The sequence below is a fragment of the Pseudophryne corroboree genome, unplaced genomic scaffold (assembly GCF_028390025.1).
Source record: "Pseudophryne corroboree isolate aPseCor3 unplaced genomic scaffold, aPseCor3.hap2 scaffold_806, whole genome shotgun sequence".
NCBI lineage: Eukaryota > Metazoa > Chordata > Amphibia > Anura > Myobatrachidae > Pseudophryne > Pseudophryne corroboree.
The window spans coordinates 74,164-142,937 of record NW_026970385.1 but is presented as its reverse complement, the minus strand read 5'-3'; the positions used below and the strand labels follow the sequence as shown (position 1 = coordinate 142,937).

Sequence of the window (68,774 nt, the reverse complement as noted above, 5' to 3'; positions counted from 1 at the left end):
CATTGGTTGCTGGAAGAAACATCTTACAAAAACTCTCCAGATTATTGACTTTTTAAAGTTTTTCTAGGAAACGTTCTAGATGAATGCTTATTAGTCTTTGTCAGTATGGACTTTTTGCAAAGTGTCTCTGTGGCGCAATCGGTTAGTGTGTTCAGCTATTAGTCAAAAGGTTGGTGGTTCAATCCCACCCAGGGACGTAATTGACCTTGTGATCAGATTTTGGTGATATTTAAGTAGACAAGTCAAAATTGCAAACCCCCTCTTATGGTGTAGGGTACCTGGCCTTCTCTGATGTAATCAGAGTTAGATTTGATTAAGTGATTTTATAAAAAATCAGCTAGGAAGCACAATTTAGCAGTGGGTTGCAGAGAAAAAGAAAAATGCTGGCAGAAAAATCCAATTGAGTGATTAAACAGCTCTTCATTTTCTGGCTTTATTTTTATGATAACAAATTTGTTCTCTGAAAAGTGTCCACAAAGCCAAGTATCTGATTAACATCTTTGTAGGGATGGTTTTTCACCTATTACTAAATTAAACTTGCTTCATTGGAAAGGCAGCAAGATGCATCCTCATTTCAATATCTACGTAAATAATACAGGTTGACACCAGGAAACATTAACGCCACTGCATCTTTGCTGTTTTCTCATGTGGAAGTCTGTTTAATGTGAAAACAAGGTGATATCTAATTAGCACACAGGTAAGGAATTAAGAAAATCTTTATTTAAGGGTGAAGATGTTTCTCACAAAATCGTTGCCCCAATGCATCATTGAAATTCAAGCTGGAAAGATGATTTTAATATATCACTTGTACATTTTGTATTGCTCTTCTGGTGACAATGTAGTTTGTTTTTGTCAATTACCATTTTAATAATCGGGTAAAGAAAATTAATTGGATTTTTGAAAGAAAACAATACTGTCAATATACTATTAAAACAAATTAAAATGGTAAAAGTTATTGTACTTTAAGTAAAAATAAAAGAGCAAAAATATCAATCCCAGTTTTGGATTACTTTAATTAACAAAAAAATGCATATAGCAGAGGATAGTTTCAATCTGCCTACCTCTGGGTTATGGACCCATCATGCTTCCATTACAGTACTCTGCTGCACATGTAAGTGCAAGAGATCCTGAAGCACTCACTCATCATGGGAAAGTACCAATGTGTCTCTTCATTGGTTGATGGAAGAAACATCTTACAAAAACTCTCCACATTATTGACTTTTTAAAATGTTTCTAGGAATCGTTCTAGATGAATGCTTATTAGCCTTTGTCAGTATACAGTTTTGCAAAGTGTCGCTGTGGCGCAATCAGTTAGTGTGTAAGGCTATTAACCAAAAGGTTGGTGGTTCAATCCCACCCAGGGACTTAATTGACCTTGTTATCAGATTTTGGTGATCTTTAAGTAGACAAGTCAAAATTTCAAACCCCCTGTTATGGTGTAGGGTACCTGGCCTTCTCTGATGTAATCAGAGTTAGATTTGATTCAGTGATTTTATAAAAACAGCTAGGAAGCACAATTTAGCAGTGGGTTGCAGAGAAAAAGAAATATGCTGGCAGAAAAATCCAATTGAGTGATTAAACAGCTCTTCATTTTCTGGCTTTATTTTTATGCTAACTAATTTGTTCTCTGAAAAGTGTCCACAAAGCCAAGTATCTGATTAACATATTTGTAGTGATGGTTTTTCACCTATTACTAAATTAAACTTGCTTCATTGGAAAGGCAGCAAGATGCATCCTCATTTCAATATCTACTGAAATAATACAGGTTGACACCAGGAAACATTAACGCCACTGCATCCTTGCTGCTTTCTCATGTGGAAGTCTGTTTAATGTGAAAACAAGGTGATATCTAATTAGCACACAGGTAAGGAATTAAGAAAATCTTTATTTAAGGGTGAAGATGTTTCTCACAAAATCGTTGCCCCAATGCATCATTGAAATTCAAGCTGGAAAGATGATTTTAATATATCACTTGTACATTTTGTATTGCTCTTCTGGTGACAATGTAGTTTGTTTTTGTCAATTACCATTTTAATAATCGGGTAAAGAAAATTAATTGGATTTTTGAAAGAAAACAATACTGTCAATATACTATTAAAACAAATTAAAATGGTAAAAGTTATTGTACTTTAAGTAAAAATAAAAGCTAAAATATCAATCCCAGTTTTGGATTACTTTAATGAACAAAAAAAAATGCATATAGCAAAGGATAGTTTCAATCTGCCTAACTCTGGGTTATGGGCCCAGCATGCTTCCAGTGCAGTACTCTGCTGCACATGTAAGTGCAAGAGATCCTGAAGCACTCACTCATCATGCGAAAGTACCAATGTGTTTCTTCATTGGTTGCTGGAAGAAACATCTTACAAAAACTCTCCAGATTATTGACTTTTTAAAGTTTTTCTAGGAAACGTTCTAGATGAATGCTTATTAGTCTTTGTCAGTATGTACTTTTTGCAAAGTGTCTCTGTGGCGCAATCGGTTAGTGTGTTCAGCTATTAATCAAAAGGTTGGTTGTTCAATCCCACCCAGGGATGTAATTGACCTTGTGATCAGATTTTGGTGATCTTTAAGTAGACAAGTCAACATTTCGAAAACCCCTGTTATGGTGTAGGGTACCTGGCCTTCTCTGATGTAATCAGAGTTAGATTTGATTCAGTGATTTTATAAAAACAGCTAGGAAGCACAATTTAGCAGTGGGTTGCAGAGAAAAAGAAATATGCTGGCAAAAAAATCCAATTGACTGATTAAACAGCTCTTCATTTTCTGGCTTTATTTTTATGCTAACAAATTTGTTCTCTGAAAAGTGTCCACAAAGCCAAGTATCTGATTAACATCTTTGTAGGGATGGTTTTTCACCTATTACTAAATTAAACTTGCTTCATTGGAAAGGCAGCAAGATGCATCCTCATTTCAATATCTACTGAAATAATACAGGTTGACACCAGGAAACATTAACACCACTGCATCCTTGCTGCTTTCTCATGTGGAAGTCTGTTTAATGTGAAAACAAGGTGATATCTAATTAGCACACAGGTAAGGAATTAAGAAAATCTTTATTTAAGGGTGAAGATGTTTCTCACAAAATCGTTGCCCCAATGCATCATTGAAATTCAAGCTGGAAAGATGATTTTAATATATCACTTGTACATTTTGTATTGCTCTTCTGGTGACAATGTAGTTTGTTTTTGTCAATTACCATTTTAATACTCGGGTAAAGAAAATTAATTGGATTTTTGAAAGAAAACAATACTGTCAATATACTATTAAAACAAATTAAAATGGTAAAAGTTATTGTACTTTAAGTAAAAATAAAAGCTAAAATATCAATCCCAGTTTTGGATTACTTTAATGAACAAAAAAAAAATGCATATAGCAAAGGATAGTTTCAATCTGCCTACCTCTGGGTTATGGGCCCAGCATGCTTCCAGTGCAGTACTCTGCTGCACATGTAAGTGCAAGAGATCCTGAAGCACTCACTCATCATGCGAAAGTACCAATGTGTTTCTTCATTGGTTGCTGGAAGAAACATCTTACAAAAACTCTCCAGATTATTGACTTTTTAAAGTTTTTCTAGGAAACGTTCTAGATGAATGCTTATTAGTCTTTGTCAGTATGTACTTTTTGCAAAGTGTCTCTGTGGCGCAATCGGTTAGTGTGTTCAGCTATTAATCAAAAGGTTGGTGGTTCAATCCCACCCAGGGACGTAATTGACCTTGTGATCAGATTTTGGTGATATTTAAGTAGACAAGTCAAAATTTCGAAAACCCCTGTTATGGTGTAGGGTACCCGGCCTTCTCTGATGTAATCAGAGTTAGATTTGATTCAGTGATTTTATAAAAACAGCTAGGAAGCACAATTTAGCAGTGGGTTGCAGAGAAAAAGAAATATGCTGGCAAAAAAATCCAATTGACTGATTAAACAGCTCTTCATTTTCTGGCTTTATTTTTATGCTAACAAATTTGTTCTCTGAAAAGTGTCCACAAAGCCAAGTATCTGATTAACATCTTTGTAGGGATGGTTTTTCACCTATTACTAAATTAAACTTGCTTCATTGGAAAGGCAGCAAGATGCATCCTCATTTCAATATCTACTGAAATAATACAGGTTGACACCAGGAAACATTAACGCCACTGCATCCTTGCTGCTTTCTCATGTGAAAGTCTGTTTAATGTGAAAACAAGGTGATATCTAATTAGCACACAGGTAAGGAATTAAGAAAATCTTTATTTAAGGGTGAAGATGTTTCTCACAAAATCGTTGCCCCAATGCATCATTGAAATTCAAGCTGGAAAGATGATTTTAATATATCACTTGTACATTTTGTATTGCTCTTCTGGTGACAATGTAGTTTGCTTTTGTCAATTACCATTTTAATAATCGGGTAAAGAAAATTAATTGGATTTTTGAAAGAAAACAATACTGTCAATATACTATTAAAACAAATTAAAATGGTAAAAGTTATTGTACTTTAAGTAAAAATAAAAGAGCAAAAATATCAATCCCAGTTTTGGATTACTTTAATTAACAAAAAAAAAATGCATATAGCAGAGGATAGTTTCAATCTGCCTACCTCTGGGTTATGGACCCAGCATGCTTCCATTACAGTACTCTGCTGCACATGTAAGTGCAAGAGATCCTGAAGCACTCACTCATCATGGGAAAGTACCAATGTGTTTCTTCATTGGTTGATGGAAGAAACATCATACAAAAACTCTCCACATTATTGACTTTTTAAAATGTTTCTAGGAATCGTTCTAGATGAATGCTTATTAGCCTTTGTCAGTATGTACTTTTGCAAAGTGTCGCGGTGGCGCAATCAGTTAGTGTGTAAGGCTATTAACCAAAAGGTTGGTGGTTCAATCCCACCCAGGGACTTAATTGACCTTGTTATCAGATTTTGGTGATCTTTAAGTAGACAAGTCAAAATTTCAAACCCCCTGTTATGGTGTAGGGTACCTGGCCTTCTCTGATGTAATCAGAGTTAGATTTGATTCAGTGATTTTATAAAAACAGCTAGGAAGCACAATTTAGCAGTGGGTTGCAGAGAAAAAGAAAAATGCTGGCAGAAAAATCCAATTGAGTGATTAAACAGCTCTTCATTTTCTGGCTTTATTTTTATGCTAACTAATTTGTTCTCTGAAAAGTGTCCACAAAGCCAAGTATCTGATTAACATATTTGTAGGGATGGTTTTTCACCTATTACTAAATTAAACTTGCTTCATTGGAAAGGCAGCAAGATGCATCCTCATTTCAATATCTACTGAAATAATACAGGTTGACACCAGGAAACATTAACGCCACTGCATCCTTGCTGCTTTCTCATGTGGAAGTCTGTTTAATGTGAAAACAAGGTGATATCTAATTAGCACACAGGTAATGAATTAAGAAAATCTTTATTTAAGGGTGAAGATGTTTCTCACAAAATCGTTGCCCCAATGCATCATTGAAATTCAAGCTGGAAAGATGATTTTAATATATCACTTGTACATTTTGTATTGCTCTTCTGGTGACAATGTAGTTTGTTTTTGTCAATTACCATTTTAATAATCGGGTAAAGAAAATTAATTGGATTTTTGAAAGAAAACAATACTGTCAATATACTATTAAAAAAAATTAAAATGGTAAAAGTTATTGTACTTTAAGTAAAAATAAAAGCTAAAATATCAATCCCAGTTTTGGATTACTTTAATGAACAAAAAAAAATGCATATAGCAAAGGATAGTTTCAATCTGCCTACCTCTGGGTTATGGGCCCAGCATGCTTCCAGTGCAGTACTCTGCTGCACATGTAAGTGCAAGAGATCCTGAAGCACTCACTCATCATGCGAAAGTACCAATGTGTTTCTTCATTGGTTGCTGGAAGAAACATCTTACAAAAACTCTCCAGATTATTGACTTTTTAAAGTTTTTCTAGGAAACGTTCTAGATGAATGCTTATTAGTCTTTGTCAGTATGTACTTTTTGCAAAGTGTCTCTGTGGCGCAATTGGTTAGTGTGTTCAGCTATTAATCAAAAGGTTGGTGGTTCAATCCCACCCAGGGACTTAATTGACCTTGTTATCAGATTTTGGTGATCTTTAAGTAGACAAGTCAAAATTTCGAAAACCCCTGTTATGGTGTAGGGTACCTGGCCTTCTCTGATGTAATCAGAGTTAGATTTGATTCAGTGATTTTATAAAAACAGCTAGGAAGCACAATTTAGCAGTGGGTTGCAGAGAAAAAGAAATATGCTGGCAAAAAAATCCAATTGACTGATTAAACAGCTCTTCATTTTCTGGCTTTATTTTTATGCTAACAAATTTGTTCTCTGAAAAGTGTCCACAAAGCCAAGTATCTGATTAACATCTTTGTAGGGATGGTTTTTCACCTATTACTAAATTAAACTTGCTTCATTGGAAAGGCAGCAAGATGCATCCTCATTTCAATATCTACTGAAATAATACAGGTTGACACCAGGAAACATTAACGCCACTGCATCCTTGCTGCTTTCTCATGTGGAAGTCTGTTTAATGTGAAAACAAGGTGATATCTAATTAGCACACAGGTAAGGAATTAAGAAAATCTTTATTTAAGGGTGAAGATGTTTCTCACAAAATCGTTGCCCCAATGCATCATTGAAATTCAAGCTGGAAAGATGATTTTAATATATCACTTGTACATTTTGTATTGCTCTTCTGGTGACAATGTAGTTTGCTTTTGTCAATTACCATTTTAATAATCGGGTAAAGAAAATTAATTGGATTTTTGAAAGAAAACAATACTGTCAATATACTATTAAAACAAATTAAAATGGTAAAAGTTATTGTACTTTAAGTAAAAATAAAAGAGCAAAAATATCAATCCCAGTTTTGGATTACTTTAATTAACAAAAAAAAAATGCATATAGCAGAGGATAGTTTCAATCTGCCTACCTCTGGGTTATGGACCCAGCATGCTTCCATTACAGTACTCTGCTGCACATGTAAGTGCAAGACATCCTGAAGCACTCACTCATCATGGGAAAGTACCAATGTGTTTCTTCATTGGTTGATGGAAGAAACATCATACAAAAACTCTCCACATTATTGACTTTTTAAAATGTTTCTAGGAATCGTTCTAGATGAATGCTTATTAGTCTTTGTCAGTATGTACTTTTGCAAAGTGTCGCGGTGGCGCAATCAGTTAGTGTGTAAGGCTATTAACCAAAAGGTTGGTGGTTCAATCCCACCCAGGGACTTAATTGACCTTGTTATCAGATTTTGGTGATCTTTAAGTAGACAAGTCAAAATTTCAAACCCCCTGTTATGGTGTAGGGTACCTGGCCTTCTCTGATGTAATCAGAGTTAGATTTGATTCAGTGATTTTATAAAAACAGCTAGGAAGCACAATTTAGCAGTGGGTTGCAGAGAAAAAGAAAAATGCTGGCAGAAAAATCCAATTGAGTGATTAAACAGCTCTTCATTTTCTGGCTTTATTTTTATGCTAACTAATTTGTTCTCTGAAAAGTGTCCACAAAGCCAAGTATCTGATTAACATATTTGTAGGGATGGTTTTTCACCTATTACTAAATTAAACTTGCTTCATTGGAAAGGCAGCAAGATGCATCCTCATTTCAATATCTACTGAAATAATACAGGTTGACACCAGGAAACATTAACGCCACTGCATCCTTGCTGCTTTCTCATGTGGAAGTCTGTTTAATGTGAAAACAAGGTGATATCTAATTAGCACACAGGTAAGGAATTAAGAAAATCTTTATTTAAGGGTGAAGATGTTTCTCACAAAATCGTTGCCCCAATGCATCATTGAAATTCAAGCTGGAAAGATGATTTTAATATATTACTTGTACATTTTGTATTGCTCTTCTGGTGACAATGTAGTTTGTTTTTGTCAATTACCATTTTAATAATCGGGTAAAGAAAATTAATTGGATTTTTGAAAGAAAACAATACTGTCAATATACTATTAAAACAAATTAAAATGGTAAAAGTTATTGTACTTTAAGTAAAAATAAAAGCTAAAATATCAATCCCAGTTTTGGATTACTTTAATGAACAAAAAAAAAATGCATATAGCAAAGGATAGTTTCAATCTGCCTACCTCTGGGTTATGGGCCCAGCATGCTTCCAGTGCAGTACTCTGCTGCACATGTAAGTGCAAGAGATCCTGAAGCACTCACTCATCATGCGAAAGTACCAATGTGTTTCTTCATTGGTTGCTGGAAGAAACATCTTACAAAAACTCTCCAGATTATTGACTTTTTAAAGTTTTTCTAGGAAACGTTCTAGATGAATGCTTATTAGTCTTTGTCAGTATGTACTTTTTGCAAAGTGTCTCTGTGGCGCAATTGGTTAGTGTGTTCAGCTATTAATCAAAAGGTTGGTGGTTCAATCCCACCCAGGGATGTAATTGACCTTGTGATCAGATTTTGGTGATATTTAAGTAGACAAGTCAAAATTTCGAAAACCCCTGTTATGGTGTAGGGTACCTGGCCTTCTCTGATGTAATCAGAGTTAGATTTGATTCAGTGATTTTATAAAAACAGCTAGGAAGCACAATTTAGCAGTGGGTTGCAGAGAAAAAGAAATATGCTGGCAAAAAAATCCAATTGACTGATTAAACAGCTCTTCATTTTCTGGCTTTATTTTTATGCTAACAAATTTGTTCTCTGAAAAGTGTCCACAAAGCCAAGTATCTGATTAACATCTTTGTAGGGATGGTTTTTCACCTATTACTAAATTAAACTTGCTTCATTGGAAAGGCAGCAAGATGCATCCTCATTTCAATATCTACTGAAATAATACAGGTTGACACCAGGAAACATTAACGCCACTGCATCCTTGCTGCTTTCTCATGTGGAAGTCTGTTTAATGTGAAAACAAGGTGATATCTAATTAGCACACAGGTAAGGAATTAAGAAAATCTTTATTTAAGGGTGAAGATGTTTCTCACAAAATCGTTGCCCCAATGCATCATTGAAATTCAAGCTGGAAAGATGATTTTAATATATCACTTGTACATTTTGTATTGCTCTTCTGGTGACAATGTAGTTTGCTTTTGTCAATTACCATTTTAATAATCGGGTAAAGAAAATTAATTGGATTTTTGAAAGAAAACAATACTGTCAATATACTATTAAAACAAATTAAAATGGTAAAAGTTATTGTACTTTAAGTAAAAATAAAAGAGCAAAAATATCAATCCCAGTTTTGGATTACTTTAATTAACAAAAAAAAAATGCATATAGCAGAGGATAGTTTCAATCTGCCTACCTCTGGGTTATGGACCCAGCATGCTTCCATTACAGTACTCTGCTGCACATGTAAGTGCAAGAGATCCTGAAGCACTCACTTATCATGGGAAAGTACCAATGTGTTTCTTCATTGGTTGATGGAAGAAACATCATACAAAAACTCTCCACATTATTGACTTTTTAAAATGTTTCTAGGAATCGTTCTAGATGAATGCTTATTAGCCTTTGTCAGTATGTACTTTTGCAAAGTGTCGCGGTGGCGCAATCAGTTAGTGTGTAAGGCTATTAACCAAAAGGTTGGTGGTTCAATCCCACCCAGGGACTTAATTGACCTTGTTATCAGATTTTGGTGATCTTTAAGTAGACAAGTCAAAATTTCGAAAACCCCTCTTATGGTGTAGGGTACCTGGCCTTCTCTGATGTAATCAGAGTTAGATTTGATTCAGTGATTTTATAAAAACAGCTAGGAAGCACAATTTAGCAGTGGGTTGCAGAGAAAAAGAAATATGCTGGCAAAAAAATCCAATTGACTGATTAAACAGCTCTTCATTTTCTGGCTTTATTTTTATGCTAACAAATTTGTTCTCTGAAAAGTGTCCACAAAGCCAAGTATCTGATTAACATCTTTGTAGGGATGGTTTTTCACCTATTACTAAATTAAACTTGCTTCATTGGAAAGGCAGCAAGATGCATCCTCATTTCAATATCTACTGAAATAATACAGGTTGACACCAGGAAACATTAACGCCACTGCATCCTTGCTGCTTTCTCATGTGGAAGTCTGTTTAATGTGAAAACAAGGTGATATCTAATTAGCACACAGGTAAGGAATTAAGAAAATCTTTATTTAAGGGTGAAGATGTTTCTCACAAAATCGTTGCCCCAATGCATCATTGAAATTCAAGCTGGAAAGATGATTTTAATATATCACTTGTACATTTTGTATTGCTCTTCTGGTGACAATGTAGTTTGCTTTTGTCAATTACCATTTTAATAATCGGGTAAAGAAAATTAATTGGATTTTTGAAAGAAAACAATACTGTCAATATACTATTAAAACAAATTAAAATGGTAAAAGTTATTGTACTTTAAGTAAAAATAAAAGAGCAAAAATATCAATCCCAGTTTTGGATTACTTTAATTAACAAAAAAAAAATGCATATAGCAGAGGATAGTTTCAATCTGCCTACCTCTGGGTTATGGACCCAGCATGCTTCCATTACAGTACTCTGCTGCACATGTAAGTGCAAGAGATCCTGAAGCACTCACTCATCATGGGAAAGTACCAATGTGTTTCTTCATTGGTTGATGGAAGAAACATCATACAAAAACTCTCCACATTATTGACTTTTTAAAATGTTTCTAGGAATCGTTCTAGATGAATGCTTATTAGCCTTTGTCAGTATGTACTTTTGCAAAGTGTCGCGGTGGCGCAATCAGTTAGTGTGTAAGGCTATTAACCAAAAGGTTGGTGGTTCAATCCCACCCAGGGACTTAATTGACCTTGTTATCAGATTTTGGTGATCTTTAAGTAGACAAGTCAAAATTTCAAACCCCCTGTTATGGTGTAGGGTACCTGGCCTTCTCTGATGTAATCAGAGTTAGATTTGATTCAGTGATTTTATAAAAACAGCTAGGAAGCACAATTTAGCAGTGGGTTGCAGAGAAAAAGAAAAATGCTGGCAGAAAAATCCAATTGAGTGATTAAACAGCTCTTCATTTTCTGGCTTTATTTTTATGCTAACTAATTTGTTCTCTGAAAAGTGTCCACAAAGCCAAGTATCTGATTAACATATTTGTAGGGATGGTTTTTCACCTATTACTAAATTAAACTTGCTTCATTGGAAAGGCAGCAAGATGCATCCTCATTTCAATATCTACTGAAATAATACAGGTTGACACCAGGAAACATTAACGCCACTGCATCCTTGCTGCTTTCTCATGTGGAAGTCTGTTTAATGTGAAAACAAGGTGATATCTAATTAGCACACAGGTAAGGAATTAAGAAAATCTTTATTTAAGGGTGAAGATGTTTCTCACAAAATCGTTGCCCCAATGCATCATTGAAATTCAAGCTGGAAAGATGATTTTAATATATCACTTGTACATTTTGTATTGCCCTTCTGGTGACAATGTAGTTTGTTTTTGTCAATTACCATTTTAATAATAGGGTAAAGAAAATTAAGTGGATTTTTGAAAGAAAACAATACTGTCAATATACTATTAAAACAAATTAAAATGGTAAAAGTTATTGTACTTTAAGTAAAAATAAAAGCTAAAATATCAATCCCAGTTTTGGATTACTTTAATGAACAACAAAAAAATGCATATAGCAAAGGATAGTTTCAATCTGCCTACCTCTGGGTTATGGACCCAGCATGCTTCCATTGCAGTACTCTGCTGCACATGTAAGTGCAAGAGATCCTGAAGCACTCACTCATCATGCGAAAGTACCAATGTGTTTCTTCATTGGTTGCTGGAAGAAACATCTTACAAACACTCTCCAGATTATTGACTTTTTAAAGTTTTTCTAGGAAACGTTCTAGATGAATGCTTATTAGTCTTTGTCAGTATATAGTTTTTGCAAAGTGTCTCTGTGGCGCAATCGGTTAGTGTGTTCAGCTATTAATCAAAAGGTTGGTGGTTCAATCCCACCCAGGGACGTAATTGACCTTGTGATCAGATTTTGGTGATATTTAAGTAGACAAGTCAAAATTGCAAACCCCCTCTTATGGTGTAGGGTACCTGGCCTTCTCTGATGTAATCAGAGTTAGATTTGATTCAGTGATTTTATAAAAAAACAGCTAGGAAGCACAATTTAGCAGTGGGTTGCAGAGAAAAAGAAAAATGCTGGCAGAAAAATCCAATTGAGTGATTAAACAGCTCTTCATTTTCTGGCTTTATTTTTATGCTAACTAATTTGTTCTCTGAAAAGTGTCCACAAAGCCAAGTATCTGATTAACATCTTTGTAGGGATGGTTTTTCACCTATTACTAAATTAAACTTGCTTCATTGGAAAGGCAGCAAGATGCATCCTCATTTCAATGTCTACGGAAATAATACAGGTTGACACCAGGAAACATTAACGCCACTGCATCTTTGCTGTTTTCTCATGTGGAAGTCTGTTTAATGTGAAAACAAGGTGATATCTAATTAGCACACAGGTAAGGAATTAAGAAAATCTTTATTTAAGGGTGAAGATGTTTCTCACAAAATCGTTGCGCCAATGCATCATTGAAATTCAAGCTGGAAAGATGATTTTAATATATCACTAGTACATTTTGTATTGCTCTTCTGGTGACAATGTAGTTTGTTTTTGTCAATTACCATTTTAATAATCGGGTAAAGAAAATTAAGTGGATTTTTGAAAGAAAACAATACTGTCAATTATAAGGGCACGGTCGTGCCCTTATATTAAGGCTGAATCGAACAAACGGAATTCTCCCATAGGGAACTTCTGAGATGGGGGCATGGTGTTTGAGGGGCTACACCTCAAAACTGATAGGACGTACTGAGCTGAAATTTGGCATGGACGCGTAGAATCGTCACCCGCTGCTGCAGGCCAAATTTCAGGGCAAAATAATAAAAAATGAGGAATTGGGAGTAAGCTAAAGTTCCAACTGTCAGTTTTTTTCTGCCACTCCCTCTGTGGCTTTTTGACAACGTTTTCCTATAGAGTGAATGAAGATTTTTTTGGGAAGGCATAACTCAGGATAGAGGACGAATTAAGACTTGGGGTTTGTTTTACTAGATAGAGTATGCCCCAGTGTAGTGCCTTTTGGGGTTGTGGTTTTTCAGAAAGTTATAGGGTTTTTTTAATTAAGAGAAATATGCCCCATTATAGAGATAAGGCATTTCAATTTGTTGCGCCTGCGCAGTGACCGCCAGCAGGGGGTGTACAGAGAGTAGCTCTGGCAGTTGGGCACGAGGAGACAGAGCGGGAAGGAGTCACGTGGAGCTGCAGGAGGACAGCCAGCGGTTCCCGGCGTGTGAGTTCATTGAGGTCCATGAAGCGGGAGGAGATCGCCGGAGCTGCGTAGCACTGGGTGAGTTCTGTCAGGCAGCCCACCGCTGTGTACCCAGCTTCCACTTCTCCCCCGCGTGTCCGGCCACCCTCCCTTCCTGCCCGCCCGGCCACCCTCCCCTCCCGCCCGCCCGCCCGCCCGCTCGCCCGCTCGCCCGCCCGCTTGCCCGCTGTGTGCCCGGCCGCCCGCCGGACCTTCCCTGGTGGCTGCCTGCGTCTCCTCCCCGCGTCTGTGGTGCGGCTGGCAGTAGGAGGCGTCTCGGGCAGCTGTGTCCGGCCACTCCTCCCTCCTCCTCCTCCCGCTGTGTCCGGCCCTCCCTTCCTGCAGTATGCGGTATTTATCAAGGTCTCTATGGTCACCAGTCACCCCCCCTTCCCCCTCTCGCCCTCCCTGCTGTGTGTCCGTCTCCCCCCCCTGCTGTGTGTCCGTCGCCCCCCCCCCTTGCCCTCCCTGCTGTGTGTCCCCCCCCTCCTCCCTGCAGTGTGTTCCCCCCCGTGCCCTCCCTGCTGTGTGTCCGGCCACCCTCCCCTCCTCCCGCTGTGTCCGGCCACCCCCCCCTCCCGCTGTGTCCGGCCACCCCCCCCCCTCTCGCTGTGTCCGTCCACCCCCCCCCCTCCCGCTGTGTCCGGCCACCCCCCCCTCCCGCTGTGACCGGCCACCCCCCCCCCCACTCCCGCTGTGTCTGGCCACCCCCCCCTCCCGCTGTGTCCGGCCACCCTCCCCTCCTCCCGCTGTGTCCGGCCACCCTCCCCTCCTCCCGCTGTGTCCGGCCACCCCCCCCTCCCGCTGTGTCCGGCCACCCCCCCTCCCGCTGTGTCCGTCCACCCCCCCTCCCGCTGTGTCCGGCCACCCTCCCCCTCCCGCTGTGTCCGGCCACCCCCCCCTCCTCCCGCTGTGTCCGGCCACCCCCCCTCCTCCCGCTGTGTCAGGCCACCCCCCCTCCTCCCGCTGTGTCTGTCCACCCCCCCTCCTCCTCTCTGCTGTGTGTCCGTTCTCCCCCCGCCCTCCCTGCTGTGTGTCCGTCCCCCCCCCGCCCTCCCTGCAGCGCCTGACACACGCACACGCAGCGCCTGACACACACGCACACACGCAGCACCTGACACACACACACAGACGCAGCACCTGACACTCACACGGACCTGACACACACGCACACACTCACACGCAGCGCCTGACACACACAGACACGCAGCGCCTGACACACACAGACACGCAGCGCCTGACACACACACACTCACGCACCTGACACACACACTCACGCACCTGACACACACACACACACTCACGCACCTGACACACACACACACTCACGCACCTGACACATGCACACTCACGCACCTGACACACGCACACGGCACGCAGCACCTGACACACACACACAGCACCTGACACACACACGCAGCACCTGACACACAGACATGCAGCGCCTGACACACACAGACACGCAGCACCTGACACACACACGCAGACACGCAGCACCTGACACACACACACACGCAGCACCTGACACACACACGCAGACATGCAGCACCTGACACACACACGCAGACACGCAGCACCTGACACACACACGCAGACACGCAGCACCTGACACAGACACGCAGCACCTGACACACACACACATACGCAGCACCTGACACACACACACACAGCACCTGACACACACACACGCAGCACCTGACACAGACATGCAGCGCCTGACACACACACGCAGACATGCAGCACCTGACACACACATGCAGCACCTGACAGACACACACACACACACACACACACACACATGCAGCACCTGACACACCCACACACACAGACATGCAGCACCTGACACACCCACACACACACGCAGCACCTGACACACATACATACATGTGGCATTTAACGCACACACGCACAGCACCTGACACACAATCATATACACTCAGAGCACCTAACACACACATACACTCGCAGCACCTCACACACACTCGTATACACACGCAGCACCTGCCACTCACACATATATACACATGTAGCACCTGCCACTCCCACATACATGAACAGCACCTAACACACACATATATACATGCAGCACCTGACACACACATACACGTGCAGCACCTGACAGTCACACACATACAGATGCGACACAAACACATACACGCTCAACACCTGACACCCACGTGGCAGCTGACGCATACAAATGCAGCACCTGAGATACACACATATACACGTGCAGCACCTGAGACACACACATACACGTACAGCACCTGACACACACACACATGTATGTACACGCGCGGCTCCAGGCACACACATACGTACGTACACACGCGGAATTTAACACACACACACACATACACGTGCAGCACCTGACACACATGTACGAACACGCGTGGCTCCTGACACACACACACGCGTGGCTCCTGACACACACACACACATGTACGAACACGCGCGGCTCCTGACACACACACGTATATACGTATACGCACGGCACCTGACACCTACACGTATGTACGTATACGCACGGCTCCTGACACCCACACGCATGTACACGCGCGGCTCCTGGCACACACACACACACACACACGTACGTACACGCGCGGCACCTGACACACGCCTGTACGTACACACATGCACAGCACCTGACATACACACATGTAGGTACGCGCCACCTGACACACACACACACACACACACACGTACACGTACGACACTTGACACACACGTACGTACACGCACGGCACTGACACGTATGTACGCGCACGGCACCTGACACTCACGTACATACTAGTGATGAGTGGGTTCGGTTCGTCGGAATCCGAACCCCCCGAACTTCACCCATTTTACACGGGTCCGAGGCAGGTTCGAACCTTCCCGCCTTGCTCGGCTAGCCTGAGCGCGCACGAACGTCATCATCCCGCTGTCGGATTCTCGCGAGATTCGGATGTCTGCATTCGTGGAAAGGGATCCCATGTGTAAACATGGGACCCCTTTCAGTCCGTCTGGTCCGGGTGTTCGGTTTGTTGTTTTGCCAAGTACGTGGATTTAATCTGGAACCTGGATCAGGTGAGTATAATTATCTTTTATTTTCAGGTACCCGTGGATTCTACTTGGAGAAGAGGACCGACTGCTTCATGTCAACATAGGTAAGTATGTGTGTGTCGGCAGGTGGGAAATAAAGTTATACTTTCACGGTGTCTGTGTCCTGTTTTTATTTGGGTATTTTTTCCCCAGTAGAACTACAGGTACCAGCGGGCCCGTTTTTCTCCTGCATGCTGGTACTTGTGGTTCTCCAAGTACCAGCTTGCGGGGGAGGCTTGCTGGGACTTGTAGTACTACTAGAAAAAACAATATTCTTTAAATTTTCTCAACTCTATCAGCCTCCCATCCGCAGCCCTTGGATGGGGGGGACAGCCTCGGGCTTCACCCCTGGCCCTTAGGTGGCTGGGGGGGGGACCCCTTGATTGAAGGGGTCCCCACTCCCCCAGGGTACCCCGGCCAGGGGTGACTAGTTGGATATTTAATGCCACGGCCGCAGGGCACTGTATAAAAGTGACCCCCGGCTGTGGCATTATCTGTCCAGCTAGTGGAGCCCGATGCTGGTGTAAAAAATACGGGGGACCCCTACTCTTTTTGTCCCCCGTATTTTTTACACCAGCACCAGGCGCAGAGCCCGGTGCTGGTTTTAAAAATACGGGGGATCCCCTGTCCGTTTTTCCCCCGGATTTTTAGAACCAGGACCGGCTCGAAGAGCCCGAGGCTGGTTATGCTTTGGAGGGGGGACCCACGCAATTTTTTTTTCGGGTTTTTCACATTCCATTTAAAAAATAAATAATATTTTAAAAAATATATAAATAATACTTGTGCCTCCAAAAAAGACAAACCAAGTACCTAATCCCTTCTAATATAAATAGATATGCTATTACCAAAAAAAAAAAAACTGCAAAAAAAAAACATGTTTTTAAATTTTTTTTATTAGATTCCGCCAGCAAAGTGTGGCGGATTGAAAATGACGAATTTACTGTTTAAAAGCACTGTTGTCGAATTTACAAACTTCAATTGAATATACTTTTGTCGAATTGCCGCATTTGTACCATTGCAGAAAAGTCGAATTTGTCAAATGTCGAATTTTAAAGTCGAATTTTGAAAGCCTGTAAGAATAGGCTCCGTCCCCTTCTACCCCTGTACCTTGCTCTCTCCTGTCTGTGCTCTCTCCCGTCTGTAGGACTAGGCCCCGCCCCCTTCTTACCCTCCTGTGACTGCTCTCTCCTGACAAGTGGACCAGGCCTGCCCCCTACACGCTGCTGGTGTCTTCATTGTTACTTGGTCTGGAGCTCCGTTGGGGAGAGAACTCACGTGAGCTCATTAAGAATGAGGAACTGGGATGTTTTAATTTTATTGTGAGTAGTGTAGTGTGGTGATGTAGTATGTTGTATGGGGGGTATAGTGTAATTATGAAGTGCAGCATATGGGAGGGCTGTAGCATAGTGATGTAGTGTGGCATATGGGGGGTGGTAGCGCATAGGCGTGCGTACAGGGGGTGCCTGGTGCGCACAGGCACTCCCTAATGTCCAGCACCGCTGCACGCCACGCTTGCTGTAGCACAGTGATCGCTGACTGTGTGATCGGTGGAGCCTAGCCTGCAGCTCATTTCCGTACCTCCCACCACCGCTGCACCCGACCCCCCTCTGCCTGCTGCTAATACTATGCTGAGTGCATTCGTCGGCGGCCTCACTGGGGGGACTGGCGTCACCTTGCAATGTGACGTGGTGATGTCCGCCCATGCTCTCCTCCCGCCCACCTGTGCTTTCCTCCTGCTGCGGTCTCTCAGTCCTAGTGTGCCGCGGCCGCCACACCACTGGCAGTGTTCCTCTAGGAGGGACTGGGAGCTGCTGGCAGACACATTCTGCTGAGACTTACTTGTCAGTGCGGGTTCCGGACGGCAGGCGGCGGGTGGGAGGGCAGACGGGGAGCAGGTGTCACAAGGAGTGTGTGGGTAACTAATTCACAATACTTCCGCTCAACGTGGCACTGCTGGTCCTTCATCTCCCATGTCTCTTCACCAGGTGGCGGGCGGCCCGGAAATTAAGTGATGTGTTGTGCAGCAGTCAGTGTGAAGTGACTGTGAGTAACACTGGTGGTGCTGATGATGCTGCTGCAGAATCTGGAAGCAATTAATTCATAAATATAATGTACTCTATCAGTGTTTCTCTGACGTCCTAGTGGATGCTGGGAACTCCGTAAGGACCATGGGGATTAGCGGCTCTGCAGGATACTGGGCACAAAAGTAAAGCTTTAGGACTACCTGGTGTGCACTGGCTCCTCCCCCTATGACAATCCTCCAAGCCTCAGTTAGATTTTTGTGCCCGGCCGAGAAGGGTGCACACTAGGGGCTCTCCTGAGCTTCTTAGTGAAAGTTTAGTTTTAGGTTTTTTATTTTCAGTGAGACCTGCTGGCAACAGGCTCACTGCATCGAGGGACTAAGGGGAGAAGAAGCGAACTCACCTGCGTGCAGAGTGGATTGGGCTTCTTAGGCTACTGGACACCATTAGCTCCAGAGGGACCGAACACAGGCCCAGCCTCGGAGCTCGGTCCCAGAGCCGCGCCGCCGGCCCCCTTACAGAGCCAGAAGCAAGAAGAGGTCCGGAAAATCGGCGGCAGAAGACATCCTGTCTTCACCAAGGTAGCGCACAGCACTGCAGCTGTGCGCCATTGCTCCTCAGCACACTTCACACTTCGGTCACTGAGGGTGCAGGGCGCTAGGGGGGGGCACCCTGAGCAGCAATAGAAACACCTTGGCTGGCGAAAATACATCACATATAGCCCCCAGGGCTATATGGATGAATTTTAACCCCTGGCAGATTCCACAGAAAAACGGGAGAAAAGGCCGCCGAGAAGGGGGCGGAGCCTATCTCCTCAGCACACTGGCGCCATTTTCTCTCACAGCTCCGTTGGAGGGAAACTCCCTGGCTCTCCCCTGCAGTTACTACACTACAGAAAGGGGTTAAAAAAGAGAGGGGGGCACTAATTAGGCGTAGTATAACAATACAGCAGCTATAAGGGGAAAAACACTTATATAAGGTTATCCCTGTATATATATATATATATATATAGCGCTCTGGTGTGTGCTGGCATACTCTCCCTCTGTCTCCCCATAGGGCTAGTGGGGTCCTGTCCTCTATCAGAGCATTCCCTGTGTGTGTGTGTGTCGGTACGATTGTGTCGACATGTATGAGGAGGAAAATGGTGTGGAGGCGGAGCAATTGCCTGTAATGGAGTTGTCACCCCCTAGGGAGTCGACACCTGAGTGGCTGAGCTTATGGAAGGAATTACGTGACAGTGTCAGCTCTTTACAAAAGATTGATGACATGAGACAGCCGGCTACTCAGCCTGTGCCTGTCCAGGTGTCTCAAAAGCCATCAGGGGCTCTAAAACGCCCGTTACCGCAGATGGCAGATACAGACGCCGACACGGATACTGATTCCAGTGTCGACGATTAAGAGACGAATGTGACTTCCAGTAGGGCCACACGTTACATGATTGAGGCTATGGAAAATGTTTTTACACATTTCTGATAATACCAGTACCACTAAAAAGGGTATTATGTTGGGTGAGAAAAAACTGCCTGTAGTTTTTCCTGCATCTGAGGAATTAAATGAAGTGTGTGATGATGCGTGGGTTTCCCCCGATAAAAACTGTTAATTCCTAAAAAGTTATTAGCATCATACCCCTTCCCGCCAGAGGATAGGGCACATTGGGAAACACCCCCTAGGGTGAATAAAGCGCTCACACGCTTGTCTAAACAGGTGGCACTACCGTCCCCGGATACGGCCGCCCTTAAGGAACCTGCTGACAGAAAGCAGTAAAATATCCTAAAATGTATATACACTCACACGGGTGTGATACTGCGACCAGCAATCGCCTCAGCCTGGATGTGCAGTGCTGGGGTGGCTTGGTCGGATTCCCTGACTGACAATATTGATACCCTAGATAGGGACAGTATATTACTGACTATAGAGCATTTAAAAGATGCTTTCTATATATGCGTGATGCACAGAGGGATATTTGCCGACTGGCATCAAGAGTAATTGCGCTGTCCATTTCTGCCAGAAGAGGGTTATGGACAAGACAGTGGTCAGGTGATGCTGATTCCAAAAGGCATATGGAAGTATCGCCTTATAAAAGGGAGGAGTTATTTGGGGTAGGTCTAACAGACCTGGTGGCCACGGCAACGGCTGGGAAATCCACATTTTTACCCCAGGTAGCCTCTCAACATAAGAAGACGCCGTATTATCAGGCGCAGTCCTTTGGGCCCCATAAGGGCAAGCGGGCAAAAGGCTCCTCATTTCTGCCCCGTGGCAGAGGGAGAGGAAAAAGGCTGCAGCAAACAGCCAGTTCCCAGGAACAGAAACGGTGGGGGCCCGTCTCATAAATTTCAGCGTGCAGTGGGCTCACTCACAGGTGGACCCCTGGATCCTTCAGGTGGTATCTCAGGGGTACAAATTGGAATTCGAGACGTCTCCCCTTCGCCGTTTTCCTAAAGTCTGCTTTACCGACGTCTCCCTCCGACAGGGAGGCGGTATGGGAAGCCATTCACAAGCTGTATTCCCAGCAGGTGATAATCAAGGTACCCCTCCTACAACAGGGAAAGGGGTATTATTCCACGCTGTTTGTGGTACCGAAGCCGGACGGCTCGGTGAGACCTAATTTAAATCTGAAATCCTTGAACACTTACATACAAAGGTTCAAATTCAAGATGGAGTCACTCAGAGCGGTGATGGCAAACCGGGAAGAAGGGGATTATATGGTGTCTCTGGACATCAAGGATGCTTATCTCCATGTCCCAAATTACCCTTCTCACCAAGGGTACCTCAGGTTTGTGGTACAGAACTGTCACTATCAGTTTCAGACGCTGCCGTTTGGTTTGTCCACGGCACCCCGGGTCTTTACCAAAGTAATGGCCGAAATGATGATACTCCTTCGAAGGAAGGGAGTTTTAATTATCCCTTACTTGGACGATCTCCGGATAAGGGCAAGATCCAGGGAACAGTTGGTAGTCGGGGTAGCACTATCTCAAGTAGTGTTGCGGCAGCACGGTTGGATTCTTAATATTCCAAAATCGCAGCTGATTCCGACGACACGTCTTCTATTCCTAAGGATGATCCTGGACACAGTCCAGAAAATAAGAATTTACTTACCGATAATTCTATTTCTCATAGTCCGTAGTGGATGCTGGGGACTCCGAAAGGACCATGGGGAATAGCGGCTCCGCAGGAGACTGGGCACAAAGTAAAAGCTTTAGGACTAGCTGGTGTGCACTGGCTCCTCCCCCTATGACCCTCCTCCAAGCCTCAGTTAGGATACTGTGCCCGGACGAGCGTACACAATAAGGAAGGATTTTGAATCCCGGGTAAGACTCATACCAGCCACACCAATCACACCGTACAACTTGTGATCTGAACCCAGTTAACAGCATGATAACAGAAGGAGCCTCTGAAAAGATGGCTCACAACAACAATAACCCGATTTTTGTAACAATAACTATGTACAAGTAATGCAGACAATCCGCACTTGGGATGGGCGCCCAGCATCCACTATGGACTATGAGAAATAGAATTATCGGTAAGTAAATTCTTATTTTCTCTAACGTCCTAGTGGATGCTGGGGACTCCGAAAGGACCATGGGGATTATACCAAAGCTCCCAACCGGGTGGGAGAGTGCGGATGACTCTGCAGCACCGAATGAGAGAACTCCAGGTCCTCCTCAGCCAGGGTATCAAATTTGTAGAATTTAGCAAACATGTTTTCCCCTGACCAAGTAGCTGCTCGGCAAAGTTGTAAAGCCGAGACCCCTCGGGCAGCCGCCCAAGATGAGCCCACTTTCCGTGTGGAATGGGCTTTTACAGATTTTGGCTGTGGCAGGCCTGCCACAGAATGTGCAAGCTGAATTGTACTACAAATCCAACGAGCAATCGTCTGCTTAGAAGCAGGAGCACCCAGCTTGCTGGGTGCATACAGGATAAACAGCGAATCAGATTTTCTGACTCCAGCCGTCCTGGAAACATATATTTTCAGGGCCCTGACTACGTCCAGCAACTTGGAATCCTCCAAGTCCCTAGTAGCCGCAGGCACCACATATGAAAAATTAGGTAAGGGCTTTTATAGGATAAAGCCGCCAATTCTGAGACACGATGTACAGAGAGCCAACGTAAAAAATAACAATGTTTATTAATAAAACATATAAAAAGATTAATTGTCAAATAACCGGTGAAAAATATATATAAATATATATAAGAACATTCTACCTTTGAGAAAGTCACGTGAACGTGACGAAACGCGTCAGGACCCGCCCCTATCCACACTCAGCTCAGGTGAAATCTTCCAGGTGTTCCTTGGTCCCCGCTGCACCCTCCTTCTACAGCATCCGACATCAGCGGCTTCAGCGCACACGCCGCCACGACCGGGTTGTGAGAGAGACGGTCCATTCCTTTCCGCTGCACAGCGTATATGGGCATTGCAGGACATTGAAGCCGAGGACGCTCGGCTCTTACCAGCCCATTTTGGAAAGGTATTGAATATCAATTTCAACTGAGGGACTTTTTTATTCATTAGGATCCTACCAACACACCTGGTATTTATCAACTATCTAACAAGTGAATCACTGAACTTTTCACCCCAATAAGCTGAGTCATTACAATATACCACTAGTTCACGTCTAGTGACTGTTCTTATATATATTTGTATATATTTTTCACCGGTTATTTGACAATTAATCTTTTTATATGTTTTATTAATAAACATTGTTATTTTTTACGTTGGCTCTCTGTACATCATGTTTCGTTCCTGATATTCAGCGCAGCCGTTTGTTCTTTTTCTATGCTATCACCACAATACTACACATAGTATTCCGGCAAGCGCAGACTATCAGGAACATAAAATTGTGATTATTTAATTCTATGAAACACGTATTGGTTTTCACTTTTTATTTTGATGATTAGGCGCTCGTTTGTTGCAGTTTTTTGTTTTGGTCAATTCTGAGACACGCCTGGCTGAAGCCAGGGCTAACAGCATTACCACTTTCCATGTGAGATATTTTAAGTCCACAGTGGTGAGTGGTTCAAACCAATGTGATTTTAGGAATCCCAAAACTACATTGAGATCCCAAGGTGCCACTGGAGGCACAAAAGGAGGCTGTATATGCAGTACTCCCTTGACAAACGTCTGAACTTCAGGAACAGAAGCCAGTTCTTTTTGGAAGAATATTGACAGGGCCGAAATTTGAACCTTAATGGACCCTAATTTGAGGCCCATAGACAGTCCTGTTTGCAGGAAATGCAGGAAACGACCCAGTTGAAATTCCTCTGTAGGGGCCTTCCTGGCCTCGCACCACGCAACATATTTACGCCAATACGGTGATAATGTTGTATGGTTACATCCTTCCTGGCTTTGATCAGGGTAGGGATGACTTCATCCGGAATGCCTTTTTCCTTCAGGATCCGGCGTTCAACCGCCATGCCGTCAAACGCAGCCGCGGTAAGTCTTGGAACAGACATGGTCCCTGCTGGAGCAGGTCCTTTCTTAGAGGTAGAGGCCACGGGTCTTCCGTGAGCATCTCTTGAATTTCCGGGTACCAAGTCCTTCTTGGCCAATCCGGAGCCACGAGTATAGTCTTTACTCCTCTCCTTCTTATGATTCTCAGTACTTTTGGTATGAGAGGAAGAGGAGGGAACACATACACTGACTGGTACACCCACGGTGTTACCAGAGAGTCCACAGCTATTGCCTGAGGGTCCCTTGACCTGGCGCAATATCTGTCCAGCTTTTTGTTGAGGCGGGACGCCATCATGTCCACCCTTTGGTTTTTCCCAACGGTTCACAATCATGTGGAAGACTTCTGGGTGAAGTCCCCACTCCCCCGGGTGAAGATCGTGTCTGCTGAGGAAGTCTGCTTCCCAGTTGTCCACTCCCGGAATGAACACTGCTGACAGTGCTATCACATGATTCTCCGCCCAGCGAAGAATCCTTGCCACTTCCATCATTGCCCTCCTGCTTCTTGTGCCGCCCTGTCTGTTTACGTGGGCGACTGCCGTGATGTTGTCCGACTGGATCAACACCGGCTGACCCTGAAGCAGAGGTCTTGCCTGACTTAGGGCATTGTAAATGGCCCTTAGTTCCAGGATATTTATGTGAAGTGACGTTTCCATGCTTGACCACAAGCCCAGGAAATTTCTTCCCTGTGTGACTGCTCCCCAGCCTCTCAGGCTGGCATCCGTGGTCACCAGGACCCAATCCTGAATGCCGAATCTGCGGCCCTCTAGGAGATGAGCACTCTGTAACCACCACAGGAGAGACATCCTTGTCCTTGGAGACAGGGTTATCCGCTGATGCATTTGAAGATGCGATCCGGACCATTTGTCCAGCAGATCCCACTGAAAAGTTCTTGCATGGAATCTGCCGAATGGAATCGCTTCGTAAGAAGCCACCATCTTTCCCAGGACCATTGTGCATTGTACTGACACTTGGCCTGGTCTTAGGAGGTTCCTGACTATGTCGGATAACTCCTTGGCTTTCTCCTCCGGGAGAAACACCTTTTTCTGTACTGTGTCCAGAATCATCCCTAGGAACAGCAGACGTGTCGTCGGAATCAGCTGCGATTTTGGAATATTTAGAATCCATCCGTGCTGTCGTAGTACTACTTGAGATAGTGCTACTCCGACCTCTAACTGTTCTCTGGACCTTGCCTGCTTACTTTGTGCCTTCCAATGCACAATGCAAACTACAGGTAGTGCTGCAGGGCCCACACCCTTTTACTTGCCGTACAGAGCAGCTCTGGAGCTGTTACAGTGCCCAGCTGCTGCAAGAAATCAGCTTGAATGCTTCAGGGGCTGGGGCATAGCCAACATGAGCCCCACACCGAAGGAGGGTGGAGGTGTTTAATGCGAACTAGGGGTCATCCAAGCGCCGCAAAAGGCCGCCATGCCCTGCACGCCCCTTTTCTCTTTTCATATGCAGACGAGGGTTGAAGCCAACTTTGACCCACTGCTTGGATGACATCACCGTATGCAAATCCATCTGCTGCAGGCCTTCCCCCAGGAATGCTTGCACTAGTTGTTGCATTTGGTTTGTTGTTTGACCCACTGCTTGGATGACATCACCGTATGCAAATCCATCTGCTGCAGGCCTTCCCCCAGGAATGCTTGCACTAGTTGTTGCATTTGGTTTGTTGTTTGGGGGTGCTTCATTATTAGGCAGCCTTCTGCCCTCCCATGTTCATCTGAAAATTTGTGTTCTCCCTGCAGTTGTTGTCCCCAGATGAGAGTTCCCTTGTGCTGCCTCAGTTGAATCTCCTTTACTTGACAGAGATGTGCCTGAGCAGCGGCCCTCCCCAGCCCTATCCCAAATCATACTTATTTTGCATAGGAGATACCATGGTCATGAAGATTGTTCTCCCAGGGTGAGGTTCATTCATTGCATTCTGGGTATGCTGACCCCTGTGATTTCCCCAAATGTGGGAAACTCGACTGCATTATTTGTGGTAGTGGGGGACTGTGTTTGTGCTTTCCTCTGGTCAGCTCTGGTAAAAGTCAGATTTATTTGTCTCAGATCTTCCTCTAGCCTTGTTCTTCTTTCGAGAGTTCCCTTGTGCTGCCTCAGTTGGATCTCCTTCACTTGACAGGGGGGTACCCGAGCAGCGACCCTCCCCAGCTCTAGCCCAACTTCTACTTACCTGGCAGGTGAGATACTATGATCATGTAGGTGCTTCTCCCAGGGCAAGGCTCACCCATTGCACTCTGGGTGTGCTGCTCCTGCGATTTCCCCAAATGTGGGAAACTTGACTGCATAATTTGTGTTTCCCCTGGTCGGCTCTCATATAATTCAGATCTCTTTGTCTCAGGTCTCTCTCCAGCCTAGTTTGCTGTCTGTTTCAACTTCTCTTTTCTTGAGCCGCTCCCTTCTATGCCCTTGCGCACTATCCTGACTTCTCCCGTCTGCTTACTTTGTGCCTTCCAATGCACAATGCAAACTACAGGTAGTGCTGCAGGGCCCACACCCTTTTACTTGCCGTTCAGAGCAGCTCTGGAGCTGTTACAGTGCCCAGCTGCTGCAAGAAATCAGCTTGAATGCTTCAGGGGCTGGGGCATAGCCAACATGAGCCCCACACCGAAGGAGGGTGGAGGTGTTTAATGCGAACTAGGGGTCATCCAAGCGCCGCAAAAGGCCGCCATGCCCTGCACGCCCCTTTTCTCTTTTCATATGCAGACGAGGGTTGAAGCCAACTTTGACCCACTGCTTGGATGACATCACCATATGCAAATCCATCTGCTGCAGGCCTTCCCCCAGGAATGCTTGTACTAGTTGTTGCATTTGGTTTGTTGTTTGGGGGTGCTTCAGTATTAGGCAGCCTTCTGCCCTCCCATGTTTATCTGGAAATATGTGTTCTCCCTGCAGTTGTTGTCCCCAGATGAGAGTTCCCATGTGCTGCCTCAGTTGAATCTCCTTTACTTGACAGAGATGTGCCTGAGCAGCGGCCCTCCCCAGCCCTATCCAAAATCATACTTATTTTGCATAGGCGATACCATGGTCATGAAGATTGTTCTCCCAGGGTGAGGTTCATTCATTGCATTCTGTGTATGCTGACCCCTGTGATTTCCCCAAATGTGGGAAACTCGACTGCATTATTTGTGGTAGTGGGGGACTGTGTTTGTGCTTTCCTCTGGACAGCTCTGGTAAAAGTCAGATTTATTTGTCTCAGATCTTCCTCTAGCCTTGTTCTTCTTTCGAGAGTTCCCTTGTGCTGCCTCAGTTGGATCTCTTTCACTTGACAGGGGGGTGCCAGAGCAGCGACCCTCCTCAGCTCTAGCCCAACTCCTACTTACCTGCCAGGTGAGATACTTTGATCATGAAGGTGCTTCTCCCAGGGCAAGGCTCACCCATTGCACTCTGGGTGTGGTGCCCCTGCGATTTCCCCAAATGTGGGAAGCTTGACTGCATAATTTGTGTTTCCCCTGGTCAGCTCTCGTATAATTCAGATCTCTTTGTCTCAGGTCTCTCTCCAGCCTAGTTTGCTGTCTGTTTCCACATCTTTTTTCATGAGCCCCTCCCTTTTATACCCTTGTGCACTATCCTGACTTCTCCTCCTGTCTGCTTACTTTGTGCCTTCCAATGCACAATGCAAACTACAGGTAGTGCTGCAGGGCCCACACCCTTTTACTTGCCGTACAGAGCAGCTCTGGAGCTGTTACAGTGCCCAGCTGCTGCAAGAAATCAGCTTGAATGCTTCAGGGGCTGGGGCATAGCCAACATGAGCCCCACACCGAAGGAGGGTGGAGGTGTTTAATGTGAACTAGGGGTCATCCAAGCGCCGCAAAAGGCCGCCATGCCCTGCACGCCCCTTTTCTCTTTTCATATGCAGACGAGGGTTGAAGCCAACTTTGACCCACTGCTTGGATGACATCACCGTATGCAAATCCATCTGCTGCAGGCCTTCCCCCAGGAATGCTTGCACTAGTTGTTGCATTTGGTTTGTTGTTTGGGGGTGCTTCAGTATTAAGCAGCCTTCTGCCCTCCCATGTTCATCTGAAAATATGTGTTCTCCCTGCAGTTGTTGTCCCCAGATGAGAGTTCCCTTGTGCTGCCTCAGTTGAATCTCCTTTACTTGACAGAGATGTGCCTGAGCAGCGGCCCTCCCCAGCCCTATCCCAAATCATACTTATTTTGCATAGGAGATACCATGGTCATGAAGATTGTTCTCCCAGGGTGAGGTTCATTCATTGTATTCTGGGTATGCTGACCCCTGTGATTTCCCCAAATGTGGGAAACTCGACTGCATTATTTGTGGTAGTGGGGGACTGTGTTTGTGCTTTCCTCTGGTCAGCTCTGGTAAAAGTCAGATTTATTTGTCTCAGATCTTCCTCTAGCCTTGTTCTTCTTTCGAGAGTTCCCTTGTGCTGCCTCAGTTGGATCTCTTTCACTTGACAGGGGGGTGCCCGAGCAGCGACCCTCCCCAGCTCTAGCCCAACTCCTACTTACCTGCCAGGTGAGATACTATGATCATGAAGGTGCTTCTCCCAGGGCAAGGCTCACCCATTGCACTCTGATTTCCCCAAATGTGGGAAGCTTGACTGCATAATTTGTGTTTCCCCTGGTCGGCTCTCGTATAAATCAGATCTCTTTGTCTCAGGTCTCTCTCCAGCCTAATTTGCTGTCTGTTTCCACTTCTTTTTTCATGAGCCCCTCCCTTTTATACCCTTGTGCACTATCCTGACTTCTCCTCCTGTCTGCTTTCTTTGTGCCTTCCAATGCACAATGCAAACTACAGGTAGTGCTGCAGGGCCCACACCCTTTTACTTGCCGTACAGAGCAGCTCTGGAGCTGTTACAGTGCCCAGCTGCTGCAAGAAATCAGCTTGAATGCTTTAGGGGCTGGGGCATAGCCAACATGAGCCCCACACCGAAGGAGGGTGGAGGTGTTTAATGCGAACTAGGGGTCATCCAAGCGTCGCAAAAGGCCGCCATGCCCTGCACGCCCCTTTTCTCTTTTCATATGCAGACGAGGGTTGAAGCCAACTTTGACCCACTGCTTGGATGACATCACCGTATGCAAATCCATCTGCTGCAGGCCTTCCCCCAGGAATGCTTGCACTAGTTGTTGCATTTGGTTTGTTGTTTGGGGGTGCTTCAGTATTAGGCAGCCTTCTGCCCTCCCATGTTCATCTGAAAATATGTGTTCTCCCTGCAGTTGTTGTCCCCAGATGAGAGTTCCCTTGTGCTGCCTCAGTTGAATCTCCTTTACTTGACAGAGATGTGCATGAGCAGCGGCCCTCCCCAGCCCTATCCCAAATCATACTTATTTTGCATAGGAGATACCATGGTCATGAAGATTACTCTCCCAGGGTGAGGTTCATTCATTGCATTCTGGGTATGCTGACCCCTGTGATTTCCCCAAATGTGGGAAACGCGACTGCTTTATTTGTTGGTAGTGGGGGGACTGTGTTTGTGCTTTCTTCTGGTCAGCTCTGGTAAAAGTCAGATTTCTTTGTCTCAGATCTTCCTCTAGCCTTGTTCTTCTTTCGAGAGTTCCTTTGTGCTGCCTCAGTTGGATCTCCTTCACTTGACAGGGGGGTGCCCGAGCAGCGACCCTCCCCAGCTCTTGCCCAACTCCTACTTACCTGCCAGGTGAGATACTATGATCATGAAGGTGCTTCTCCCAGGGCAAGGCTCACCCATTGCACTCTGGGTGTGCTGCCCCTGCGATTTCCCCAAATGTGGGAAACTTGACTGCATAATTTGTGTTTCCCCTGGTCGGCTCTCGTATAATTCAGATCTCTTTGTCTCAGGTCTCTCTCCAGCCTAGTTTGCTGTCTGTTTCCACTTCTCTTTTCTTGAGCCGCTCCCTTCTATGCCCTTGCGCACTATCCTGACTTCTCCCGTCTGCTTACTTTGTGCCTTCCTACGCACAATGCAAACTACAGGTAGTGCTGCAGGGCCCACACCCTTTTAGTTGCCTTACAGAGCAGCTCTGGAGCTGTTACAGTGCCCAGCTGCTGCAAGAAATCAGCTTGAATGCTTCAGGGGCTGGGGCATAGCCAACATGAGCCCCACACCGAAGGAGGGTGGAGGAGTTTAATGCGAACTAGGGGTCATCCAAGCGCCGCAAAAGGCCGCCATGCCCTGCATAACCCTTTTCTCTTTTCATATGCAGATGAGGGTTCCAGCCAACTTTGGCCCACTGCTTGGATGACATCACCGTATGCAAATCCGTCTTCTGCAGACCTTCACCCAGGAATGCTTTTACTAGTTGTTGCATTTGGTTTGTTGTTTGGGGGTGCTTCAGTATTAGGCAGCCTTCTGTCCTCCCATGTTCATCTGAAAATATGTGTTCTCCCTGCAGTTGTTGTCCCCAGATGAGAGTTCCCTTGTGCTGCCTCAGTTGAATCTCCTTTACTTGACAGAGATGTGCCTGAGCAGCGGCCCTCCCCAGCCCTATCCCAAATCATACTTATTTTGCATAGGAGATACCATGGTCATGAAGATTGTTCTCCCAGGGTGAGGTTCATTCATTGCATTCTGGGTATGCTGACCCCTGTGATTTCCCCAAATTTGGGAAACTCGACTGCATTATTTGTGGTAGTGGGGGACTGTGTTTGTGCTTTCCTCTGGTCAGCTCTGGTAAAAGTCAGATTTCTTTGTCTCAGATCTTCCTCTAGCCTTGTTCTTCTTTCGAGAGTTTCCTTGTGCTGCCTCAGTTGGATCTCCTTCACTTGACAGGGGGGTGCCCGAGCAGCGACCCTCCCAAGCTCTAGCCCAACTCCTACTTACCTGCCAGGTGAGATACTATAATCAGGAAGGTGCTTCTCCCAGGGCAAGGCTCACCCATTGCACTCTGGGTGTGCTGCTCCTGCGATTTCCCCAAATGTGGGAAACTTGACTGCATAATTTGTGTTTCCCTTGGTCGGCTCTCGTATAATTCAGATCTCTTTGTCTCAGGTCTCTCTCCAGCCTAGTTTGCTGTCTGTTTCAACTTCTCTTTTCTTGAGCCGCTCCCTTCTATGCCCTTGCGCACTATCCTGACTTCTCCCGTCTGCTTACTTTGTGCCTTCCAATGCACAATGCAAACTACAGGTAGTGCTGCAGGGCCCACACCCTTTTACTTGCCGTTCAGAGCAGCTCTGGAGCTGTTACAGTGCCCAGCTGCTGCAATAAATCAGCTTGAATGCTTCAGGGGATGGGGCATGGCCAACATGAGCCCCACACCAAAGGAGGGTGGGGGTGTTTAATGCGAACTAGGGGTCATCCAAGCACCGCAAAAGGCCGCCATGCCCTGCACGCCCCTTTTCTCTTTTCATATGCAGATGAGGGTTGAAGCCAACTTTGACCCACTGCTTGGATGACATCACCGTATGCAAATCCGTCTTCTGCAGAACTTACCCCAGGAATGCTTGCACTAGTTGTTGCATTTGGTTTGTTGTTTGGGGGTGCTTCAGTATTAGGCAGCCTTCTGCCCTCCCATGTTCATCTGAAAATATGTGTTCTCCCTGCAGTTGTTGTCCCCAGATGAGAGTTCCCTTGTGCTGCCTCAGTTGAATCTCCTTTACTTGACAGAGATGTGCATGAGCAGCGGCCCTCCCCAGCCCTATCCCAAATCATACTTATTTTGCATAGGAGATACCATGGTCATGAAGATTACTCTCCCAGGGTGAGGTTCATTCATTGCATTCTGGGTATGCTGACCCCTGTGATTTCCCCAAATGTGGGAAACGCGACTGCTTTATTTGTTGGTAGTGGGGGACTGTGTTTGTGTTTTCCTCTGGTCAGCTCTGGTAAAAGTCAAATTTCTTTGTCTCAGATCTTCCTCTAGCCTTGTTCTTCTTTCGAGAGTTTCCTTGTGCTGCCTCAGTTGGATCTCCTTCACTTGACAGGGAGGTGCCCGAGCAGCGACCCTCCCCAGCTCTAGCCCAACTCCTACTTACCTGCCAGGTGAGATACTATGATCATGAAGGTGCTTCTCCCAGGGCAAGGCTCACCCATTGCACTCTGGGTGTGCTGCCCCTGCGATTTCCCCAAATGTGGGAAACTTGACTGCATAATTTGTGTTTCCCCTGGTCAGGTCTCGTATAATTCAGATCTCTTTGTCTCAGGTCTCTCTCCAGCCTAGTTTGCTGTCTGTTTCAACTTCTCTTTTCTTGAGCCGCTCCCTTTTATACCCTTGTGCACTATCCTGACTTCTCCTCCTGTCTGCTTACTTTGTGCCTTCCAATGCGCAATGCAAACTACAGGTAGTGCTGCAGGGCCCACACCCTTTTACTTGCCTAACAGAACAGCTCTGGAGCTGTTACAGTGCCAAGCTGCTGCAAGAAATCAGCTTGAATGCTTCAGGGGATGGGGCATGGCCAACATGAGCCCCACACCGAAGGAGGGTGGGGGTGTTTAATGCGAACTAAGGGTCATCCAAGCGCCGCAAAAGGCCGCCATGCCCTGCATACCCCTTTTCTCTTTTCATATGCAGATGAGGGTTCCAGGCAACTTTGGCCCACTGCTTGGATGACATCACCGTATGCAATTCCGTCTTCTGCAGAACTTCCCCCAGGAATGCTTGTACTAGTTGTTGCATTTGGTTTGTTGTTTGGGGGTGCTTCAGTATTAGGCAGCCTTCTGCCCTCCCATGTTCATCTGAAAATATGTGTTCTCCCTGCAGTTGTTGTCCCCAGATGAGAGTTTCCTTGTGCTGCCTCAGTTGAATCTCCTTTACTTGACAGAGATGTGCATGAGCAGCGGCCCTCCCCAGCCCTATCCCAAATCATACTTATTTTGCATAGGAGATACCATGGTCATGAAGATTGTTCTCCCAGGGTGAGGTTCATTCATTGCATTTTGGGTATGCTGACCCCTGTGATTTCCCCAAATGTGGGAAACTCGACTGCATTATTTGTGGTAGTGGGGGACTGTGTTTGTGCTTTCCTCTGGTCAGCTCTGGAAAAAGTCAGATTTCTTTGTCTCAGATCTTCCTCTAGCCTTGTTCTTCTTTCGAGAGTTCCATTGTGCTGCCTCAGTTGGATCTCTTTCACTTGACAGGGGGGTGCCCGAACAGCGACTTTCCCCAGCTCTAGCCCAACTCCTACTTACCTGCCAGGTGAGATACTATGATCATGAAGGTGCTTCTCCCAGGGCAAGGCTCACCCATTGCACTCTGGGTGTGCTGCCCCTGCGATTTCCCCAAATGTGGGAAACTTGACTGCATAATTTGTGTTTCCCCTGGTCGGCTCTCGTATAATTCAGATCTCTTTGTCTCAGGTCTCTCTCCAGCCTAGTTTGCTGTCTGTTTCCACTTCTCTTTTCTTCAGCCGCTCCCTTCTATACCCTTGTGCACTATCCTGACTTCTCCTCCCATCTGCTTACTTTGTGCCTTCCAATGCACAATGCAAACTACAGGTAGTGCTGCAGGGCCCACACCCTTTTACTTGCCTTACAGAGCAGCTCTGGAGCTGTTACAGTGCCCAGCTGCTGCAAGAAATCAGCTTGAATGCTTCAGGGGATGGGGCATGGCCAACATGAGCCCCACACCAAAGGAGGGTGGAGGTGTTTAATGCGAACTAGGGGTCATCCAAGCACCGCAAAAGGCCGCCATGCCCTGCACGCCCCTTTTCTCTTTTCATATGCAGATGAGGGTTGAAGCCAACTTTGACCCACTGCTTGGATGACATCACCGTATGCAAATCCGTCTTCTGCAGAACTTCCCCCAGGAATGCTTGGACTAGTTGTTGCATTTGGTTTGTTGTTTGGGGGTGCTTCAGTATTAGGCAGCCTTCTGCCCTCCCATGTTCATCTGAAAATATGTGTTCTCCCTGCAGTTGTCCCCAGATGAAAGTTCCCTTGTGCTGCCTCAGTTGAATCTCCTTTACTTGACAGAGATGTGCATGAGCAGCGGCCCTCCCCAGCCCTATTCCAAATCATACTTATTTTGCATAGGAGATACCATGGTCATGAAGATTTTTCTCCCAGGGTGAGGTTCATTCATTGCATTTTGGGTATGCTGACCCCTGTGATTTCCCCAAATGTGGGAAACTTGACTGCATTATTTGTGGTAGTGGGAGACTGTGTTTGTGCTTTCCTCTGGTCAGCTCTGGTAAAAGTCAGATTTCTTTGTCTCAGATTTTCCTTTAGCCTTGTTCTTCTTTCGAGAGTTCCCTTGTGCTGCCTCAGTTGGATCTCCTTCACTTTACAGGGGGGTACCCGAGCAGCGACCCTCCCCAGCTCTAGCCCAACTCCTACTTACCTGCCAGGTGAGATACTATGATCATGAAGGTGCTTCTCCCAGGGCAAGGCTCACCCATTGTACTCTGGGTGTGCTGCTCCTGCGATTTCCCCAAATGTGGGAAACTTGACTGCATAATTTGTGTTTCCCCTGGTCGGCTCTCGTATAATTCAGATCTCTTTGTCACAGGTCTCTCTCCAGCCTAGTTTGCTGTCTGTTTCCACTTCTCTTTTCTTCAGCCGCTCCCTTCTATACCCTTGTGCACTATCCTGACTTCTCCTCCCGTCTGCTTACTTTGTGCCTTCCAATGCACAATGCAAACTACAGGTAGTGCTGCAGGGCCCACACCCTTTTACTTGCCTTACAGAGCAGCTCTGGAGCTGTTACAGTGCCCAGCTGCTGCAAGAAATCAGCTTGAATGCTTCAGGGGATGGGGCATGGCCAACATGAGCCCCACACCAAAGGAGGGTGGAGGTGTTTAATGCGAACTAGGGGTCATCCAAGCACCGCAAAAGGCCGCCATGCCCTGCACGCCCCTTTTCTATTTTCATATGCAGATGAGGGTTGAAGCCAACTTTGACCCACTGCTTGGATGACATCACCGTATGCAAATCCGTCTTCTGCAGAACTTCCCCCAGGAATGCTTGCACTAGTTGTTGCATTTGATTTGTTGTTTGGTGGTGCTTCAGTATTAGGCAGCCTTCTGCCCTCCCATGTTCATCTGAAAATATGTGTTCTCCCTGCAGTTGTTGTCCCAAGATGAGAGTTCCCTTGTGCTGCCTCAGTTGAATCTCCTTTACTTGACAGAGATGTGCATGAGCAGCGGCCCTCCCCAGCCCTATTCCAAATCATACTTATTTTGCATAGGAGATACCATGGTCATGAAGATTTTTCTCCCAGGGTGAGGTTCATTCATTGCATTTTGGGTATGCTGACCCCTGTGATTTCCCCAAATGTGGGAAACTTGACTGCATTATTTGTGGTAGTGGGAGACTGTGTTTGTGCTTTCCTCTGGTCAGCTCTGGTAAAAGTCAGATTTCTTTGTCTCACATTTTCCTTTAGCCTTGTTCTTCTTTCGAGAGTTCCCTTGTGCTGCCTCAGTTGGATCTCCTTCACTTTACAGGGGGGTACCCGAGCTGCGACCCTCCCCAGCTCTAGCCCAACTCCTACTTACCTGCCAGGTGAGATACTATGATCATGAAGGTGCTTCTCCCAGGGCAAGGCTCACCCATTGTACTCTGGGTGTGCTGCTCCTGCAATTTCCCCAAATGTGGGAAACTTGACTGCATAATTTGTGTTTCCCCTGGTCGGCTCTCGTATAATTCAGATCTCTTTGTCTCAGGTCTCTCTCCAGCCTAGTTTGCTGTCTGTTTCCACTTCTCTTTTCTTCAGCCGCTCCCTTCTATACCCTTGTGCACTATCCTGACTTCTCCTCCCGTCTGCTTACTTTGTGCCTTCCAATGCACAATGCAAACTACAGGTAGTGCTGCAGGGCCCACACCCTTTTACTTGCCTTACAGAGCAGCTCTGGAGCTGTTACAGTGCCAAGCTGCTGCAAGAAATCAGCTTGAATGCTTCAGGGGCTGGGGCATAGCCAACATGAGCCCCACACCGAAGGAGGGTGGAGGTGTTTAATGCAAACTAGGGGTCAGACAAGCGCCGCAAAAGGCCACCATGCCCTGCACGCCCCTTTTCTGTTTTCATATGCAGACGAGGGTTGAAGCCAACTTTGACCCACTGCTTGGATGACATCACCATATGCAAATCCATCTGCGGCAGGCCTTCCCCCAGGAATGCTTGCACTAGTTGTTGCATTTGGTTTGTTGTTTGGGGGTGCTTCAGTATTAGGCAGCCTTCTGCCCTCCCATGTTCATCTGAAAATATGTGTTCTCCCTGCAGTTGTTGTCCCAAGATGAGAGTTCCCTTTTGCTGCCTCAGTTGAATCTCCTTTACTTGACAGAGATGTGCATGAGCAGCGGCCCTCCCCAGCCCTATTCCAAATCATACTTATTTTGCATAGGAGATACCATGGTCATGAAGATTTTTCTCCCAGGGTGAGGTTCATTCATTGCATTTTGGGTATGCTGACCCCTGTGATTTCCCCAAATGTGGGAAACTTGACTGCATTATTTGTGGTAGTGGGAGACTGTGTTTGTGCTTTCCTCTGGTCAGCTCTGGTAAAAGTCAGATTTCTTTGTCTCAGATTTTCCTTTAGCCTTGTTCTTCTTTCGAGAGTTCCCTTGTGCTGCCTCAGTTGGATCTCCTTCACTTTACAGGGGGGTACCCGAGCAGCGACCCTCCCCAGCTCTAGCCCAACTCCTACTTACCTGCCAGGTGAGATACTATGATCATGAAGGTGCTTCTCCCAGGGCAAGGCTCACCCATTGTACTCTGGGTGTGCTGCTCCTGCGATTTCCCCAAATGTGGGAAACTTGACTGCATAATTTGTGTTTCCCCTGGTCGGCTCTCGTATAATTCAGATCTCTTTGTCTCAGGTCTCTCTCCAGCCTAGTTTGCTGTCTGTTTCCACTTCTCTTTTCTTCAGCCGCTCCCTTCTATACCCTTGTGCACTATCCTGACTTCTCCTCCCGTCTGCTTACTTTGTGCCTTCCAATGCACAATGCAAACTACAGGTAGTGCTGCAGGGCCCACACCCTTTTACTTGCCTTACAGAGCAGCTCTGGAGCTGTTACAGTGCCCAGCTGCTGCAAGAAATCAGCTTGAATGCTTCAGGGGATGGGGCATGGCCAACATGAGCCCCACACCAAAGGTTGGTGGAGGTGTTTAATGCGAACTACGGGTCATCCAAGCACCGCAAAAGGCCGCCATGCCCTGCACGCCCCTTTTCATATGCAGATGAGGGTTGAAGCCAACTTTGACCCACTGCTTGGATGACATCACCGTATGCAAATCCGTCTTCTGCAGAACTTCCCCCAGGAATGCTTGCACTAGTTGTTGCATTTGGTTTGTTGTTTGGGGGTGCTTCAGTATTAGGCAGCCTTCTGCCCTCCCATGTTCATCTGAAAATATGTGTTCTCCCTGCAGTTGTTGACCCAAGATGAGAGTTCCCTTGTGCTGCCTCAGTTGAATCTCCTTTACTTGACAGAGATGTGCATGAGCAGCGGCCCTCCCCAGCCCTATTCCAAATCATGCTTATTTTGCATAGGAGATACCATGGTCATGAAGATTTTTCTCCCAGGGTGAGGTTCATTCATTGCATTTTGGGTATGCTGACCCCTGTGATTTCCCCAAATGTGGGAAACTTGACTGCATTATTTGTGGTAGTGGGAGACTGTGTTTGTGCTTTCCTCTGGTCAGCTCTGGTAAAAGTCAGATTTCTTTGTCTCACATTTTCCTTTAGCCTTGTTCTTCTTTCGAGAGTTCCCTTGTGCTGCCTCAGTTGGATCTCCTTCACTTTACAGGGGGGTACCCGAGCAGCGACCCTCCCCAGCTCTAGCCCAACTCCTACTTACCTGCCAGGTGAGATACTATGATCATGAAGGTGCTTCTCCCTGGGCAAGGCTCACCCATTGTACTCTGGGTGTGCTGCTCCTGCAATTTCCCCAAATGTGGGAAACTTGACTGCATAATTTGTGTTTCCCCTGGTCGGCTCTCGTATAATTCAGATCTCTCTGTCTCAGGTCTCTCTCCAGCCTAGTTTGCTGTCTGTTTCCACTTCTCTTTTCTTCAGCCGCTCCCTTCTATACCCTTGTGCACTATCCTGACTTCTCCTCCCGTCTGCTTACTTTGTGCCTTCCAATGCACAATGCAAACTACAGGTAGTGCTGCAGGGCCCACACCCTTTTACTTGCCTTACAGAGCAGCTCTGGAGCTGTTACAGTGCCCAGCTGCTGCAAGAAATCAGCTTGAATGCTTCAGGGGCTGGGGCATAGCCAACATGAGCCCCACACCGAAGGAGGGTGGAGGTGTTTAATGCAAACTAGGGGTCAGACAAGCGCCGCAAAAGGCCACCATGCCCTGCACGCCCCTTTTCTGTTTTCATATGCAGACGAGGGTTGAAGCCAACTTTGACCCACTGCTTGGATGACATCACCATATGCAAATCCATCTGCGGCAGGCCTTCCCCCAGGAATGCTTGCACTAGTTGTTGCATTTGGTTTGTTGTTTGGGGGTGCTTCAGTATTAGGCAGCCTTCTGCCCTCCCATGTTCATCTGAAAATATGTGTTCTCCCTGCAGTTGTTGTCCCCAGATGAGAGTTCCCTTGTGCTGCCTCAGTTGAATCTCCTTAACTTGACAGAGATGTGCCTGAGCAGCGGCCCACCCCAGCTCTATCCCAAATCATACTTATTTTGCATAGGAGATACCATGGTCATGAAGATTATTCTCCCAGGGTGAGGTTCATTCATTGCATTCTGGGTATGCTGACCCCTGTGATTTCCCCAAATGTGGGAAACTCGACTGCTTTATTTGTGGTAGTGGGGGACTGTGTTTGTGTTTTCCTCTGGTCAGCTCTGGTAAAAGTCAGATTTCTTTGTTTCAGATCTTCCTCTAGCCTTGTTCTTCTTTTGAGAGTTCCCTTGTGCTGCCTCAGTTGGATCTCCTTCACTTGACAGGGGGGTGCCCGAGCAGAGACCCTCCCCAGCTCTAGCCCAACTCCTACTTACCTGCCAGGTGAGATACTATGATCATGATGGTGCTTCTCCCAGGGCAAGGCTCACCCATTGCACTCTGGGTGTGCTGCCCCTGCGATTTCCCCAAATGTGGGAAACTTGACTGCATAATTTGTGTTTCCCCTGGTCGGCTCTCGTATAATTCAGATCTCTTTGTCTCAGGTCTCTCTCCAGCCTAGTTTTCTGTCTGTTACCACTTCTCTTTTCTTCAGCCGCTCCCTTCTATACCCTTGTGCACTATCCTGACTTCTCCTCCCGTCTGCTTACTTTGTGCCTTCCAATGCACAATGCAAACTACAGGTAGTGCTGCAGGGCCCACACCCTTTTACTTGCCTTACAGAGCAGCTCTGGAGCTGTTACAGTGCCCAGCTGCTGCAAGAAATCTGCTTGAATGCTTCAGGGGATGGGGCATGGCCAACATGAGCCCCACACCAAAGGAGGGTGGAGGTGTTTAATGCGAACTAGGGGTCATCCAAGCACCGCAAAAGGCCGCCATGCCCTGCACGCCCCTTTTCTCTTTTCATATGCAGATGAGGGTTGAAGCCAACTTTGACCCACTGCTTGGATGACATCACCGTATGCAAATCCGTCTTCTGCAGAACTTCCCCCAGGAATGCTTGCACTAGTTGTTGCATTTGGTTTGTTGTTTGGGGGTGCTTCAGTATTAGGCAGCCTTCTGCCCTCCCATGTTCATCTGAAAATATGTGTTCTCCCTGCAGTTGTTGTCCCCAGATGAGAGTTCCCTTGTGCTGCCTCAGTTGAATCTCCTTTACTTGACAGAGATGTGCATGAGCAGCGGCCCTCCCCAGCCCTATTCCAAATCATACTTATTTTGCATAGGAGATACCATGGTCATGAAGATTGTTCTCCCAGGGTGAGGTTCATTCATTGCATTTTGGGTATGCTGACCCCTGTGATTTCCCCAAATGTGGGAAACTTGACTGCATTATTTGTGGTAGTGGGGGACTGTGTTTGTGCTTTCCTCTGGTCAGCTCTGGTAAAAGTCAGATTTCTTTGTCTCAGATTTTCCTCTAGCCTTGTTCTTCTTTCGAGAGTTCCCTTGTGCTGCCTCAGTTGGATCTCCTTCACTTTACAGGGGGGTACCCGAGCAGCGACCCTCCCCAGCTCTAGCCCAACTCCTACTTACCTGCCAGGTGAGATACTATGATCATGAAGGTGCTTCTCCCAGGGCAAGGCTCACCCATTGCTCTGGGTGTGCTGCTCCTGCGATTTCCCCAAATGTGGGAAACTTGACTGCATAATTTGTGTTTCCCCTGGTCGGCTCTCGTATAATTCAGATCTCTTTGTCTCAGGTCTCTCTCCAGCCTAGTTTGCTGTCTGTTTCCACTTCTCTTTTCTTGAGCCGCTCCCTTCTATGCCCTTGCGCACTATCCTGACTTCTCCTCCTGTCTGCTTACTTTGTGCCTTCCAACGCACAATGCGAACTACAGGTAGTGCTGCAGGGCCCACACCCTTTTACTTGCCTTACAGAGCAGCTCTGGAGCTGTTACAGTGCCCAGCTGCTGCAAGAAATCAGCTTGAATGCTTCAGGGGCTGGGGCATAGCCAACATGAGCCCCACACCAAAGGAGGGTTGAGGTGTTTAATGCAAACTAGGGGTCAGCCAAGCGCCGCAAAAGGCCACCATGCCCTGCACGCCCCTTTTCTCTTTTCATATGCAGACGAGGGTTGAAGCCAACTTTGACCCACTGCTTGGATGACATCACCATATGCAAATCCATCTGCGGCAGGCCTTCCCCCAGGAATGCTTGCACTAGTTGTTGCATTTGGTTTGTTGTTTGGGGGTGCTTCAGTATTAGGCAGCCTTCTGCCCTCCCATGTTCATCTGAAAATATATGTTCTCCCTGCAGTTGTTGTCCCCAGATGAGAGTTCCCTTGTGTTGCCTCAGTTAAATCTCCTTTACTTGACAGAGATGTGCATGAGCAGCGGCCCTCCCCAGCCCTATTCCAAATCATACTTATTTTGCATAGGAGATACCATGGTCATGAAGATTTTTCTCCCAGGGTGAGGTTTATTCATTGCATTTTGGGTATGCTGACCCCTGTGATTTCCCCAAATGTGGGAAACTTGACTGCATTATTTGTGGTAGTGGGAGGCTGTGTTTGTGATTTCTTCTGGTCAGCTCTGGTAAAAGTCAGATTTCTTTGTCTCAGATTTTCCTTTAGCCTTGTTCTTCTTTCGAGAGTTCCCTTGTGCTGCCTCAGTTGGATCTCCTTCACTTTACAGGGGGGTACCCGAGCAGCGACCCTCCCCAGCTCTAGCCCAACTCCTACTTACCTGCCAGGTGAGATACTATGATCATGAAGGTGCTTCTCCCAGGGCAAGGCTCACCCATTGTACTCTGGGTGTGCTGCTCCTGCGATTTCCCCAAATGTGGGAAACTTGACTGCATAATTTGTGTTTCCCCTGGTCGGCTCTCGTATAATTCAGATCTCTTTGTCTCAGGTCTCTCTCCAGCCTAGTTTGCTGTCTGTTTCCACTTCTCTTTTCTTCAGCCGCTCCCTTCTATACCCTTGTGCACTATCCTGACTTCTCCTCCCGTCTGCTTACTTTGTGCCTTCCAATGCACAATGCAAACTACAGGTAGTGCTGCAGGGCCCACACCCTTTTACTTGCCTTACAGAGCAGCTCTGGAGCTGTTACAGTGGCCAGCTGCTGCAAGAAATCAGCTTGAATGCTTCAGGGGCTGGGGCATAGCCAACATGAGCCCCACACCGAAGGAGGGTGGAGGTGTTTAATGCAAACTAGGGGTCAGTCAAGCGCCGCAAAAGGCCACCATGCCCTGCACGCCCCTTTTCTGTTTTCATATGCAGACGAGGGTTGAAGCCACCTTTGACCAACTGCTTGGATGACATCACCACAAATCCATCTGCGGCAGGCCTTCCCCCAGGAATGCTTGCACTAGTTGTTGCATTTGGTTTGTTGTTTGGGGGTGCTTCAGTATTAGGCAGCCTTCTGCTCCACCCTCCTTTGGTGTGGGGCTCATGTTGGCCATGTCCCATCCCCTGAAGCATTCAAGCAGATTTCTTGCAGCAGCTGGGCACTGTAACAGCTCCAGAGACGCTCTGTAAGGCAAGTAAAAGGGTGTGGGCCCTGCAGCACTACCTGTAGTTTGCATTGTGCATTGGAAGGCACAAAGTAAGCAGACGGGAGGAGAAGTCAGGATAGTGCACAAGGGTATAGAAGGGAGCGGCTGAAGAAAAGAGAAGTGGAAACAGACAGCAAACTAGGCTGGAGAGAGATCTGAGACAAAGAGAACTGAATTATACGAGAGCCGACCAGGGGAAACACAAATCATGCAGTCAAGTTTCCCACATTTGGGGAAATCGCAGGGGCAGCACACCCAGAGTGCAATGGGTGAGCCTTGCCCTGGGAGAAGCACCTTCATGATCATAGTATCTCACCTGGCAGGTAAGTAGGAGTTGGGCTAGAGCTGGGGAGGGTCGCTGCTCGGGCACCCCCCTGTTAAGTGAAGGAGATCCAACTGAGGCAGCACAAGGGAACTCTCGAAAGAAGAACAAGGCTAAAGGAAAATCTGAAACAAAGAAATCTGACTTTTACCAGAGCTGACCAGAAGAAATCACAAACACAGCCTCCCACTACCACAAATAATGCAGTCGAGTTTCCCACATTTGGGGAAATCACAGGGGTCAGCATACCCAAAATGCAATGATGGAACCTCACCCTGGGAGAAAAATCTTCATGACCATGGTATCTCCTATGCAAAATAAGTATGATTTGGAATAGGGCTGGGGAGGGCCGCTGCTCATGCACATCTCTGTCAAGTAAAGGAGATTCAACTGAGGCAGCACAAGGGAACTCTCATCTTGGGACAACAACTGCAGGGAGAACATATATTTTCAGATGAACATGGGAGGGCAGAAGGCTGCCTAATACTGAAGCACCCCCAAACAACAAACCAAATGCAACAACTAGTGCAAGCATTCCTGGGGGAAGGCCTGCCGCAGATGGATTTGCATATGGTGATGTCATCCAAGCAGTTGGTCAAAGTTGGCTTCAACCCTCGTCTGCATATGAAAAGAGAAAAGGGGCGTGCAGGGCATGGTGGCCTTTTGCGGCGCTTGGCTGACCCCTAGTTTGCATTAAACACCTCCACCCTCCTTTGGTGTGGGGCTCATGTTGGCTATGCCCCAGCCCCTGAAGCATTCAAGCTGAATTCTTGCAGCAGCTGGGCACTGTAACAGCTCCAGAGCTGCTCTGTAAGGCAAGTAAAAGGGTGTGGGCCCTGCAGCACTACCTGTAGTTCGCAGATGGATTTGCCGCCATAGAATGCGCCTGCTGAATCGTGTTACAGATCCAGAGAGCAATAGTCTGCTTTGAAGCAGGGGTGCCAATCTTGTTGGCTGCATACAGGACAAACAGTGCTTCTGTTTTTCTGACTCTAGCCGTTCTGGCCACGTAAATTTTCAAAGCCCTGACCACATCAAGGGACTCGGAATCCTCCAAGTCACGCGTAGCCACAGGCATCACAATAGGTTGGTTCATATGAAAGGATGATTCCACTTTTAGCAGGAATTGAGGACGGGTCTGCAATTCCGCTGCCACCGCGCTACAACCCCGGCCGACGCAATTGCCGGTCTGAGTAAGGTACCAGAATGTGTGTAAATGGACTTTAGGGTAACCTCCTGCTTGCGGTCAGCAGGGTCCCTGATGGTAGCCGTATCCTGGGATGGCAGCGCTACCTTTTTGGATAAGCGTGTCAATGCTTTATCCACCCTAGGGGAGGATTCCCACCGTATCCTGTCCATTGGCGGGAAAGGATACGCCATAAGAATCCTTTTGGGAATCTGCAGCTTTTTGTCTGGAGATTCCCAAGCTTTTTCACATAATTCGTTCAACTCATGTGAGGGGGGAAAGGTTATCTCAGGTTTCTTTCCCTTATACATGTGTACCCTCGTGTCAGGGACAGGGGACTCTGTGATGTGCAAAACATCTTTTAGTGCAATAATCATATATCGAATACATTTAGCCAATTTTGGCTGTAACTTTGCATCATCGTAGTCGACACTGGAGTCAGAATCCGTGTCGGTATCTGTGTCAACTATTTGGGATAGTGGGCGCTTTTGAGACCCCGAAGGTCCCTGCGACATAGGGACAGGCATGGGTTGACTCCCTGACTGTTCCCTAGCTTCAGCTTTGTCTAATCTCTTGTGTAATAAGTTTACATTAGCACTTAAAACATTCCACATATCCATCCAGTCAGGTGTCGGCGTTGTCGATGGAGACACCACATTAATTTGCTCCTGCTCCTCTCTAGGAGAGCCTTCTACCTCAGACATGTCGACACACGTGTACCGACACACCATACACTCAGGGAATCCTCTTATCTGAGGACAGTTCCCCAACAAGGCCCTTTGGAGAGACAGAGAGAGAGAGTATGCCAGCACACACCCCAGCGCTATATGACCCAGGAAAAAAACACAATAATTTTATGTTTACCCAGTAGCGCTGTATTTCCATATATATATGCGCCTAATTATGTGCCCCCCTCTTCTTTAAGACCCTCTTTCTACCGTGGTATAAGCAGGGGAGAGTCCGTGGAGCTTCCCCTCAGCGGTGCTGTGGAGAAAATGGCGCTGGTGAGTGCTGAGGGAGAAGCCCCACCCCCTCAGCGACGGGCTTCTGTCCCGCTCAAATATAGTAAAAAAAAGGCGGGGGCTCTTATATATATATACAGTGCCTAGCTGCATATATATTTATTTTGCCAAAGAGAGGTCTATATTGCTGCCCAGGGCGTCCCCCCTGCGCCCTTCACCCTTACACTGACTGCCGTGTGAGAGGTGTATGGGAGCAATGGAGCACAGCTTTACTGCTGTGCGTTACCTCAGTGAAGATCATGAAGTCTTCCGCCGCCTCTGAAGTCTTCTTTTCTTCTCATACTCACCCGGCTTCTATCTTCCGGCTCTGCGAGGGGGACGGCGGCGCGGCGCTGGGACGGACGGCGAGGGTGAGACCTGCGTACCGATCCCTCTGGAGCTAATGCTGTACAGTAGCCTAAGAAGCAGAGCCTATCAACTCACAGAAGTAGGTGTGCATCTCTCCCCTCCGCCCCTCGATGCAGGGAGTCTGTTGCCAGCAGGCTCCCTGAAAATAAAAAAATCTAACAAATATACTTTCTGTCAGGAAACTCAGGAGAGCTCCCTGAAAAGCACCCAGTCTCCTCTGGGCACAGTAGTAAACTGAGGTCTGGAGGAGGGGCATAGAGGGAGGAGCCAGTGCACACCCAGATCTAAAGTCTTTCTTAAAGTGCCCATGTCTCCTGCGGAGCCCGTCTATCCCCCATGGTCCTTACGGAGTCCCCAGCATCCTCTAGGACGTAAGAGAAAAATTATGCTGGCAGAAAAATCCAATTGAGTGATTAAACAGCTCCAGAGCTGCTCTGTAAGGCAAGTAAAAGGGTGTGGGCCCTGCAGCACTACCTGTAGTTTGCATTGTGCATTGGAAGCCTAGTTTGCTGTCTGTTTCCACTTCTTTTTTCTTGAGCCCCTCCCGTCTATACCCTTGTGCACTATCCTGACTTCTCTTCCCGTCTGCTTACTTTGTGCCTTCCAAAGCACAATGCAAACTACAGGTAGTGCTGCAGGGCCCACACCCTTTTACTTGCCTTACAGAGCAGCTCTTGAGCTGTTACAGTGCCCAGCTGCTGCAAGAAATCAGCGTGAATGCTTCAGGGGCTGGGGCATGGCCAACATGAGCCCCACACCGAAGGAGGGTGGGGGTGTTTAATGCGAACTAGGGGTCTCGCACAATGCGAACTACAGGTAGTGCTGCAGGGCCCACACCCTTTTACTTGCCTTACAGAGCAGCTCTGGAGCTGTTACAGTGCCCAGCTGCTGCAAGAAATGTGAACTAGGGGTCATCCAAGTGCCGCAAAAGGCCGCCATGCCCTGCACGCCCCTTTTCTCTTTTCATATGCAGACGAGGGTTGAAGCCAACTTTGACCCACTGCTTGGATGACATCGCCATATGCAAATCCATCTGCTGCAGGCCTTCCCCCAGGAATGCTTGCACTAGTTGTTGCATTTGGTTTGTTGTTTGGGGGTGCTTCAGTATTAGGCAGCCTTCTGCCCTCCCATGTTCATCTGAAAATATGTGTTCTCCCTGCAGTTGTTGTCCCCAGATGAGAGTTCCCTTGTGCTGCCTCAGTTGAATCTCCTTTACTTGACAGAGATGTGCCTGAGCAGCGGCCCTCCCCAGCCCTATCCCAAATCATACTTATTTTGCATAGGAGATACCATGGTCATGAAGACTGTTCTCCCAGGGAGCGGTTCATTCATTGCATTCTGGGTATGCTGACCCCTGTGATTTCCCCAAATGTGGGAAACTCGACTGCATTATTTAATGCGAACTAGGGGTCATCCAAGCACCGCAAAAGGCCGCCATGCCCTGCATACCCCTTTTCTCTTTTCATAAGCAGACGAGGTTTGAAGCCAACTTTGACCCACTGCTTGGATGACATCACTTGCTGCCTTTCCAATGAAGCAAGTTTAATTTAATAATAGGTGAAAAACCATCCCTACAAAGGTGTTAATCAGATACTTGGCTTTGTGGACACTTTTCAGAGCACAAATTTGTTAGCATAAAATAAAGCCAGAAAATGAAGAGCTGTTTAATCACTCAATTGGATTTTTCTGCCAGCATATTTCTTTTTCTCTGCAACCCACTGCTAAATTGTGCTTCCTAGCTGTTTTTATAAAATCACTGAATCAAATCTAACTCTGATTACATCAGAGAAGGCCAGGTACCCTACACCATAACAGGGGGTTTGAAATTTTGACTTGTCTACTTAAAGATCACCAAAATCTGATAACAAGGTCAATTAAGTCTCTGGGTGGGATTGAACCACCAACCTTTTGGTTAATAGCCTTACACACTAACTGATTGCGCCACAGCAACACTTTGCAAAAGTGCATACTGACAAAGGCTAATAAGCATTCATCTAGAACGATTCCTAGAAACATTTTAAAAAGTCAATAATGTGGAGAGTTTTTGTAAGATGTTTCTTCCATCAACCAATGAAGAAACACATTGGTACTTTCCCATGATGAGTGAGTGCTTCAGGATCTTTTGCACTTACATGTGCAGCAGATTACTGTAATGGAAGTGCTGGGTCCATAACCCAGAGGTAGGCAGATTGAAACTATCCTCTGCTATATGCATTTTTTTTTGTTAATTAAAGTAATCCAAAACTGGGATTGATATTTTTGCTCTTTTATTTTTACTTAAAGTACAATAACTTTTACCATTTTAATTTGTTTTAATAGTATATTGACAGTATTGTTTTCTTTCAAAAATCCAATTAATTTTCTTTACCCGATTATTAAAATGGTAATTGACAAAAACAAACTACATTGTCACCAGAAGAGCAATACAAAATGTACAAGTGATATATTAAAATCATCTTTCCAGCTTGAATTTCAATGATGCATTGGGGCAACGATTTTGTGAGAAACATCTTCACCCTTAAATAAAGATTTTCTTAATTCCTTACCTGTGTGCTAATTAGATATCACCTTGTTTTCATATTAAACAGACTTCCACATGAGAAAACAGCAAAGATGCAGTGGCGTTAATGTTTCCTGGTGTCAACCTGTATTATTTCCGTAGATATTGAAATGAGGATGCAGTGATTAAAATGAGTGATTAAACAGATAGATATTGAAATGAGTGATTAAACAGCTCTTCATTTTCTGGCTTTATTTTTATGCTAACAAATTTGTTCTCTGAAAAGTGTCCACAAAGCCAAGTATCTGATTAACATCTTTGTAGGGATGGTTTTTCACCTATTACTAAATTAAACTTGCTTCATTGGAAAGGCAGCAAGATGCATCCTCATTTCAATATCTACTGAAATAATACAGGTTGACACCAGGAAACATCAACGCCACTGCATCCTTGCTGCTTTCTCATGTGGAAGTCTGTTTAATGTGAAAACAAGGAGATATCTAATTAGCACACAGGTAAGGAATTAAGAAAATCTTTATTTAAGGGTGAAGATGTTTCTCACAAAATCGTTGCCCCAATGCATCATTGAAATTCAAGCTGGAAAGATGATTTTAATATATCACTTGTACATTTTGTATTGCTCTTCTGGTGACAATGTAGTTTGCTTTTGTCAATTACCATTTTAATAATCGGGTAAAGAAAATTAATTGGATTTTTGAAAGAAAACAATACTGTCAATATACTATTAAAACAAATTAAAATGGTAAAAGTTATTGTACTTTAAGTAAAAATAAAAGAGCAAAAATATCAATCCCAGTTTTGGATTACTTTAATTAACAAAAAAAAATGCATATAGCAGAGGATAGTTTCAATCTGCCTACCTCTGGGTTATGGACCCAGCATGCTTCCATTACAGTACTCTGCTGCACATGTAAGTGCAAGAGATCCTGAAGCACTCACTCATCATGGGAAAGTACCAATGTGTTTCTTCATTGGTTGATGGAAGAAACATCTTACAAAAACTCTCCACATTATTGACTTTTTAAAATGTTTCTAGGAATCGTTCTAGATGAATGCTTATTAGCCTTTGTCAGTATCTACTTTTGCAAAGTGTTGCTGTGGCGCAATCAGTTAGTGTGTAAGGCTATTAACCAAAAGGTTGGTGGTTCAATTCCACCAAGGGACTTAATTGACCTTGTTATCAGATTTTGGTGATCTTTAAGTAGACAAGTCAAAATTTCAAACCCCCTGTTATGGTGTAGGGTACCTGGCCTTCTCTGATGTAATCAGAGTTAGATTTGATTCAGTGATTTTATAAAAACAGCTAGGAAGCACAATTTAGCAGTGGGTTGCAGAGAAAAAGAAATATGCTGGCAGAAAAATCCAATTGAGTGATTAAACAGCTCTTCATTTTCTGGCTTTATTTTTATGCTAACTAATTTGTTCTCTGAAAAGTGTCCACAAAGCCAAGTATCTGATTAACATATTTGTAGGGATGGTTTTTCACCTATTACTAAATTAAACTTGCTTCATTGGAAAGGCAGCAAGATGCATCCTCATTTCAATATCTACTGAAATAATACAGGTTGACACCAGGAAACATTAACGCCACTGCATCCTTGCTGCTTTCTCATGTGGAAGTCTGTTTAATGTGAAAACAAGGTGATATCTAATTAGCACACAGGTAAGGAATTAAGAAAATCTTTATTTAAAGGTGAAGATGTTTCTCACAAAATCGTTGCCCCAATGCATCATTGAAATTCAAGCTGGAAAGATGATTTTAATATATCACTTGTACATTTTGTATTGCTCTTCTGGTGACAATGTAGTTTGTTTTTGTCAATTACCATTTTAATAATAGGGTAAAGAAAATTAAGTGGATTTTTGAAAGAAAACAATACTGTCAATATACTATTAAAACAAATTAAAATGGTAAAAGTTATTGTACTTTAAGTAAAAATAAAAGCTAAAATATCAATCCCAGTTTTGGATTACTTTAATGAACAATAAAAAATGCATATAGCAAAGGATAGTTTCAATCTGCCTACCTCTGGGTTATGGGCCCAGCATGCTTCCATTGCAGTACTCTGCTGCACATGTAAGTGCAAGAGATCCTGAAGCACTCACTCATCATGCGAAAGTACCAATGTGTTTCTTCATTGGTTGCTGGAAGAAACATCTTACAAAAACTCTCCAGATTATTGACTTTTTAAAGTTTTTCTAGGAAACGTTCTAGATGAATGCTTATTAGTCTTTGTCAGTATATAGTTTTTGCAAAGTGTCTCTGTGGCGCAATCGGTTAGTGTGTTCAGCTATTAATCAAAAGGTTGGTGGTTCAATCCCACCCAGGGACGTAATTGACCTTGTGATCAGATTTTGGTGATATTTAAGTAGACAAGTCAAAATTGCAAACCCCCTCTTATGGTGTAGGGTACCTGGCCTTCTCTGATGTAATCAGAGTTAGATTTGATTAAGTGATTTTATAAAAAAACAGCTAGGAAGCACAATTTAGCAGTGGGTTGCAGAGAAAAAGAAAAATGCTGGCAGAAAAATCCAATTGAGTGATTAAACAGCTCTTCATTTTCTGGCTTTATTTTTATGATAACAAATTTGTTCTCTGAAAAGTGTCCACAAAGCCAAGTATCTGATTAACATCTTTGTAGGGATGGTTTTTCACCTATTACTAAATTAAACTTGCTTCATTGGAAAGGCAGCAAGATGCATCCTCATTTCAATATCTACGGAAATAATACAGGTTGACACCAGGAAACATTAACGCCACTGCATCTTTGCTGTTTTCTCATGTGGAAGTCTGTTTAATGTGAAAACAAGGTGATATCTAATTAGCACACAGGTAAGGAATTAAGAAAATCTTTATTTAAGGGTGAAGATGTTTCTCACAAAATCGTTGCCCCAATGCATCATTGAAATTCAAGCTGGAAAGATGATTTTAATATATCACTTGTACATTTTGTATTGCTCTTCTGGTGACAATGTAGTTTGTTTTTGTCAATTACCATTTTAATAATCGGGTAAAGAAAATTAAGTGGATTTTTGAAAGAAAACAATACAGTCAATTATAAGGGCACGGTCGTGCCCTTATATTAAGGCTGAATCGAACAAACGGAATTCTCCCATAGGGAACTTCTGAGATGGGGGCATGGTGTTTGAGGGGCTACACCTCAAAACTGATTGGACGTACTGAGCTGAAATTTGGTATGGACGCGTAGAATCGTCACCCGCTGCTGCAGGACAAATTTCAGGGCAAAATAATAAAAAATGAGGAATTGGGAGTAAGCTAAATTTCCAACTGTCAGTTTTTTTCTGCCACTCCCTCTGTGGCTTTTTGACAACGTTTTCCCATAGAGTGAATGAAGATTTTTTTGGGAAGGCATAAGTCAGGATAGAGGACGAATTAAGACTTGGGGTTTGTTTTACTAGATAGAGTATGCCCCAGTGTAGTGCCTTTTGGGGTTGTGGTTTTTCAGAAAGTTATAGGGTTTTTTTAATTAAGAGAAATATGCCCCATTATAGAGATAGGGCATTTCAATTTGTTGCGCCTGCGCAGTGACCGCCAGCAGGGGGTGTACAGAGAGTAGCTTTGGCAGTTGGGCACGAGGAGACAGAGCGGGAAGGAGTCACGTGGAGCTGCAGGAGGACAGCCAGCGGTTCCCGGCGTGTGAGTTCATTGAGGTCCATGAAGCGGGAGGAGATCGCCGGAGCTGCGTAGCACTGGGTGAGTTCTGTCAGGCAGCCCACCGCTGTGTACCCAGCTTCCACTTCTCCCCCGCGTGTCCGGCCACCCTCCCCTCCCGCCCGCCCGGCCACCCTCCCCTCCCGGCCGCCCGCCCGCCCGCTCGCCCGCCCGCTCGCCCGCTGTGTGCCCGGCCGCCCGCCGGACCTTCCCTGGTGGCTGCCTGCGTCTCCTCCCCGCGTCTGTAGTGCGGCTGGCAGTAGGAGGCGCCTCGGGCAGCTGTGTCCGGCCACTCCTCCCTCCTCCTCCTCCCGCTGTGTCCGGCCCTCCCTCCGTGCAGTATGCGGTATTTATCAAGGTCTCTATGGTCACCAGTCACCCCCCCCTCCCCCTCTCGCCCTCCCTGCTGTGTGTCCGTCTCCCTCCCCCCCCCCCTGCTGTGTGTCCGTCGCCCCCCCCTTGCCCTCCCTGCTGTGTGTCCCCCCCCCCTCCTCCCTGCAGTGTGTTCCCCCCGCGCCCTCCCTGCTGTGTGTCCGGCCACCCTCCCCTCCTCCCGCTGTGTCCGGCCACCCTCCCCTCCTCCCGCTGTGTCCGGCCACCCCCCCCTCCCGCTGTGTCCGGCCACCCCCCCCTCTCGCTGTGTCCGTCCACCCCCCCTCCCGCTGTGTCCGGCCACCCCCCCCTCCCGCTGTGTCCGGCCACCCCCCCCCTCCCGCTGTGTCTGGCCACCCCCCCCTCCCGCTGTGTCCGGCCACCCTCCCCTCCTCCCGCTGTGTCCGGCCACCCCCCCCCCTCCCGCTGTGTCCGGCCACCCCCCCCTCCCGCTGTGTCCGTCCACCCCCCCTCCCGCTGTGTCCGGCCACCCCCCCTCCCGCTGTGTCCGGCCACCCCCCCTCCCGCTGTGTCCGGCCACCCCCTCTCCTCCCGCTGTGTCCGGCCACCCCCCCTCCTCCCGCTGTGTCCGGCCACCCCCCTCCTCCCGCTGTGTCCGGCCACCCCCCCTCCTCCCGCTGTGTCCGGCCACCCCCCCTCCTCCTCTCTGCTGTGTGTCCGTTCTCCCCCCGCCCTCCCTGCTGTGTGTCCGTCCCCCCCCGCCCTCCCTGCTGTCCGTCCCCCCCCGCCCTCTCTGCAGCGCCTGACACACGCACACGCAGCGCCTGACACACACGCACACACGCAGCACCTGACACACACACACAGACGCAGCACCTGACACTCACACGGACCTGACACACACGCACACACTCACACGCAGCGCCTTACACACACAGACACGCAGCGCCTGACACACACAGACACGCAGCGCCTGACACACACACACTCACGCACCTGACACACACACTCACGCACCTGACACACACACACACACTCACGCACCTGACACACACACACTCACGCACCTGACACACGCACACTCACGCACCTGACACACGCACACGGCACGCAGCACCTGACACACACACACAGCACCTGACACACACACACGCAGCACCTGACACACAGACATGCAGCGCCTGACACACACACGCAGACATGCAGCACCTGACACACACACGCAGACACGCAGCACCTGACACACACACACACACACACACACGCAGCACCTGACACACACACGCAGACACGCAGCACCTGACACACACACGCAGACACGCAGCACCTGACACACACACACACACACACACACAGCACCTGACACACACACACACACACACACACACACACACACGCAGCACCTGACACAGACATGCAGCGCCTGACACACACGCAGACATGCAGCACCTGACACACACATGCAGCACCTGACAGACACACACACACACACATGCAGCACCTGACACACCCACACACACACGCAGCACCTGACACACATACATACATACATGTGGCATTTAACGCACACACGCACAGCACCTGACACACAATCATATACACTCAGAGCACCTAACACACACATACACTCGCAGCACCTCACACACACACATGTATGTACACGCGCGGCTCCAGGCACACACATACGTACGTACACACGCGGAATTTAACACACACACACACATACACGTGCGGCACCTGACACACATGTACGAACACGCGCGGCTCCTGACACACACACACACACGCGTGGCTCCTGACACACACACACATGTACGAACACGCGCGGCTCCTGACACACACACGTATATACGTATACGCACGGCACCTGACACCAACACGTATGTACGTATACGCACGGCTCCTGACACCCACACGCATGTACACGCGCGGCTCCTGGCACACACACACACGTACGTACACGCGCGGCACCTGACACACGCCTGTACGTACACACATGCACAGCACCTGACATACACACATGTAGGTACGCGCCACCTGACACACACACACACACGTACACGCACGACACTTGACACACACGTACGTACACGCATGGCACTGACACGTATGTACGCGCACGGCACCTGACACTCACGTACATACTAGTGATGAGTGGGTTCGGTTCGTCGGAATCCGAACCCCCCGAACTTCACCCATTTTACACGGGTCCGAGGCAGGTTCGAACCTTCCCGCCTTGCTCGGCTAGCCCGAGCGCGCACGAACGTCATCATCCCGCTGTCGGATTCTCGCGAGATTCGGATGTCTGCATTCGTGGAAAGGGATCCCATGTGTAAACATGGGACCCCTTTCAGTCCGTCTGGTCCGGGTGTTCGGTTTGTTGTTTTGCCAAGTACGTGGATTTAATCTGGAACCTGGATCAGGTGAGTATAATTATCTTTTATTTTCAGGTACCCGTGGATTCTACTTGGAGAAGAGGACCGACTGCTTCATGTCAACATAGGTAAGTATGGGTGTGTCGGCAGGTGGGAAATAAAGTTAAATTTTTACGGTGTCTGTGTCCTGTTTTTATTTGGGTATTTTTTCCCCAGTAGAACTACAGGTACCAGCGGGCCCGTTTTTCTCCTGCATGCTGGTACTTGTGGTTCTCCAAGTACCAGCTTGCGGGGGAGGCTTGCTGGGACTTGTAGTACTACTAGAAAAAACAATATTATTTAAATTTTCTCAAGGCTATCAGCCTCCCATCCGCAGCCCTTGGATGGGGGGGACAGCCTCGGGCTTCACCCCTGGCCCTTGGGTGGCTGGGGGGGACCCCTTGATTGAAGGGGTCCCCACTCCCCAAGGGTACCCCGGCCAGGGGTGACTAGTTGGATATTTAATGCCACGGCCGCAGGGCACTGTATAAAAGTGACCCCCGGCTGTGGCATTATCTGTCCAGCTAGTGGAGCCCGATGCTGGTGTAAAAAATACGGGGGACCCCTACTCTTTTTGTTCCCCGTATTTTTTGCACCAGCACCAGGCGCAGAGCCCGGTGCTGGTTTTAAAAATACGGGGGATCCCCTGTCCGTTTTTCCCCCAGATTTTTAGAACCAGGACCGGCTCGAAGAGCCCGAGGCTGGTTATGCTTTGGAGGGGGGACCCACGCAATTTTTTTTCGGGTTTTTCACATTCCATTTAAAAAATAAATAATATTTTAAAAAATATATAAATAATACTTGTGCCTCCAAAAAAGACAAACCAAGTACCTAATCCCTTCTAATATAAATAGATATGCTATTACCAAAAAAAAAAAACTGCAAAAAAAAAACATGTTTTTAAATTTTTTTTATTAGATTCCGCCAGCAAAGTGTGGCGGATTGAAAATGACGAATTTACTGTTTAAAAGCACTGTTGTCGAATTTACAAACTTCAATTGAATATACTTTTGTCGAATTGCCGCATTTGTACCATTGCAGAAAAGTCGAATTTGTCAAATGTCGAATTTTAAAGTCGAATTTTGAAAGCGTGTAAGAATAGGCTCCGTCCCCTTCTACCCCTGTACCTTGCTCTCTCCTGTCTGTGCTCTCTCCCGTCTGTAGGACTAGGCCCCGCCCCCTTCTTACCCTCCTGTGACTGCTCTCTCCTGACAAGTGGACCAGGCCTGCCCCCTACACGCTGCTGGTGTCTTCATTGTTACTTGGTCTGGAGCTCCGTTGGGGAGAGAACTCACGTGAGCTCATTAAGAATGAGGAACTGGGATGTTTTAATTTTATTGTGAGTAGTGTAGTGTGGTGATGTAGTATGTTGTATGGGGGGTATAGTGTAATTATGAAGTGCAGCATATGGGAGGGCTGTAGCATAGTGATGTAGTGTGGCATATGGGTGGTGGTAGCGCATAGGCGTGCGTACAGGGGGTGCCTGGTGCGCACAGGCACTCCCTAATGTCCAGCACCGCTGCACGCCACGCTTGCTGTAGCACAGTGATCGCTGAGTGTGTGATCGGTGGAGCCTAGCCTGCAGCTCATTTCCGTACCTCCCACCACCGCTGCACCCGACCCCCCTCTGCCTGCTGCTAATACTATGCTGAGTGCATTCGTCGGCGGCCTCACTGGGGGGACTGGCGTCACCTTGCAATGTGACATGGTGATGTCCGCCCATGCTCTCCTCCCGCCCACCTGTGCTTTCCTCCTGCTGCGGTCTCTCAGTCCTAGTGTGCCGCGGCCGCCACACCACTGGCAGTGTTCCTCTAGGAGGGACTGGGAGCTGCTGGCAGACACATTCTGCTGAGACTTACTTGTCAGTGCGGGTTCCGGACGGCAGGCGGCGGGTGGGAGGGCAGACGGGGAGCAGGTGTCACAAGGAGTGTGTGGGTAACTAATTCACAATACTTCCGCTCAACGTGGCACTGCTGGTCCTTCATCTCCCATGTCTCTTCACCAGGTGGCGGGCGGCCCGGAAATTAAGTGATGTGTTGTGCAGCAGTCAGTTTGAAGTGACTGTGAGTAACACTGGTGGTGCTGATGATGCTGCTGCAGAATCTGGAAGCAATTAATTCATAAATATAATGTACTCTATCAGTGTTTCTCTGACGTCCTAGTGGATGCTGGGAACTCCATAAGGACCATGGGGATTAGCGGCTCCGCTGGAGACTGGGCACAAAAGTAAAGCTTTAGGACTACCTGGTGTGCACTGGCTCCTCCCCCTATGACAATCCTCCAAGCCTCAGTTAGATTTTTGTGCCCGGCCGAGAAGGGTGCACACTAGGGGCTCTCCTGAGCTTCTTAGTGAAAGTTTAGTTTTAGGTTTTTTATTTTCAGTGAGACCTGCTGGCAACAGGCTCACTGCATCGAGGGACTAAGGGGAGAAGAAGCGAACTCACCTGCGTGCAGAGTGGATTGGGCTTCTTAGGCTACTGGACACCATTAGCTCCAGAGGGACCGAACACAGGCCCAGCCTCGGAGCTCGGTCCCAGAGCCGCGCCGCCGGCCCCCTTACAGAGCCAGAAGCAAGAAGAGGTCCGGAAAATCGGCGGCAGAAGACATCCTGTCTTCACCAAGGTAGCGCACAGCACTGCAGCTGTGCGCCATTGCTCCTCAGCACACTTCACACTTCGGTCACTGAGGGTGCAGGGCGCTAGGGGGGGGCGCCCTGTGCAGCAATAGAAACACCTTGGCTGGCGAAAATACATCACATATAGCCCCCAGGGCTATATGGATGAATTTTAACCCCTGCCAGATTCCACAGAAAAACGGGAGAAAAGGCCGCCGAGAAGGGGGCGGAGCCTATCTCCTCAGCACACTGGCGCCATTTTCTCTCACAGCTCCGTTGGAGGGAAGCTCCCTGGCTCTCCCCTGCAGTTACTACACTACAGAAAGGGGTTAAAAAAGAGAGGGGGGCACTAATTAGGCGTAGTATAACAATACAGCAGCTATAAGGGGAAAAACACTTATATAAGGTTATCCCTGTATATATATTATTAGCGCTCTGGTGTGTGCTGGCATACTCTCCCTCTGTCTCCCCAAAGGGCTAGTGGGGTCCTGTCCTCTATCAGAGCATTCCCTGTGTGTGTGCTGTGTGTCGGTACGATTGTGTCGACATGTATGAGGAGGAAAATGGTGTGGAGGCGGAGCAATTGCCTGTAATGGAGTTGTCACCCCCTAGGGAGTCAACACCTGAGTGGCTGAGCTTATGGAAGGAATTACGTGACAGTGTCAGCTCTTTACAAAAGATTGATGACATGAGACAGCCGGCTACTCAGCCTGTGCCTGTCCAGGTGTCTCAAAAGCCATCAGGGGCTCTAAAACGCCCGTTACCGCAGATGGCAGATACAGACGCCGACACGGATACTGATTCCAGTGTCGACGATTAAGAGACGAATGTGACTTCCAGTAGGGCCACACGTTACATGATTGAGGCTATGGAAAATGTTTTTACACATTTCTGATAATACCAGTACCACTAAAAAGGGTATTATGTTGGGTGAGAAAAAACTGCCTGTAGTTTTTCCTGCATCTGAGGAATTAAATGAAGTGTGTGATGATGCGTGGGTTTCCCCCGATAAAAACTGTTAATTCCTAAAAAGTTTATTAGCATCATACCCCTTCCCGCCAGAGGATAGGGCACATTGGGAAACACCCCCTAGGGTGAATAAAGCGCTCACACGCTTGTCTAAACAGGTGGCACTACCGTCCCCGGATACGGCCGCCCTTAAGGAACCTGCTGACAGAAAGCAGTAAAATATCCTAAAATGTATATACACTCACACGGGTGTGATACTGCGACCAGCAATCGCCTCAGCCTGGATGTGCAGTGCTGGGGTGGCTTGGTCGGATTCCCTGACTGACAATATTGATACCCTAGATAGGGACAGTATATTACTGACTATAGAGCATTTAAAATATGCTTTCTATATATGCGTGATGCACAGAGGGATATTTGCCGACTGGCATCAAGAGTAAGTGCGCTGTCCATTTCTGCCAGAAGAGGGTTATGGACAAGACAGTGGTCAGGTGATGCTGATTCCAAAAGGCATATGGAAGTATCGCCTTATAAAAGGGAGGAGTTATTTGGGGTAGGTCTAATAGACCTGGTGGCCACGGCAACGGCTGGGAAATCCACATTTTTACCCCAGGTAGCCTCTCAACATAAGAGGACGCCGTATTATCAGGCGCAGTCCTTTGGGCCCCATAAGGGGAAGCGGGCAAAAGGCTCCTCATTTCTGCCCCGTGGCAGAGGGAGAGGAAAAAGGCTGCAGCAAACAGCCAGTTCCCAGGAACAGAAACGGTGTGGGCCCGTCTCATAAATTTCAGCGTGCAGTGGGCTCACTCACAGGTGGACCCCTGGATCCTTCAGGTGGTATCTCAGGGGTACAAATTGGAATTCGAGACGTCTCCCCTTCGCCGTTTTCCTAAAGTCTGCTTTACCGACGTCTCCCTCCGACAGGGAGGCGGTATGGGAAGCCATTCACAAGCTGTATTCCCAGCAGGTGATAATCAAGGTACCCCTCCTACAACAGGGAAAGGGGTATTATTCCACGCTGTTTGTGGTACCGAAGCCGGACGGCTCGGTGAGACCTAATTTAAATCTGAAATCCTTGAACACTTACATACAAAGGTTCAAATTCAAGATGGAGTCACTCAGAGCGGTGATGGCAAACCGGGAAGAAGGGGATTATATGGTGTCTCTGGACATCAAGGATGCTTATCTCCATGTCCCAAATTACCCTTCTCACCAAGGGTACCTCAGGTTTGTGGTACAGAACTATCACTATCAGTTTCAGACGCTGCCGTTTGGTTTGTCCACCTCACCCCGGGTCTTTACCAAAGTAATGGCCGAAATGATGATACTCCTTCGAAGGAAGGGAGTTTTAATTATCCCTTACTTGGACGATCTCCGGATAAGGGCAAGATCCAGGGAACAGTTGGTAGTCGGGGTAGCACTATCTCAGGTAGTGTTGCGGCAGCACGGTTGGATTCTTAATATTCCAAAATCGCAGCTGATCCCGACGACACGTCTTCTATTCCTAAGGATGATCCTGGACACAGTCCAGAAAATAAGAATTTACTTACCGATAATTCTATTTCTCATAGTCCGTAGTGGATGCTGGGGACTCCGAAAGGACCATGGGGAATAGCGGCTCCGCAGGAGACTGGGCACAAAGTAAAAGCTTTAGGACTAGCTGGTGTGCACTGGCTCCTCCCCCTATGACCCTCCTCCAAGCCTCAGTTAGGATACTGTGCCCGGACGAGCGTACACAATAAGGAAGGATTTTGAATCCCGGGTAAGACTCATACCAGCCACACCAATCACACCGTACAACTTGTGATCTGAACCCAGTTAACAGCATGATAACAAAGAGATAGGCATTGGAAAATTCAGGGCTATAACAAGTAGATGAAGCACTAACAGGAGGCTTTAAAATTTTCATTCTAGTGTCTTTCGTTTGGGAGAAAAATGCAAAGGTACAATACAGCTTTTCCTTGCCGATATCTCTCTTTTGCAAAGAGATAGGCATTGGAAAATTCAGGGCTATAACGTGTAGATGAAGCATTAACAGGAGGCTTTAAAATTTTCATTCTAGTGTCCTTCGTTTGGGAGAAAAATGCAAAGGTACAATACAGCTTTTCCTTGCCGATATCTCTCTTTTGCAAAGAGATAGGCATTGGAAAATTCAGGGCTATAACGTGTAGATGAAGCACTAACAGGAGGCTTTAAAATTTTTATTCTAGTGTCCTTCGTTTGGGAGAAAAATGCAAAGGTACAATACAGCTTTTCCTTGCCGATATCTCTCTTTTGCAAAGAGATAGGCATTGGAAAATTCAGGGCTATAACGTGTAGATGAAGCACTAACAGGAGGCTTTAAAATTTTCATTCTAGTGTCTTTCGTTTGGGAGAAAAATGCAAAAGTACAATGCAGCTTTTCCTTGCCGATATCTCTCTTTTGCAAAGAGATAGGCATTGGAAAATGCAGGGCTATAACGTGTAGATGAAGCACTAACAGGAGGCTTTAAAATTTTCATTCTAGTGTCTTTCGTTTGGGAGAAAAATGCAAAGGTACAATACAGCATTTCCTTGCCGATATCTCTCTTTTGCAAAGAGATAGGCATTGGAAAATTCAGGGCTATTACGTGTAGATGAAGCACTAACAGGAGGCTTTAAAATTTTCATTCTAGTGTCTTTCGTTTGGGACAAAAATGCAAAAGTACAATGCAGCTTTTCCTTGCCGATATCTCTCTTTTGCAAAGAGATAGGCATTGGAAAATGCAGGGCTATAACGTGTAGATGAAGCACTAACAGGAGGCTTTAAAATTTTCATTCTAGTGTCTTTCGTTTGGGAGAAAAATGCAAAGGTACAATACAGCATTTCCTTGCCGATATCTCTCTTTTGCAAAGAGATAGGCATTGGAAAATTCAGGGCTATAACGTGTAGATTAAGCACTAACAGGAGGCTTTAAAATTTTCATTCTAGTGTCCTTCGTTTGGGAGAAAAATGCAAAGGTGCAATACAGCTTTTCCTTGCCGATATCTCTCTTTTGCAAAGAGATAGGCATTGGAAAATTCAGGGCTATAACGTGTAGATGAAGCACTAATAGGAGGCTTTAAAATTTTCATTCTAGTGTCCTTCGTTTGGGAGAAAAATGCAAAGGTACAATACAGCTTTTCCTTGCCGATATCTCTCTTTTGCAAAGAGATAGGCATTGGAAAATTCAGGGCTATAACGTGTAGATGAAGCACTAACAGGAGGCTTTAAAATTTTTATTCTAGTGTCCTTCGTTTGGGAGAAAAATGCAAAGGTACAATACAGCTTTTCCTTGCCGATATCTCTCTTTTGCAAAGAGATAGGCATTGGAAAATTCAGGGCTATAACGTGTAGATGAAGCACTAACAGGAGGCTTTAAAATTTTCATTCTAGTGTCTTTCGTTTGGGAGAAAAATGCAAAAGTACAATGCAGCTTTTCCTTGCCGATATCTCTCTTTTGCAAAGAGATAGGCATTGGAAAATGCAGGGCTATAACGTGTAGATGAAGCACTAACAGGAGGCTTTAAAATTTTCATTCTAGTGTCTTTCGTTTGGGAGAAAAATGCAAAGGTACAATACAGCATTTCCTTGCCGATATCCCTCTTTTGCAAAGAGATAGGCATTGGAAAATTCAGGGCTATTACGTGTAGATGAAGCACTAACAGGAGGCTTTAAAATTTTCATTCTAGTGTCTTTCGTTTGGGACAAAAATGCAAAAGTACAATGCAGCTTTTCCTTGCCGATATCTCTCTTTTGCAAAGAGATAGGCATTGGAAAATGCAGGGCTATAACGTGTAGATGAAGCACTAACAGGAGGCTTTAAAATTTTCATTCTAGTGTCTTTCGTTTGGGAGAAAAATGCAAAGGTACAATACAGCATTTCCTTGCCGATATCTCTCTTTTGCAAAGAGATAGGCATTGGAAAATTCAGGGCTATAACGTGTAGATTAAGCACTAACAGGAGGCTTTAAAATTTTCATTCTAGTGTCCTTCGTTTGGGAGAAAAATGCAAAGGTGCAATACAGCTTTTCCTTGCCGATATCTCTCTTTTGCAAAGAGATAGGCATTGGAAAATTCAGGGCTATAACGTGTAGATGAAGCACTAATAGGAGGCTTTAAAATTTTCATTCTAGTGTCCTTCGTTTGGGAGAAAAATGCAAAGGTACAATACAGCTTTTCCTTGCCGATATCTCTCTTTTGCAAAGAGATAGGCATTGGAAAATTCAGGGCTATAACGTGTAGATGAAGCACTAATAGGAGGCTTTAAAATTTTCATTCTAGTGTCCTTCGTTTGGGAGAAAAATGCAAAGGTACAATACAGCTTTTCCTTGCCGATATCTCTCTTTTGCAAAGAGATAGGAATTGGAAAATTCAGGGCTATAACGTGTAGATGAAGCACTAACAGGAGGCTTTAAAATTTTCATTCTAGTGTCTTTCGTTTGGGAGAAAAATGCAAAAGTACAATGCAGCTTTTCCTTGCCGATATCTCTCTTTTGCAAAGAGATAGGCATTGGAAAATGCAGGGCTATAACGTGTAGATGAAGCACTAACAGGAGGCTTTAAAATTTTCATTCTAGTGTCTTTCGTTTGGGAGAAAAATGCAAAGGTACAATACAGCATTTCCTTGCCGATATCTCTCTTTTGCAAAGAGATAGGCATTGGAAAATTCAGGGCTATTACGTGTAGATGAAGCACTAACAGGAGGCTTTAAAATTTTCATTCTAGTGTCTTTCGTTTGGGACAAAAATGCAAAAGTACAATGCAGCTTTTCCTTGCCGATATCTCTCTTTTGCAAAGAGATAGGCATTGGAAAATGCAGGGCTATAACGTGTAGATGAAGCACTAACAGGAGGCTTTAAAATTTTCATTCTAGTGTCTTTCGTTTGGGAGAAAAATGCAAAGGTACAATACAGCATTTCCTTGCCGATATCTCTCTTTTGCAAAGAGATAGGCATTGGAAAATTCAGGGCTATAACGTGTAGATTAAGCACTAACAGGAGGCTTTAAAATTTTCATTCTAGTGTCCTTCGTTTGGGAGAAAAATGCAAAGGTGCAATACAGCTTTTCCTTGCCGATATCTCTCTTTTGCAAAGAGATAGGCATTGGAAAATTCAGGGCTATAACGTGTAGATGAAGCACTAATAGGAGGCTTTAAAATTTTCATTCTAGTGTCCTTCGTTTGGGAGAAAAATGCAAAGGTACAATACAGCTTTTCCTTGCCGATATCTCTCTTTTGCAAAGAGATAGGCATTGGAAAATTCAGGGCTATAACGTGTAGATGAAGCACTAATAGGAGGCTTTAAAATTTTCATTCTAGTGTCCTTCGTTTGGGAGAAAAATGCAAAGGTACAATACAGCTTTTCCTTGCCGATATCTCTCTTTTGCAAAGAGATAGGAATTGGAAAATTCAGGGCTATAACGTGTAGATGAAGCACTAACAGGAGGCTTTAAAATTTTCATTCTAGTGTCTTTCGTTTGGGAGAAAAATGCAAAAGTACAATGCAGCTTTTCCTTGCCGATATCTCTCTTTTGCAAAGAGATAGGCATTGGAAAATGCAGGGCTATAACGTGTAGATGAAGCACTAACAGGAGGCTTTAAAATTTTCATTCTAGTGTCTTTCGTTTGGGAGAAAAATGCAAAGGTACAATACAGCATTTCCTTGCCGATATCTCTCTTTTGCAAAGAGATAGGCATTGGAAAATTCAGGGCTATTACGTGTAGATGAAGCACTAACAGGAGGCTTTAAATTTTTCATTCTAGTGTCTTTCGTTTGGGAGAAAAATGCAAAAGTACAATGCAGCTTTTCCTTGCCGATATCTCTCTTTTGCAAAGAGATAGGCATTGGAAAATGCAGCGCTATAACGTGTAGATGAAGCACTAACAGGAGGCTTTAAAATTTTCATTCTAGTGTCTTTCGTTTGGGAGAAAAATGCAAAGGTACAATACAGCTTTTCCTTGCCGATATCTCTCTTTTGCAAAGAGATAGGCATTGGAAAATTCAGGGCTATAACGTGTAGATGAAGCACTAATAGGAGGCTTTAAAATTTTCATTCTAGTGTCCTTCGTTTGGGAGAAAAATGCAAAGGTACAATACAGCTTTTCCTTGCCGATATCTCTCTTTTGCAAAGAGATAGGCATTGGAAAATTCAGGGCTATAACGTGTAGACGAAGCACTAACAGGAGGCTTTAAAATTTTCATTCTAGTGTCTTTCGTTTGGGAGAAAAATGCAAAGGTACAATACAGCTTTTCCTTGCCGATATCTCTCTTTTGCAAAGAGCTAGGCATTGGAAAATTCAGAGCTATAACGTGTAGATGAAGCACTAACAGTAGGCTTTAAAATTTTCATTCTAGTGTCTTTCGTTTGGGAGAAAAATGCAAAGGTACAATACAGCTTTTCCTTGCCAATATCTCTCTTTTGCAAAGAGATAGGCATTGGAAAATGCAGGGCTATAACGTGTAGATGAAGCACTAACAGGAGGCTTTAAAATTTTCATTCTAGTGTCTTTCGTTTGGGAGAAAAATGCAAAGGTACAATACAGATTTTCCTTGCCGATATCTCTCTTTTGCAAAGAGCTAGGCATTGGAAAATTCAGGGCTATAACGTGTAGATGAAGCACTAACAGGAGGCTTTAAAATTTTCATTCTAGTGTCCTTCGTTTGGGAGAAAAATGCAAAGGTACAATACAGCTTTTCCTTGCCAATATCTCTCTTTTGCAAAGAGCTAGGCATTGGAAAATTCAGGGCTATACCGTGTAGTTGAAGCACTAACAGGAGGCTTTTAAATTTTCATTCTAGTGTCCTTCGTTTGGGAGAAAAATGCAAAGGTACAATAGAGCTTTGCCTTGCCGATATCTCTCTTTTGCAAAGAGCTAGGCATTGGAAAATTCAGGGCTATAACGTGTAGATGAAGCACTAACAGTAGGCTTTAAAATTTTCATTCTAGTGTCTTTCGTTTGGGAGAAAAATGCAAAGGTACAATACAGCTTTTCCTTGCCAATATCTCTCTTTTGCAAAGAGCTAGGCATTGGAAAATTCAGGGCTATACCGTGTAGATGAAGCACTAACAGGAGGCTTTTAAATTTTCATTCTAGTGTCCTTCGTTTGGGAGAAAAATGCAAAGGTACAATACAGCTTTTCCTTGCCGATATCTCTCTTTTGCAAAGAGATAGGCATTGGAAAATTCAGGGCTATAACGTGTAGATGAAGCACTAACAGGAGGCTTTAAAATTTTAATTCTAGTGTCTTTCGTTTGGGAGAAAAATGCAAAGGTACAATACAGTTTTTCCTTGCCGATATCTCTCTTTGGCAAAGAGATAGGCATTGGGAAATTCAGGGCTATAACGTGTAGATGAAGCACTAACAGGAGGCTTTAAAATTTTCATTCTAGTGTCTTTCGTTTGGGAGAAAAATGCAAAAGTACAATGCAGCTTTTCCTTGCCGATATCTCTCTTTTGCAAAGAGATAGGCATTGGAAAATGCAGGGCTATAACGTGTAGATGAAGCACTAACAGGAGGCTTTAAAATTTTCATTCTAGTGTCTTTCGTTTGGGAGAAAAATGCAAAGGTACAATACAGCATTTCCTTGCCGATATCTCTCTTTTGTAAAGAGATAGGCATTGGAAAATTCAGGGCTATTACGTGTAGATGAAGCACTAACAGGAGGCTTTACAATTTTCATTCTAGTGTCTTTCGTTTGGGAGAAAAATGCAAAAGTACAATGCAGCTTTTCCTTGCCGATATCTCTCTCTTGCAAAGAGATAGGCATTGGAAAATGCAGGGCTATAACGTGTAGATGAAGCACTAACAGAAGGCTTTAAAATTTTCATTCTAGTGTCTTTCGTTTGGGAGAAAAATGCAAAGGTATAATACAGCATTTCCTTGCCGATATCTCTCTTTTGCAAAGAGATAGGCATTGGAAAATTCAGGGCTATAACGTGTAGATGAAGCACTAACAGGAGGCTTTAAAATTTTCATTCTAGTGTCTTTCGTTTGGGAGAAAAATGCAAAGGTACAATACAGCTTTTCCTTGCCGATATCTCTCTTTTGCAAAGAGATAGGCATTGGAAAATTCAGGGCTATAACGTGTAGATGAAGCACTAACAGGAGGCTTTAAATTTTTTATTCTAGTGTCCTTCGTTTGGGAGAAAAATGCAAAGGTACAATACAGCTTTTCCTTGCCGATATCTCTCTTTTGCAAAGAGATAGGAATTGGAAAATTCAGGGCTATAACGTGTAGATGAAGCACTAATAGGAGGCTTTAAAATTTTCATTCTAGTGTCCTTCGTTTGGGAGAAAAATGCAAAGGTACAATACAGCTTTTCCTTGCCGATATCTCTCTTTTGCAAAGAGATAGGCATTGGAAAATTCAGGGCTATAACGTGTAGATGAAGCACTAACAGGAGGCTTTAAAATTTTCATTCTAGTGTCTTTCGTTTAGGAGAAAAATGCAAAGGTACAATACAGCTTTTCCTTGCCAATATATCTCTTTTGCAAAGAGATAGGCATTGGAAAATTCAGGGCTATAACGTGCAGATGAAGCACTAACAGGAGGCTTTAAAATTTTCATTCTAGTGTCCTTCGTTTGGGAGAAAAATGCAAAGGTACAATACAGCTTTTCCTTGCCAATATCTCTCTTTTGCAAAGAGCTAGGCATTGGAAAATTCAGGGCTATACCGTGTAGATGAAGCACTAACAGGAGGCTTTTAAATTTTCATTCTAGTGTCCTTCGTTTGGGAGAAAAATGCAAAGGTACAATACAGCTTTTCCTTGCCGATATCTCTCTTTTGCAAAGAGATAGGCATTGGAAAATTCAGGGCTATAACGTGTAGATGAAGCCCTAACAGGAGGCTTTAAAATTTTCATTCTAGTGTCTTTCGTTTGGGAGAAAAATGCAAAGGTACAATACAGCTTTTCCTTGCCGATATCTCTCTTTTGCAAAGAGATAGGCATTGGAAAATTCAGGGCTATAACGTGTAGATGAAGCACTAACAGGAGGCTTTAAAATTTCCATTCTAGTGTCTTTCGTTTGGGAGAAAAATGCAAAGGTACAATACAGCTTTTCCTTGCCGATATCTCTCTTTTGCAAAGAGATAGGCATTGGAAAATTCAGGGCTATAACGTGTAGATGAAGCACTAACAGGAGGCTTTAAAATTTTCATTCTAGTGTCCTTCGTTTGGGAGAAAAATGCAAAGGTACAATACAGCTTTTCCTTGCCGATATCTCTCTTTTACAAAGAGATAGGCATTGGAAAATTCAGGGCTATAACGTGTAGATGAAGCACTAATAGGAGGCTTTAAAATTTTCAATCTAGTGTCCTTCGTTTGGGAGAAAAATGCAAAGGTACAATACAGCTTTTCCTTGCCGATATCTCTCTTTTGCAAAGAGCTAGGCATTGGAAAATTCAGGGCTATAACGTGTAGATGAAGCACTAACAGGAGGCTTTAAAATTTTAATTCTAGTGTCTTTCGTTTGGGAGAAAAATGCAAAAGTACAATGCTGCTTTTCCTTGCCGATATCTCTCTTTTGCAAAGAGATAGGCATTTGAAAATGCAGGGCTATAACGTGTAGATGAAGCACTAACAGGAGGCTTTAAAATTTTCATTCTAGTGTCTTTCGTTTGAGAGAAAAAATGCAAAGGTACAATACAGCTTTTCCTTGCCAATATCTCTCTTTTGCAAAGAGCTAGGCATTGGAAAATTCAGGGCTATACCGTGTAGATGAAGCACTAACAGGAGGCTTTTAAATTTTCATTCTAGTGTCCTTCGTTTGGGAGAAAAATGCAAAGGTACAATACAGTTTTTCCTTGCCGATATCTCTCTTTGGCAAAGAGATAGGCATTGGAAAATTCAGGGCTATAACGTGTAGATGAAGCACTAACAGGAGGCTTTAAAATTTTCATTCTAGTGTCTTTCGTTTGGGAGAAAAATGCAAAGGTACAATACAGTTTTTCCTTGCCGATATCTCTCTTTGGCAAAGAGATAGGCATTGGAAAATTCAGGGCTATAACGCGTAGATGAAGCACTAACAGGAGGCTTTAAAATTTTCATTCTAGTGTCTTTCGTTTGGGAGAAAAATGCAAAGGTACAATACAGCTTTTCCTTGCCAATATCTCTCTTTTGCAAAGAGCTAGGCATTGGAAAATGCAGGGCTATAACGTGTAGATGAAGCACTAACAGGAGGCTTTAAAATTTTCATTCTAGTGTCTTTCGTTTGGGAGAAAAATGCAAAGGTACAATACAGCATTTCCTTGCCGATATCTCTCTTTTGTAAAGAGATAGGCATTGGAAAATTCAGGGCTATTACGTGTAGATGAAGCACTAACAGGAGGCTTTAAAATTTTCATTCTAGTGTCTTTCGTTTGGGAGAAAAATGCAAAAGTACAATGCAGCTTTTCCTTGCCGATATCTCTCTTTTGCAAAGAGATAGCAATTGGAAAATGCAGGGCTATAACGTGTAGATGAAGCACTAACAGGAGGCTTTAAAATTTTCATTCTAGTGTCTTTCGTTTGGGAGAAAAATGCAAAGGTACAATACAGATTTTCCTTGCCGATATCTCTCTTTTGCAAAGAGCTAGGCATTGGAAAATTCAGGGCTATAACGTGTAGATGAAGCACTAACAGGAGGCTTTAAAATTTTCATTCTAGTGTCCTTCGTTTGGGAGAAAAATGCAAAGGTACAATACAGCTTTTCCTTGCCAATATCTCTCTTTTGCAAAGAGCTAGGCATTGGAAAATTCAGGGCTATACCGTGTAGATGAAGCACTAACAGGAGGCTTTTAAATTTTCATTCTAGTGTCCTTCGTTTGGGAGAAAAATGCAAAGGTACAATACAGCTTTTCCTTGCCGATATCTCTCTTTTGCAAAGAGATAGGCATTGGAAAATTCAGGGCTATAACGTGTAGATGAAGCACTAACAGGAGGCTTTAAAATTTTCATTCTAGTGTCTTTCGTTTGGGAGAAAAATGCAAAGGTACAATACAGCTTTTCCTTGCCGATATCTCTCTTTTGCAAAGAGCTAGGCATTGGAAAATTCAGGGCTATAACGTGTAGATGAAGCACTAACAGTAGGCTTTAAAATTTTAATTCTAGTGTCTTTCGTTTGGGAGAAAAATGCAAAGGTACAATACAGCTTTTCCTTGCCAATATCTCTCTTTTGCAAAGAGCTAGGCATTGGAAAATTCAGGGCTATACCGTGTAGATGAAGCACTAACAGGAGGCTTTTAAATTTTCATTCTAGTGTCCTTCGTTTGGGAGAAAAATGCAAAGGTACAATACAGCTTTTCCTTGCCGATATCTTTCTTTTGCAAAGAGATAGGCATTGGAAAATTCAGGGCTATAACGTGTAGATGAAGCACTAACAGGAGGCTTTAAAATTTTAATTCTAGTGTCTTTCGTTTGGGAGAAAAATGCAAAGGTACAATACAGTTTTTCCTTGCCAATATCTCTCTTTGGCAAAGAGATAGGCATTGGAAAATTCAGGGCTATAACGTGTAGATGAAGCACTAACAGGAGGCTTTAAAATTTTCATTCTAGTGTCTTTCGTTTGGGAGAAAAATGCAAAGGTACAATACAGCTTTTCCTTGCCAATATCTCTCTTTTGCAAAGAGCTAGGCATTGGAAAATGCAGGGCTATAACGTGTA

At 45.4% G+C, this 68,774-nt stretch overlaps 28 non-coding genes and 2 pseudogenes across 28 annotated transcripts; 28 read left to right on the top strand and 2 right to left on the bottom strand.

The window, feature by feature from the left end:
• The first annotated feature begins 25,640 nt into the window (after positions 1-25,640).
• On the top strand, positions 25,641-25,804 carry LOC135041969 (U1 spliceosomal RNA). The gene has a single exon (XR_010235311.1). It is a non-coding gene; the product is annotated as a U1 spliceosomal RNA (small nuclear RNA).
• A 152-nt stretch (positions 25,805-25,956) lies between these two features.
• Positions 25,957-26,098, top strand: LOC135041983 (U1 spliceosomal RNA; annotated as a pseudogene).
• A 692-nt stretch (positions 26,099-26,790) lies between these two features.
• LOC135041966 (U1 spliceosomal RNA) lies at positions 26,791-26,954 on the top strand. The gene has a single exon (XR_010235308.1). It is a non-coding gene; the product is annotated as a U1 spliceosomal RNA (small nuclear RNA).
• A 152-nt stretch (positions 26,955-27,106) lies between these two features.
• Positions 27,107-27,269, top strand: LOC135041956 (U1 spliceosomal RNA). The gene has a single exon (XR_010235300.1). It is a non-coding gene; the product is annotated as a U1 spliceosomal RNA (small nuclear RNA).
• Positions 27,270-27,943: 674 nt separating this feature from the next.
• Positions 27,944-28,107, top strand: LOC135041960 (U1 spliceosomal RNA). The gene has a single exon (XR_010235302.1). It is a non-coding gene; the product is annotated as a U1 spliceosomal RNA (small nuclear RNA).
• Positions 28,108-29,079: 972 nt separating this feature from the next.
• On the top strand, positions 29,080-29,245 carry LOC135041988 (U1 spliceosomal RNA). Its single transcript, XR_010235328.1, has one exon. It is a non-coding gene; the product is annotated as a U1 spliceosomal RNA (small nuclear RNA).
• A 152-nt stretch (positions 29,246-29,397) lies between these two features.
• Positions 29,398-29,560, top strand: LOC135041992 (U1 spliceosomal RNA). The gene has a single exon (XR_010235332.1). It is a non-coding gene; the product is annotated as a U1 spliceosomal RNA (small nuclear RNA).
• Positions 29,561-30,231: 671 nt separating this feature from the next.
• On the top strand, positions 30,232-30,395 carry LOC135042003 (U1 spliceosomal RNA). Its single transcript, XR_010235343.1, has one exon. It is a non-coding gene; the product is annotated as a U1 spliceosomal RNA (small nuclear RNA).
• A 152-nt stretch (positions 30,396-30,547) lies between these two features.
• Positions 30,548-30,710, top strand: LOC135041952 (U1 spliceosomal RNA). The gene has a single exon (XR_010235296.1). It is a non-coding gene; the product is annotated as a U1 spliceosomal RNA (small nuclear RNA).
• A 671-nt stretch (positions 30,711-31,381) lies between these two features.
• On the top strand, positions 31,382-31,546 carry LOC135041998 (U1 spliceosomal RNA). The gene has a single exon (XR_010235337.1). It is a non-coding gene; the product is annotated as a U1 spliceosomal RNA (small nuclear RNA).
• Positions 31,547-31,698: 152 nt separating this feature from the next.
• On the top strand, positions 31,699-31,861 carry LOC135041994 (U1 spliceosomal RNA). The gene has a single exon (XR_010235334.1). It is a non-coding gene; the product is annotated as a U1 spliceosomal RNA (small nuclear RNA).
• A 674-nt stretch (positions 31,862-32,535) lies between these two features.
• Positions 32,536-32,699, top strand: LOC135041944 (U1 spliceosomal RNA). The gene has a single exon (XR_010235288.1). It is a non-coding gene; the product is annotated as a U1 spliceosomal RNA (small nuclear RNA).
• Positions 32,700-32,851: 152 nt separating this feature from the next.
• Positions 32,852-33,014, top strand: LOC135041990 (U1 spliceosomal RNA). Its single transcript, XR_010235330.1, has one exon. It is a non-coding gene; the product is annotated as a U1 spliceosomal RNA (small nuclear RNA).
• A 671-nt stretch (positions 33,015-33,685) lies between these two features.
• Positions 33,686-33,849, top strand: LOC135041976 (U1 spliceosomal RNA). The gene has a single exon (XR_010235318.1). It is a non-coding gene; the product is annotated as a U1 spliceosomal RNA (small nuclear RNA).
• A 152-nt stretch (positions 33,850-34,001) lies between these two features.
• LOC135042006 (U1 spliceosomal RNA) lies at positions 34,002-34,164 on the top strand. Its single transcript, XR_010235347.1, has one exon. It is a non-coding gene; the product is annotated as a U1 spliceosomal RNA (small nuclear RNA).
• Positions 34,165-34,838: 674 nt separating this feature from the next.
• LOC135041975 (U1 spliceosomal RNA) lies at positions 34,839-35,002 on the top strand. The gene has a single exon (XR_010235317.1). It is a non-coding gene; the product is annotated as a U1 spliceosomal RNA (small nuclear RNA).
• A 152-nt stretch (positions 35,003-35,154) lies between these two features.
• On the top strand, positions 35,155-35,317 carry LOC135042000 (U1 spliceosomal RNA). Its single transcript, XR_010235339.1, has one exon. It is a non-coding gene; the product is annotated as a U1 spliceosomal RNA (small nuclear RNA).
• A 674-nt stretch (positions 35,318-35,991) lies between these two features.
• Positions 35,992-36,155, top strand: LOC135041974 (U1 spliceosomal RNA). The gene has a single exon (XR_010235316.1). It is a non-coding gene; the product is annotated as a U1 spliceosomal RNA (small nuclear RNA).
• Positions 36,156-36,307: 152 nt separating this feature from the next.
• Positions 36,308-36,470, top strand: LOC135042005 (U1 spliceosomal RNA). The gene has a single exon (XR_010235345.1). It is a non-coding gene; the product is annotated as a U1 spliceosomal RNA (small nuclear RNA).
• Positions 36,471-37,137: 667 nt separating this feature from the next.
• On the top strand, positions 37,138-37,301 carry LOC135041979 (U1 spliceosomal RNA). Its single transcript, XR_010235321.1, has one exon. It is a non-coding gene; the product is annotated as a U1 spliceosomal RNA (small nuclear RNA).
• A 152-nt stretch (positions 37,302-37,453) lies between these two features.
• On the top strand, positions 37,454-37,616 carry LOC135041997 (U1 spliceosomal RNA). Its single transcript, XR_010235336.1, has one exon. It is a non-coding gene; the product is annotated as a U1 spliceosomal RNA (small nuclear RNA).
• Positions 37,617-38,290: 674 nt separating this feature from the next.
• On the top strand, positions 38,291-38,454 carry LOC135041972 (U1 spliceosomal RNA). Its single transcript, XR_010235314.1, has one exon. It is a non-coding gene; the product is annotated as a U1 spliceosomal RNA (small nuclear RNA).
• A 152-nt stretch (positions 38,455-38,606) lies between these two features.
• LOC135042001 (U1 spliceosomal RNA) lies at positions 38,607-38,769 on the top strand. Its single transcript, XR_010235341.1, has one exon. It is a non-coding gene; the product is annotated as a U1 spliceosomal RNA (small nuclear RNA).
• Positions 38,770-39,443: 674 nt separating this feature from the next.
• Positions 39,444-39,607, top strand: LOC135041962 (U1 spliceosomal RNA). The gene has a single exon (XR_010235304.1). It is a non-coding gene; the product is annotated as a U1 spliceosomal RNA (small nuclear RNA).
• Positions 39,608-39,759: 152 nt separating this feature from the next.
• LOC135041954 (U1 spliceosomal RNA) lies at positions 39,760-39,920 on the top strand. The gene has a single exon (XR_010235298.1). It is a non-coding gene; the product is annotated as a U1 spliceosomal RNA (small nuclear RNA).
• A 674-nt stretch (positions 39,921-40,594) lies between these two features.
• Positions 40,595-40,758, top strand: LOC135041977 (U1 spliceosomal RNA). Its single transcript, XR_010235319.1, has one exon. It is a non-coding gene; the product is annotated as a U1 spliceosomal RNA (small nuclear RNA).
• A 152-nt stretch (positions 40,759-40,910) lies between these two features.
• LOC135042004 (U1 spliceosomal RNA) lies at positions 40,911-41,073 on the top strand. Its single transcript, XR_010235344.1, has one exon. It is a non-coding gene; the product is annotated as a U1 spliceosomal RNA (small nuclear RNA).
• Positions 41,074-41,897: 824 nt separating this feature from the next.
• On the bottom strand, positions 41,898-42,060 carry LOC135041945 (U1 spliceosomal RNA). The gene has a single exon (XR_010235289.1). It is a non-coding gene; the product is annotated as a U1 spliceosomal RNA (small nuclear RNA).
• Positions 42,061-42,212: 152 nt separating this feature from the next.
• Positions 42,213-42,376, bottom strand: LOC135041982 (U1 spliceosomal RNA). Its single transcript, XR_010235324.1, has one exon. It is a non-coding gene; the product is annotated as a U1 spliceosomal RNA (small nuclear RNA).
• Positions 42,377-45,873: 3,497 nt separating this feature from the next.
• On the top strand, positions 45,874-46,052 carry LOC135041958 (U1 spliceosomal RNA; annotated as a pseudogene).
• Positions 46,053-68,774: the final 22,722 nt, after the last annotated feature.